The sequence below is a fragment of the Papio anubis genome, chromosome 1, assembly GCF_008728515.1.
Source record: "Papio anubis isolate 15944 chromosome 1, Panubis1.0, whole genome shotgun sequence".
NCBI lineage: Eukaryota > Metazoa > Chordata > Mammalia > Primates > Cercopithecidae > Papio > Papio anubis.
In genome coordinates, this window is record NC_044976.1 from 133,994,505 (window position 1) to 134,060,856 (window position 66,352).

At 52.0% G+C, this 66,352-nt stretch overlaps 2 protein-coding genes across 13 annotated transcripts; one reads left to right on the forward strand and one right to left on the reverse strand.

Moving 5' to 3' along the window:
• Positions 1-934: 934 nt before the first annotated feature.
• Positions 935-52,975, reverse strand: SNAP47 (synaptosome associated protein 47). 9 transcript variants are annotated; one of them, XR_002517198.2, is made up of 7 exons: positions 43,248-43,314; positions 33,641-34,182; positions 22,614-23,104; positions 15,054-15,365; positions 6,459-6,682; positions 4,204-6,347; positions 935-3,702 (listed from the first exon to the last, which is right to left on the reverse strand). XR_002517198.2 is itself a non-coding variant. In XM_031655128.1 (6 exons), exons 3-6 carry the CDS (start codon positions 34,135-34,137, stop codon positions 1,503-1,505), a joined length of 1,260 nt encoding a protein of 419 aa, XP_031510988.1. In that variant the 5' UTR covers positions 34,138-34,182; positions 43,248-43,314; positions 45,617-45,717; the 3' UTR covers positions 937-1,502. The 9 variants fall into 9 exon arrangements, 5 of the variants coding, with proteins under 5 accessions (XP_009184322.2, XP_031510983.1, XP_021782214.2 ...); XR_002517197.2 differs by having other exon boundaries at positions 935-6,347; XM_031655128.1 differs by lacking the exons at positions 4,204-6,347; positions 6,459-6,682 and adding an exon at positions 45,617-45,717 and having other exon boundaries at positions 937-1,649; positions 15,054-15,178.
• On the forward strand, positions 45,622-49,040 carry JMJD4 (jumonji domain containing 4). Of its 4 annotated transcripts, none has more exons than XM_031655098.1 (6): positions 45,622-46,104; positions 46,303-46,468; positions 47,097-47,222; positions 47,441-47,708; positions 48,090-48,326; positions 48,542-49,040. In XM_031655098.1, exons 1-6 carry the CDS (start codon positions 45,705-45,707, stop codon positions 48,824-48,826), a joined length of 1,482 nt encoding a protein of 493 aa, XP_031510958.1. In that variant the 5' UTR covers positions 45,622-45,704; the 3' UTR covers positions 48,827-49,040. The 4 variants fall into 4 exon arrangements, with proteins under 4 accessions (XP_031510958.1, XP_031510975.1, XP_031510959.1 ...); XM_031655115.1 differs by having other exon boundaries at positions 48,090-48,271; XM_031655099.1 differs by having other exon boundaries at positions 48,090-48,236.
• Positions 52,976-66,352: the final 13,377 nt, after the last annotated feature.

Sequence of the window (66,352 nt, forward strand, 5' to 3'; positions counted from 1 at the left end):
CCCATCTCTACTAAAAATACAAAATTAGCCAGGTGTGGTGGCGCATGCCTATTGTAATCCCAGCTACTCGGGAGACTGAGGCAGGAGAATCACTTGAACCTGGGAGGTGGAGGTTGTGGTGAGCCAAGATCCAGCCATTGCATTCCAGCCTGGACAACAAGAGGGAAACTCCATCTCAAAAAAACAAACAAAAAAGATCAGAGCTCCCTGGGCTGTGGCTTTCTAGAGAGGCTGCTTCCCAGTTTTCCTGCCAGGCACCTGCACTGGCTCTGGCAGCTGGCACTGCAGCCCCTAGTCCAGCTACAGCCTCAGAGCAAGACCTCCTGTGGAACTGGGGTCTTGGCAGACATCCTCAGTGAGTGACATCAAGACCAGGCCATCCTGGATTAGGGTGGGCCCTGGACCTGTGGCAGGTGACCCTCTAAGAGAAAGGGGAGGGGGACTTGAGGTGCACACATCGGGAACTGGCCATAACAGGATGGGCAGAGACTGGAGTGTGCAGCCACGCGCCCAAGGTGCCTGAGCCACCAGGAGCTGAAGGAGGCCGTGCGGGGTGCAGGGTCCTCCCCAGAACCTTTGGAGAGAGCACACCTGGGAAACCTCAATGTGGGGCTTCTGGCTGCAGAGCTGCGAGGGTGTGTGAGGCTCACTGAGCAGCCTGGGAAGGCAGCACCACTGGGCATTGGGTGCACCAGCATGGAGGCCCCACAGGCTGGGCCATGGCACCATCCTGGGCCTCACCTCCCATGTGCCCACACCCTTCCTTGCAGCCCTGCATGAGGCATCTGGAAGCAGCATGGCAAAGGGGCACCACCCGTAATGTGACGCGCAGTCCCGCCAGAGGCCATACTCACCTCCCCCAGGGCCTCTGAGGGAGTGGCCGCTGACCCAGACACAAGGCATCAGGTAGAAACATTGGCACCCACCTTCAAAAACCACTCTAAAGCCAGCATTTCCCTTTATTTCTGGATGGAAATGGGGCCATAAAAGCAGAAATCAGTATTTCTGTTTGAAAGGTGCAGTCATGCTAATTTCACTTTTGGCTAAAACCGAGACGATAAAAGAACAGTTGGGTGTTTATAGGATGCCCTCAAAGTGAGCTGGCTCAGTGAGCTGGGTTCTAACTTCACTCACAAATTCATAGTACAGCTAAGAAGGCCAGTCTGTCCATGAAAGGGAGCCAAGACAAGACGAGGGCGGCGCATTGGCCTCTTCCAGGCCTGTGCCAAGTGTCCTTGGGGTCCCGCCATGGTCCACACTTCCGCGGCATCTGCCGAACACGTGGCCGGGTCCTGTCCGGCAACAGGGAGAGCTGAGTGGGGGGCAGGCATAGCGCACACCTATGGAGGCCCCTAGTGTGGAAGTGGCCCCACAGTAGCAGCCCCATCCAGAGGAAGACCACACCGGAGGGCCACAGGCCTCTGCAGCCCTGGCACCGACTCTCAGTCCTCCATCTCAGGGGGATGTGCAGGCAGAGACAGGAATGCAGGGACACTCTGCCCCTAGGTCAGCCTCTTCATCCGCCTGTTGTGCTTGTCGATGGTTAAGGTTGCTCTGTCCACAGCTGCTGCGACGCCATCCAGGGCTTCGTCTTGTCTCTCTAGCTCACTCTCAGCCTCCAGGGCCAGCCCCTTCATCCTCCTCAGGATCTGGGGAGAAGCACAAAATCACAGCAGAGGCTGCCATCTCTGCAAACCCTAGCAGAGACAACATCTCCCTGTCTCACACATCCAAGAGCCTTTGCGTGACCACCTGGGTGATGCCATCTGAGAGCCAGCGGGAGGGAGCCAGCAGCCCAGCACCAGGGTCAGGTCATGGCTCTGCCTCTGCCAGTACAGGCCTGGTGAGATGAGATGCCCACCCCACCTCCTGCCTGGTGCAGCGGCCACACTCTGGCCTGCCATCTCCAGGCTGCGGAGTGCTCTGTTTGGCTGACCCTGTGGGAGCGTTGCATGTGGGTGTGGAATTCCTGCCCACGGCAGGGCAGCTGGGGACCTGGGTAGGCAGCTCAGATTTGAGTCCCAGCTCTCGCCTGGCCACTGTGCTCATGACCTGTCTGCACGTGGGTCCCTAACTGCAGATGGAGTGGGAAAGTAGGATTAAAAAGAAACACAAACCCTTTCTCTTGTCTCTAAGTGTGAGATGTTTCATGCACACTGCAAATGATAGAACGAAACTCTCCACACGGTGGAGGGCAGCCAGCACCGTGGGGGTGTGGAAGACAGTCCCCGGCCCAGCAGGTGCAGAAGCTGGAGGCACGCATGGCCAGGCAGGTGTCGATGGGGAAGGCTGGATGGGTGGGCCACCCCAGGAACGACAGCACAGAGATGTGTCCCCTGGGTGCAGCGGGGGCGATAAGCTGAGGGCTGAGCTGGTGCTGTGTCTGTGGCTTAACTGGCTGTGTTCTATGAGGAATCTAGGAAGGTGAACCACACTGTAAAGCACTGCTTTACGCACTCAGCCTAGCTCTAGAAGCCTCATACCACCACCTGACAACGGAGAAGAATACACCAGAAAGGAAACTTGAGTGACCCACCACTTGCAATAAATGTCCATGTCCTCTTTCAGAGAAAGTTCTGGATCACTGTTTAAGACAGGAGAAGGAACCCTCAGTGTTCTGTGTCCCCACCAGTTGGACGGCAGTGACCGCCCAGGGTCCAGGGGGTGGTGATTTTGAGGGGAGTCCCTACAGCTCCTCTGGTTGCCTCTAGGAACAGCACACCTGAGCCCTCGGGGAGCGGCCTCCCCATGCTCCGCCCAGTGACATGGCGGGAGGCTCAGCGTCCTGCAGGGTTGGGCGACCAGGGCAGGGGATTCAGTGCTCCCCAGCAGCAGGGCGGCCAGCGGTGGAACACATGCAGCTCGGGATTCAGGGTCACAAGCAATGCCCCCGCCCATGGTCCGGCCTTCATCTGACCCATGAGAAACAGTATGGAGGCGGCCAGGACAGAGGGCCAGTCAGTCAGATCCAGCTCCTTCCACGGAACAGTGTGGCTCACATGAGATCACAAATGCGAACAAGCTGTGAAAACCGGAAAGGGCCCAGCCAGGGTCGCTGCTGCACTGCAGAAGGAGCCCTTTCCCAGCCGAGTGCCCAGCCCCTCTCTGCGGACGGCACAGGGAGTTGAGGGCTGAGGTCACTCACAGGCACACAGCAGAGGTGAAATGAGCCACATGTCCCTTTCCAAACGCAGCCTTCCTGCTGAGATCTTTGTCATAAGACAGATGAATAAATGCCTGACTAGAGCCCCAGCTCTAGACAGCAGGGCTTCTGCACCCTCAGGAGCTGGCAGAAACTCCATCTGTTGAGTCATGACTTAGATCGCTGGATGGGGCTCTGGAAAGTATATGGTGGGGTCAGTGGCTCCAGGAGGACGGGCAGATGACCTCACACAGGAGGTCTTTTCCACCGCCTGGCCCATGATGTCACGTGGCCCACGCCCAAATTGTGCCATGAGAGGGAAGAAAGCTTCAGCCCACCCCTCGCTGGCTCTGCTAACCCGCTCCCTTCTCACCTGCCACTGCTCTCAGTGTGATCCTGAGGACACTGCTGGAACCAGCAGGCACAGTCCTTGGAAAGGATGGCCGGGCTACACACTCACACCGTCCCTGTGCCTACATCCCGTGAGGAGGCCTCCCGGAAGCCAGGGATATGGATCCGCTGGGCTCTGGTCTCAGTCCCTATGTCCCTCGTCAACCATGCTAAAATGTGATTTAAGCGTATTTAGAATTTAAATGTCCTTCAGGGCCACAGGGCTCCTGTAAGCTGACAGCTGGGGAGATGGCCCAAGCCCCTGCCAGGACCCACAGCTCTAAGGCCTCCCACCAGCCCCTGCGTCAGCCCTGCCCTCTCCACAACCACGGCGTGGAGTGCTATCAGGAGACACCACTATTTGTCTTTTCTGTTAATAACTGCATGTAGAAAACCAGGAAACAAGAGAGAAGTTAAGGAAGAAAACAAAATCTGTCCATAATCCAGACCACTGTTAGACTGGCACCATCAGTGACACGAGTACACTCCCATCTGGCTTTTTTCCCCATTGCTATGTCCATACACTCTTGCGAATAACTCAAATTTGAGATTAAACTACACACACAACTTTGTCTTCTGTTTTTACCATCCCATAGCTATCCTGAATGAAAGCTGAGTTATCGGATATGCAATGTAAGCTGACATTGTTCTAAAAACGTGGCACATTTTACCTCTGTTTCACAGACAGGGAGACCTGCCCCTGGTCCGGAGGATACACTCATTGCACATAGAGATGCTGTGCGGCATGACCCAGGTCACATCCCAGGTCACTGCCAGAAGTCCCATAGCCCTTACAGGTGGTGGCAGGGCCCTGGGACATCCAAGGGAGGCTGGGCCAGGACCTGCTGTGGCTCTCAGACTGGAGTGTCTTCGGCAGGATGACACTAAGGGTAGCGGAATAAGCTGTGTTAATCTGTCTAACCCTGACCCAGATGTTCGAAGGTAAAAATGATAGGGAAAACAAATAAAATCCTGTACTGAACCCAACAGACACAGAGTACCATTTGACATACATCAATGCCAATAATTATTAAACATACATCATATTCTTCTTTTAAACATAGTCCTAGCAAGCCGCCATGAAGGTTATACTACCCACGGCAAGGCCCAGAAGAGACCGGCAACAACTCAGGGATCAGGAGCCACATGGAGACCAGGACCACAGGGAGGCGTGAAGCCCATCCACCTGGGGCCACCTCCACACAGACCCTGAGAGCCCCACACTCCTGTTCACTATCTTCCCCACATGACGCCTGTCCCCCCGGGTCATCTCCAACAGACCCAGGCAGGCCAGCACTCATGTCTGCCACCTTCCCTGCAAGGCTGAGTGGTGTATGCCCAAGATGCTGGCTGTGCTAGTGACCCTGGTGTGATGTGATCACTTTATGTTCCATGTATGGAAAATATCACTACATAAGCCATGAGTATGTACAATTATTCTCAACCTAAAAATATTGTCTATGACATCTCCCCAGAATATAAAGAAGAAAATAACCTTTTTTTAAAAAAGACACCAAATTCATGCCTTTTTCTAGTGTATAAGAAAGCAGTGGAAATAGCAAAAATTTCCATAGTTTAGGTTTTTGCCTAATAAGCACAGTAATAATATGCACATTTAATTTGTGACCAAGACCAGCTGATCTGCCTACAGAAGTGGAATATTTTATTGTGTACACAGACAAAATAAAGGCTGGCTCCTACTGTACTTTTTGATTTGAAAATGTCTCACCACGTTAAAGGCCTTAAAAGAGAACTCATTCCAAATAGCCTGTTGAGACCCTTGGCCTGCCTGCCAAAATTGCACTTGAAGTTAATTAATAATGCAAACACACAAGAGCGATCTGTACAGCTGCTAGGTCTGCAGACAAAGAACATTCCTGAGCGAACCTTCAAACTGCCAGTGTCCTGGAGTGCGGGTCCAGATTCTTTTTCCTTTAAGAAGGGACTGAAGTAATTATATGGCATCGTGTGCATTCCACATAACAGGGATGGAAAGAATGGAGAATGTGAAGTCTGGCCAAACCCTAGAAACAGTTGTTCCTCTGCGGCCTGGGGTGACAAGCCATCTAGCCATTGTGTAGGATGCTGTCAGCTCCAGGGCAGCCAGTGGCCTCACGGAGGAACCCTCATGGGCTCTGAGTCAGAGGCCAGGTGCAAATCAGACTTCCTTGAGTCCCTGCTACATAAGTAAAGAAACTCAGGAACCGGCCTTCCTTCCAGCCAGTTCGACCTCCATAGAAACCACCTGATTAAAAGTGCTTTGGGTTTTGGGGGAAACAAACTTTTATAAACTTCAAAGAAATAGAGCAGGGAGTGCTTGAAGGACAGTATAATCCAGGTAGGCCCTGGGGCATGCCTGCGAGCCGGACCTGAGAGAAGTGTTCCTAAGAGAAGCTGCGGCTTAGAGCGTCAGTGGATGCCTGGCCAGACCTAGGCCCAGACTCTGTGGTCCTGAGCGGCTTGTGGGACCCGCTGAGGGCGTCAGAGCCAGGAAGGGGAGCAGCCCTAGGTGACTTAGGCAGGCAGCAGGAGGCACAACCTGAACAAAGAAACACAACTGAATGTGGCCGACACTGCCAGCTTATGGCCTAGGATAGCACCAAAGCCACTTTCCTTCAACACGTCTGTGAGGAGGATGCCCTGGGTGCTGCGGGCCTGGCCGGCTCCCTCGTGCCCTTAAGCAAAGGCTGTTCCGGAAGAAAAGCTTCTGCTCGCTGCCCTGCTAGGAAAGCCTCTGTCTCCATGAAGCTCCTGCAGACTCAGAGCAAAGCATCACCAACACTGTCTGGGTTGACAGTGACATAGGCCAGAAGCCCTGCACAACAAAGACAAGAGCGTTTAGCATTCTCACCATTTCCATTTTGTTTATAAAGACAAAAAATAAATATGGAAAAATAGCCTAATGAAGTAGGGTGGGCCCACCTACCAAGCAGCTGTGTGTCCATGCGCGCACCATTAGGGCAAGGCTGAGTGCCGGGCGCCTGAAGACATCCTGGGCTTGTGCTTTCGCTGCCACCAGCAGCCCGGGAAGACGCTGCTCCAGAGGCATGCAGGGCCTTGAGCCTCCAAACTCTGCGGGACATCGGCTCTTGTGTCCCACGCGATATGTCTGCTCTGGCTCGCCTTGCAATGCCAGAATGTGGCACATCACTGCACAAAGCCAAGCACCGAGAGCAGTCTGCTGTTAGCTGTGCTGCCCTGGCCGTGTCATTAAGCTGACTCACTGAGGAACTGTGAATTTTCTTGCAGTGAGAAATTAGCAACCATTTAAGAACAGAGCTGGGATAAATCAAGCTGTCTACAACTCAAAATACTTCTACCAGTTGGGGCCATTAATATGCTGCAGAGAATGTAAAGGGGGAAAATTGGCTCTCACCACAGCCAAGCTCTGGAGGCTGTAAAGAACACTCTCTGCTGCGATCTGTCACACTCGGCACTCGCAGACCACCCTGAGGCCCGCCCGAGTCCCCTCTGCTGCATTCCTGGAGGCCAAGGTGGTCTGTGCACTAGCAGGGGGGCAGGCGCAGGGCCCCCCTCCTCAGGATGCCCCCGTGGCGGTGGGTTGAGGCAATGAGCACGGAGGCCTTGCTGCTCAGAGGGGACTTTCAGTCAGCCGGGCCAGCTGAGCTCATTCCAGGCGCGCACAGGAAACGCTGTGCAGAGCAAGGAGCCGGGCCTGGACTAAATTGTCCTGCCCAAGAGCGCTCCCTGCTCCTAGACCACAGATGGAGATTCCCATTAAGAGAGCCAAGTGCTTGAGGGACGATGAATCCTCACTAAAGTGTTCAGTGAATGTGAACTGAGTGCCACTGAAGGTGCATCTGACACGTGGAAGAACCTCAGTGGTACCCTCAAAATAGGAAACAAACTGAAAACGCACTAAAATGTGGCTCTTCCAAGGGGTCGGCCACAGCCCCACAAAACCCACTTCCCAGCCTGAACCAAAACGGCCAGAGCTGTGGCCAATGAATCTGCTCCCAACTTGCCAGGCACCTCATGCTCTGCCCTGTGCGCTGCGGCCCTGTCCCCCTTGCCTCTCATCTGCACCTTGAGGCGGGACGCTGCTGTGCAGAGGGGACAGGAACAGGGCCCAACACTCAGGGCTGTGACACACAGCTCAGAAGCAACCACAGTGCTGACCCCTGCCATCCAGGGCCACTCTGCAGCCTCACTCTCCCAGTGGGTGATGCCTGGCCCAGTGAACTTGCCTCTGGCATTGCTCTCTCATCCTTCAACACATGGTGTCAACAGCTGCACAAACCTACTTCCCAGCCTGAACCAAGACTGCGTAATACCTGCTCACCACATTTAAGGCTAGCAAATGTATCAAAATGAACAGAACAGCTAGGCAGAGGACCCATACAGAAACAGGCAGCCTGCACAGCACTATAAACCCATGGCCCAGGAGACCTGTGCAGAGCGCTCCACCCACAACCGCAGGAGCCCATTCTCCTCTGCACCAGATGCCTCCATGGGCCACAGGCTGGGAGGTGGGCCACGGACTGGGAGGCAGCCCTCAACAAGCCTAGAGAGACGGATCCACAGCAGGTGTCTCCTCCAACCACAGCAGAGGGAAGCTAGCAACACGGCAAACTGCAGTGTTCACAAATTAAACAACCAACAGGTGATGGAAGGGAAATCAGTAAATTCTTTGAGATGAATGAAAACAAAAGCATGATATACTAAAATGGTCATGTGTTGCGTAATGATGTGGATGCATCCTGAGGAACCATGGCTCAGGGCCTCATTGTGGGACAATGTTAGAGCACACATACACACACCAAGGGGGCAGGGCCTGTGGTGCCTGGCTGCGTAGTGGGGCACATCCCCGCAGGCTGCAGGCCTGCACGGCACACCACAGCACCAAGCAGCACAAGTAGCTGGAGCACCATGGTAACCACCTGCACATCTAAATGTGAAGAAGGTACAGTAAACGTGCAGCATAAAGATACGAAATGGCACGCAGTATAGGGCGCTTCCCATGAGCAGGGCTGGCAGGACTGGACGCAGCCCTGGGTGTGTGGTGAGTGACCGTGAAGGCTTAGGTTTGACTGAACACTACTGTGGACTTTATCAACACTGTGCACTAAGGCTCCACTAAATTTATTTTAAAAAGTCTTTCTTCAGTAATAAGTGAGCCTTAGCTTCCTATAACTTTTGTGTATTACAAACTACAATTTTTTTAACTCTGACTCTTCTGTAATAAAACTTCATACACCAACACTATATAGCCGTGCCAGAATAATTTTTCTTTATATTGTTATCCTATATGCTGTTTTCTCTTTTTAATTTATTTTATTTTTTACTTTTAAAACTTTTTTTTGGCCAGCGCAGTGGCTCATGCCCATAATCTCAGCACTTTGGGAGGCTGAGGATGGAAGGTTGCTTGAGCCCAAGAGTTCAAGACCAGCCTGGGCAACAGAGGGAGACTCCATGTCTACAAAAAAATAAAAAAACAACTTAGGTGGACATGGTGGTACACACCTATAGTCCCAACTACTTGGGAGGCTGAGGTGGGAGAATCATCTGAGCCCAGGAGGCGGAGGTTGCAGTGAACAGAGATCATGCCACTGCACTCCAGCCTGGGAGATAGAGTGAGACCCTGTCTCAAAATAAAAAGTACAAAAAACCTTACTACAAACCTACAGTAATGAAAACAGCGACACGAGACCACAGAATGGAATTAAGTGAGAAACCAGAGATAAACTCATATATCTATGGCTAACGGATTTTCAACAAGGGTGTCAAGACCATTCAATGGGGAAAGAATGGCTGGCTTACCAAATGGTATCGGGAAAACTCAATCTGGACACACAGAATAAATCTGGGTCCTCACCTCACTCTGCACACAAACATTAACTCAGAATGGGTTCACAACCTAAAGAGGAAACCAAAACCACAGAACTCCTAAGGAAACATGGGGGTAAAGCTTTATGACCTGGGGGTCTTAGAGCATTTTCCTTAATAAGGGGGATCACTGTGTACCCTAAAGACTTGAGAGCAGGACCTCAAACAGACGCTCACATGTGAACACTTACAGCAGCATTCTCCATAGCAGCCTAAAGGAGGAAAGAGCTCGCACATCCACCAACAGAGGGGTTTTCAGGGCATGGGTCCTGAAAACCACATGCCAAGTGAAATAAACCAGGCACAAAAGGACAAGGGCTGCGTTACTCCCCTGCTGTAAGGAACCCAGAGTGGCAGGCTAGCAGACATGGAAGGCAGAGTGGTGGGTGGGGAGCTGGGGCAGAAACGTGGGTTTGTGTCTCAAGAGAAAGTTTCTGTGCAGGACGATGGTGGTGAATTTCATTAACCCCACTAAATCGTACACTTAAAAATGGTTAAAATGGCAAAATTTGTGTTTATATATTTCACCAATTTTTAAAAAGTGAATAATGAGAAACTCCCCACTGCTATAACACATATTACCTTCCACAGCCAGGGCCTCCACGACACCCAGCACTTGCCCCACACACCTGGCCTTCATTAACGCGACAACTGGGAGGACAGGAAAGGCTCCAGGTGGGGCGAGTCCTCCAAGACTGAAGTCCCACTCAGCACTCGGTCTCTGCTTGACCTATTCAGCTGGTACAGCCTGGGAGCGGCCTTGGGAGGGCTTGTCAGGTGCTGGCCTCCAGCCCTCAGCACGGGTCCTGCACTCTATCCTGCCAGGCCCCTTGCACCGGCAGTTTCCCAGGTGGTTTCTGGGTACCGGTTGGTGTGAGTATCTGGGACCCCAAAGGCTGTGCCTGGTAAGGCCTCCTGCCCCCATCGCTCTGAAGCCACGGGCCCTGCTCAGCCCAGGGTCCTGGGTCCTCTGCAGTCATGCCCAGTGCAATGGGAGTTTGGGGGACATAGGCACAGGAGTGGCTCACCTGCAAAAGCAGAGGGTGTGTGGGTGGGGGTGGACAGGGTGTACAGAGGTGGGTGAGCAGGCGCTCACTGTCATGAACCCATTAGCCAAAGAGCATACAGGTTAAAAGGGAAGGCGTGGTGTTTCCCTGTGATGCTGCCTGCACCCAGCTGCCATAGGTCTGAGTTACAGGGCACCCTCAAGCCACATGCATGCAGGGCCCCCACACCTGGTCCAGGGTGCCCATGGGACATGGCCTCCTGCTGTGTGGATGTCGGGCTGTAGGACACACTGTCCCCATTCCCAGCCTCTTCTTACGGATCAGCATTTAGAAAGTGCATGCAATGTGGTATCAGGAGCATGATTAATAGGAACTCACAGTGAAGGCACAGATCCCCAAACACACGGCTCAGCTCAGCTCTCCTATCTGACTGGTATCAAGGCCATAAATAAAAACAGCATCACAAAACCTCACAGCCCCCCAAAATCGACCTCCTACCTACGTTGTGGTTAACACATGACATGAACAGCCTCAAAAAGCAGGAAGGCATGGGATGCTGAGCGCCTGAGTGGAAGAGGAGCCTGGCCTCCCCACCCCTCCTCACTCACAAGCAAGGTCCACTTCTGCCTGGCTAGTCTCGGAGGGTGGGTGCTGCATCCAGTGCCCCTGCAGAGCCCAGTCACCTTGGGGGTGGCCAGTCTCATCATCCCCTCTGCCCATAACCTGCTCTCCAACTCGCCTGCTTCACACACTCCCACTGGGGCCAGGCAGGAGAGCGACACTTGTGTCAGGTGCACTCAGGACAGAGCACGGTGTCCATGCAGCTTCTCCTGCCCCCAGGGACTGCGGAGCCCCAAAGTCACATGGGGCTTTTGGCCCCCGACGTGGTCGATGAGCTCAAAGAAGCCAGGGCGGTCATGCACTGATCAATACCCTTACTCCAAGTAGTAGGGAGACACTCTGTGAAGATCATTATCTTACGTTCATTAGGTATGCAGGAAACCATTGATTTTTTCCCCCCGACTAGGAGAGGACACAGATTAATTGAGGGAAGTTTAGATTAGAGACATCAGGGACAGGGAAGTGAGGGAAGCCAGACCAGGAACGGGGGTCCTGAGGAAGATGCAATGCGTTCTCCAGTTCCTAAAAAAGAGAAACATAAAAGGAAAGAAAGAGATGTTACCTTCTGAAGATAGTTTCATAGAAGGCAAGGAGCCCCAGAATGACTTTGGAATGTTCCAGCAAATCACCAGAACTGGTCCACATGGGACATGACGCCGTGGAGTGGGCAGAGGGTTTCTGCCAGACAAAGATGCGAGGACAGAAACACCTGGGTCCCCATATGCCCAGATGCTGCCATCCCACACCCCCACGTGAGCCCTATCTGGGCCCCATGTGAGCCTGGCCACACCCTCAGACTCACCCCCATCCCAGCACTAGGCTTGGCTTCCTGGGAACCCTTTGACTTTGAACGGAATGAGTTGCATGGCTTTCCTGTTACCATGTGTGTTTGCATTTGCTGTTTATGGAGACGTCACAGGCAGTGGCACGCTGGTCGCCCCATGCCATTAGGCAGGAGGCTGAGGTGTCACCCAAGCATCCCCTGGGACCTGTGCCCATTGGGACCGGCCATGGCACATCCGTTCCTATCAGGAACCACAGCAGCAGTGCAGCAGGCTTCTTTCCCACTATCAGGCGCCAGCGAGGCTCCCACCCACTCTCCCGCCAGACCCAGTGTCTGTCTACACTGAGTGTCTACCTCATTCTTCCCTCGGGACAGAGGGACATGGACACAGCAACCCCAAAGCAGGACAAGACAGATGCATGAAATGGAGTGTCCCAGGGAACTGCCCGACACCACCTCCAGTTCTACTGTGTCCAGGCCCCATGTCCATGGCATGGGCTGCAATGGATTCCACAGCCACAAAGAGGAGTAGACAACAGAAGCAAGTCGGGGGCTCTGCCAAATCCACCTCCTACAGCCCCCGGCCCTCCACCCTCCACAGCCACAGTGACACAGTGGCCAGGGCCCCACAGACAGCAGGGCTCGCTGTGCCATCCGTGCCTGTCCTGTGTGATCACAGCCACCCTCTCCTGAGCAACCCCATTTGCAACCCACACTACTGGGACACGTTTCAGCATGATGGCTTTAATAGCATCTGCAACAAAAACCACAGCTAAATGAAGGGGGGTTTCGTGCATTTTTATTTTCCCCAGAAATGTAACTCACTCTGGCTTCTGCTTGAGCTTCGACTGTGCACTAGGAATTATCTAAATAGGAAACACATGTATTGCCTCAAAAAGACAGTCTCCTGTGAAACTAGGCTCCTCCTGCAAGGAAGGGAGCCCACATCTGACCAACGTGCTGCCCGTGCCCCCCAGGCACGCCAGGCCTTCCTAGGCCCTCCCAACCCCATACCTCAGGTGACTGCTTCCTCCCACTCTGCCACTGGCCTTGATGCCCGAGTCCTGAATGTGGAGACTGTTCCTCCCCGTGTTGAGCCACTAGGCTTGCTGGATCTCTAATGATGGCTGCACCCATGCAGCCCCAGGGGAGATGCAGCCTGGACGGCTGGTGGGGAGTGCCACTCACCCTCAGCTCTCTGCAGTCACCCGACCACCTCCCCATCGCTCCCAGGCTTTGAGGTGAAGAACACGCCACACATGGCAGGAGAGTCTGATGTGTGGACACTTGAGGGCCTCTCCAACTACATGACCGCCATTGCAATTAACAGGTAAAATTCCTACTTTTTCATCTTAAAGCTTTGTTCCTACTTCAGTCTAAACACAACCGTGGGTTACAGCGAGCGTCTCGGATGTGGACACCTTTGCGGGGTGTGGGAGTGGGGTATGCTCAGATCCTGCCAGTCTCAGCCATGTGCCCTGAGGCACTCAGGAGGATGGCTAGGGAAGAATCAGGTAAGTCTGTCTTTATAGTATTGGGCTTTCTCAAAAACCCCGAGACCCCTGGGTCTCAAAAACGAGACCCAGGCCAAGAATCTCACTTCTGGAGGCAGTGAGTATATCTGAAGGTGACTAGGAACCTGCAGAGTGAGCTGGCTACACCTACCAGGCAGTGCTGTGTGTGCCATTACCAGAAATGACTAAGTGAGGCCGAGAGGAAAAAGTGACAAGCCGCGTCCACTTGAATTACCCCAGAGCAAAGATCAACACATTTTTCCCCAAATAAGCTGGCCTCAAAAGAGTTTATGCCTACACAGACACATAAAGTAAGAATTGGTTTTTAAAAACAGGCTTAAGAGACAGAGCATCTTTATCCACCTCCTTTTTTTTGTGGGAGCCACCCACAAAACACTCCCTACAAAAACAGGGCCAGGCCTGACAGAGCCCTAGACCCACCTGCCGACTCAGAGGCTCAGGGACAGGGAGCCCACGCCCTGCGTGGACACAGAACTGCAAGATCCAAAGTGCACAGTCTCAGCCCAACAGACAGCTTCGCTTTTTCAAGGAATCAACTGCAAGGGAAGATGAGACAGAAGCTGCACCTGGAGATGAGCTGTGTGTGTGCCACACACCCTGTGGGACACACTCTTCAGTAAGGGCTCAGCAGGTTGGAGCACTGCCTGGATACTGGATGGTGCTGAGGAATGACTTCCTGTTTCCTAAGACAATAGTGGCAGTATGGTTCTTTCTGAATGGCTCTTATCCTTTAATGATACATATGGAGATATTTACAAACGAAGTGATATGATGACTGGGTACAGCTTCAAAAATTGCTTGGAAAGCCAGCATATTAGCCAGCAACCTTGGGACAAGACAGGAGTATTTACACTGAACATTAAAATTCCAGCCTCCCAGGCACAAAGTGCTGAGCCTTCTTAAGAACCAGTGCTCAGCACAGGAGGGTTGAGTGAGCCATGCACCTGACTGTGCATGCACTCATACAGTGCACACACATAACACGTAACACACAGCAGGCATGTACCTGCATGCACGCACAGTATACAGAGTACACATGCATGCACATGCACAGCACACACAGACACAGAGTACACATCATGTACAGGTATAGTGCCTGCACGCTCCACACACAAGACATACACATACACACATGCCCATGCACAGTACACACAAGGTACACATACAGCACATATACATGCACAGTACACGCAACACATACACCACATGCACAGCACACACACGTGCATACACATACAACAAACAAGGCACACAGGTACTCACAGTGCAAGTATACACACATGCACATGGACATATACGCAGTATAAGTACATGCATAACATATGTACACATAGCACACATAGTACATATAAATGCACAATATGTGTACAGTACATGCAGACTACACACAGCATGCACATGTACATGCACAGTAAACATACACACCTGTGCACACACACACAGACACGTACAATGGGTGCAGGTGGTAGCCAAGGCAGCTATGTGTGCATACAAATACAAATGTGTCTGAATGTGGTGCATGTTGTGTTCCAGGAAGTGTGTGGACCTGGGACGGACACTGCCCTTCCTCCCTCCCTGCAGCTGCCGAGTGGAGGCCAGCAGCTCCTCCTGGGTGCAAGGCCAATATGGATGACCCAGAGCTTGTTTGTGGTCAGAAGGGTGAGGGGAGCAGCCTGTGGGAAGACTGGGACACAGCGCTGGCTGGCATGGCATTGGGGACATCTTACCTGGGTTAGTTCCTGGGTATCTGCCTCGGAAAGGGCTGGCAGGCTTGTCTGCAGGTGCAGTGCTGTGCCCTCCTGGTCTACTATGGGTGGCTCATGGTGCAGGGTACGGCCCATCAGCCCAGATGCTGCAAGGAGAGCAGATGGTCAGCGGTGAAATCTCTTGGAGGTGCAACAACCCTTGTGTGCTCTGGATGGCGGAGCGTGGTCTTTGAGGCGGTGTTCCTCCTGCCACCACACGCAGGACTGCTTCCTCTCTCGACCTCTGCAAGCCTTGCCTTGCCACCCGGCCCCGAAGGATCAGGATCTGCAACACTGCAAACACATGGTGGCCACTCTGTACCTCTCAGAGTAAAAGCCCTACATCCCAAGTGGGTTTGTTTTGTTTTGGTTTTGTTTTGATAAAGGCTTAAGATTTGTAGTATAAAACACAAGAATCATTGAACTCTGGTGAAATGCACGTCACACACGACTGGGAAACTGCAGTGACATCTGAGCTACTCTGCAGAAGGCTGCGGTTCCGGAGAGCACAGGAAGTGGCCCACAGCCCGGGCCAAGCACAGCCACACGTCTGCGCCACCGAGGTGGGAGGTGAGTCAGAGCTGCCCGTGGTCAGGCTCAGAGAGGACCTGGGTGTTTCCACCCTGCAGTGAGCCTCGGGGCTCCAGGCTACCTGCCAGAGGCAGTCTCGCTCCACAGAAGGTGACCCAGTGTGCCTCCTGCAGAGGCCACCTGCCCTTTATTTACAGAGCAGCTTCAACGGCAGCCTTGACACCCTGGGGCCCAGATAAGGGCGCAATGTTGTTTGCTCTTCTGCAGCACAGGCAGCTCCCCCACATCTGGTGTAGCCGTCATTTAGGAGGATGCCAGGAAACAGGCAGGGAGAGTGCAGTTGCAGTGCCAGCTCCCGATGGGGCAGGAAGGCAGGTGGGCGGCCTCAGCATCCCTCCCAGGGTCCTACCTCAGGCAGCAGAGCCTATGCCCTCCTCACTCCTGATGAATGTGGCAGCCCGGGAGCAGTGGCCGAGCACGCCCTCAGAAAAGGAGAGGAAAGGGGGGATATCTGGGAGTGCACTCTTGCTGGGGCTGAGGGCACATCCCCTCTAGCCTATCACCCCCTAAATGATCCTTATAAGCTCACCTTCCAACTCTACCCTCCACAGGAGAGATGCCACTTCCAACACGCCACCCCCGCCAGCCTATCACCCCCCAAGTGATCCTGACAAGCTCACCACCCCTGATAGCACCCGGCTGAGCAGAGAAGGAACAGCCTTGCCCAGGGCCACAAGGGACTGAGCACAGAAATGGCCCTAAAGAGGGAGCGGCTCCAGGCCCAGCAGATGGGTGCAGGTGCGAGTGGGGAAGTTGGGTGAGACTCAGGTGGGAAGTGAGGGGCTCCTTTCACAGACAGTACCAGCGGGACAGATCGCCCAGAAGGCTGTTTTCCTGTCCCACTCTTCAGAAACAGAATCTGGTTGCAACCAACCACAACAATTTTACAACGTAGGTTTGCAACACACAAGCTGTATATGGGTGCTCTCTGGGGAGCTGCGGCCCACTACTGTGCTTCTCTGAATTTGTACATTACCCGTGGGAGCCCGCAGGCCCTGACATGAAGCTGCTCACTGAGGAGCCCTCTGAAACGCTGAGCCATAGTGCACAGGCCAAGCTAGGCTGGAAGACACAGCCACAAACTCAGAGGATGCGTGCCCCTGGTGACCTGAGATCACAGGGTGGCCCCCATCCACCTCGCAGCACCAGCACAGCCTAGGCCACAGGAATGGAGGAGCATAAACTGCCCAGCCTGTGCTGCACCAGTGCCCCCTTCCTCCAAGAGTCCCACACCCCACTCTGCCCTGCCCAAGGCTCTCGTAGTCTGGTCTGCAGTGTGCTGCCTGCAGTGTGCTGTGTGATGGTCTACAAGACTGCTACGTGCTCGTGCCCCGGATCTGACTTGCTGGGTGTTGGGAGCTGAAGGACCATGTGCTTTCCTCAGCATCTTCTTGAGCTGCAATTCCCTGGCTACGACATCGACTTTAAAAAAACAAAACAAAACAAAACAAAAGCTATTTATTTTGTAGAGATAGCATGTCCCCAGGTTGGTATCAAACTCCTGGCTCAAGTGATCCTCTTGCCTCCACCTCCCGAGTAGCTGAGACCACAGGCATGCAGCACTACAACCTGCTAACTTTTGTGTTTCTGTTTGTTTTGAAATGGAGTCTTGCTCTGTCGCCCAGGCTGGAGTGCAGTGGTGCAATCTCAGCTCACCACAACCTCCGCCTCCCAGGTTCAAGTGATTCTCCTGCCTCAGCCTCCCGAGTAGCTGGGACTACAGGCGCACATCACCACACCCGGCTAATTTTTTTATTTTTAGTAGACACAGGGTTTCACCATATTGGTCAGGCCGGTCTTGAATTCCTGACCTCGTGATTCCGCCTCTGCCTCCCCAACTGCTGGGATTACAGGTATAAGCCACGGTGCCTGGCCTAATTTTTGTATTTTTTTATAGAGACAGGGGCTTGCTATGTTACCCAGGTGATCCTGTCTTCTGCACCCAAGTGATCCTCCCACATTGGCTTCCCAAAATGCTGGGCTGCAGGCATGAACCACCGTGTCCAGCCCACACAGGCTCTTAAGGGCAGAGCCCCTAGGCCTCCCTACCTAGGACATGGCTTTCATTTCAGCACCTGAGGCTGCGTGACAGGGACACTCAGGCCGTTCTGGAATTTTAACAAAAAGGACTTTGCTTAAACACTCAGAAGGCTGGACAAAGCGCTTAAGCGTCAAGCCACAATGTTTCTGTTGGGTGTGGCGGCTGGGGTCCTGGTGAGGCTGCATCCCGCCATCTCCAGAGCCACAGTGCTCATGGAGCTGCTGAGTCACGCTTTTAACATTTCTTCCAGGAAAGCTTAATGTGGTTCTGTAAGGATGGTGTCTGTCTTGGGGTCATGAGTGACTGCAATTAAACAAAAGCATCACAGGTGGGTTCACAGCAAGAGGGGCGGGGTGACTCGACCGTCTGGGAGTTACCTTGCTGGCCTGGGGGTGTAGGAAGCCAGCCCAGGAAGAGCCCAGGGCACACTGTGGGCTGCAGAATGTCTGAGTCAGCTGGAAAGAGGGTGCCCTGAGGCCAGAGGCCCCTGTGCAAAACACAGCTCCGTCTTCACTGCCAGTGCTGATGAGGGGCTGCCTGCACCTGCCTGGGAGCGGGGATCTCGGCTGCCAGCCTGTCTTTCCCCAGCAAGCCCCTTCCCTCAGTCCTGGCCTCCAACACTCACCTGTCACCCAGGAAAGGCCTCTGCTAGGCCTGGTGGGCCTGTGAAGCTAGCACACAGGTAAGGACAGCATAGGGAGCTGAATGAAGGAGACAGCAGCTTGTGTGCTCCATCTCCCACTCGACTGATACATGCACGCAGGTGGGGGCCGAGCAGCTTCCTCTGATAGGCTCTAGGCCAGCTGACGCAGTAACCCCAGGCTCCCCAGTCAGCCCATCCTGGGCCCGTGGTGCCACGGCAGGCTCCTGGGTGCTTCAGCTCCAGTGGGAACTTCCCTGCCTCAAAAGACGCCTGGCACTAATGACCTGCAGAGTCAACCTCAGCCACCCCGATGCTCTGGTCCTTTACTAACTGCCCACTCCACGTGCCGGCCTCCTGCCCTGTCCTGCTGCTGGTGCTGTTGCGCAGACAGACACATGGACCAGGGAAGCAGAGGTACAGGAAAGGCTGTCATCAGACAGCTGCAAGCCCAGGCAGGCCTTAGCCCCAAGACAGGCAGTGAGTGACAAAGAAAAAACTCAGTGAACAAACAGCCTTCAAATATGCTGTGCACAGCAGGGTGAGGCTCACGCCTGAAATTCTAGCACTCTGGGAGGCTGAGGTGAGAGAATCACTCGAGCCCAGGAGTTCAAGACCAGCCTAGGCAACACAGCAAGACCCCCATCTCAAAAAAAAAAAAAAAAAAAAAAAATTAGCTGGGCATGGTGGTATGTGCCTATAGTCCCAGCTACTTGAGAGGCCGAAGTTACAGTGAGCTATGACTGCACCACTGCACTCCAGCCTGGGTGACAGAGTAAGGCCCTGTCTCTAAAAGAAAAAAATAAATAAAAAGAAAAAGAAAATACTGTGCATGTCCCTTGGTAGGATGTGTGGGAAGGAAACCTCACCCTGTGGCCTTCCTCCCAAACCACAGCCCAGGCTGACTGCAAGAAAATTTGAGACGGAGGCTGCTGTGCAAGCCCTGGCCCGGCCTCCAGAAGGCCCAGAGACACGTGAGAAGGGTGATCGTGCGGCCCTGGGTGCTCCTCGAGGCAAGGACGAGTGTCTAGAATAAAATAAAATTTGCGTTCAGCACACAGCCCTGCAGAGGTCTCTGGAAAGGCTCCCTGTCCTGGGTGTCCCTCCCTGACAAGCGCCCATCCAGCGTCGTGAGGCTGCCACCCTGTGGCCACATGTGCACCAGCGCTCATCCCAGAGGCAGAGATTTCTAAGACATCCGTCATGGTTTCCACCTCCAGGGAGCCCACAGTTTCCAGCTGAGAGCAGTAAACACAAGGAAGCTGGCACAGATTCCCTGTGCCGACGCATGGACAACAGCAGCAGGCAGCAGGCAGAGGCAAGACCTCAGAGCCGCGAGTGCCCCACACACTACTGAGCTCCCAGCAAACGGGGCGCCGCCTTCTTGCTAACACAGCACCAGGCAGGGCACTGCACGCTCCAACGCCTGCACGGAGCCTCTCCAAGAACACCCTCTGGAGGCACAGCTGCCCCATGAGACCAGCACCTACCTGGACAGGCCAGGTTGCCCATAGGGGTGAAAGTGAGCACGGAGAGGGGGCACAACAGTCCCCCACAGGAGGCATAGTCCATCTCACACATGCGGCAGGTCCCTGTGGGACGATGTGCTGCGTGTGCCACGTGGCAAGATGGCTGCCCCAGGTACTCGAAACACCACGGGCCAGGTGCAGCCGTGCAAGTGAAAAGACGGTGCTCGCTGTGGCTACAACCCGCACTCAGGTGACCTAAACTAAGGGGGCCCTCCTAGCCGAGCAGGAAGGATGACGCCATCAGTCCTGAATCCTGAATGCACACTGAGGCCCCCAGAAAAGGTCATGATTCCCCTCTAACCTCAAACAGCACAGGTTGCAGGAACCCACTTACAAACACCAGCCCGCAGAACACAGGAGTGCTGGCCACCACGGTGCAGCCAGGTTGGCGACATGGCAGGGCCACTAAACACACTGAGTGCTTCTCTACTGGGACCCTGGAGAGTAGTCCTGAACTCCACAGAATGTCACAAACTTCCCGCCTGAAGCCATACCCAGGGATCCCTCTTCAGTCCCCACACCACCAGGACAGTCCCCAACTCCACAGCACGTCACACACCTCCTCCCTGAAGCCATGTGCAGCAGTGCACCTGTGCCATTCACCTTGAATGTGGGTGAAGACCTCTACTTCCTATGCTTCTGTAGCCTGTCTCCCACGAGGACACTCGGGTTCGGGCCTGCACTTCAGTGACAGCAGCTCATGGTGACCTTTGATCTCCCCACCTTGATCAATGGATTTCGTTACATGTCACACCGTGTGCTCCATTCCATAGAGGTCAATGCCTGTCTTTGCAACCCCTGACTTTAAGGCATACACAGGAAGGTGGTAGGTTCTCTGTGATTCAACCACATGCTGCATATCTAAGGTGTGCACCTTTCGTTTTTAGGGTGTGTGTTCAGCCCTGCGGCTCATGGGACTCAATCTGTAATTATGTGTATTTCTTTCTGAAACTTGAAGCCATTTGGAATAGAAAGCAAAACATTTTCGTATTAGAGAAACAGGTTATGGGAACTGAAATCTTTCTCTCAAGAGAAAAATTAGAGAAATTGAAAGGGTAGCAAATATCTCTTCCTTTTAACAGACATCTGGCAATCAAAATCCCTAAGAGCACAGCTTTACATGCTTTACATACAGACACACCTTAGAGTGTGGATGTCCATGTCACATACATGCACAATACATATGCACTGGTACACGTGTACATCATATGCATACATGCATGCGTATTAGCTATAATGCTAATATTAGAAAATGGACTCTTTTATGACATTGAGATTTCTTAATCAGAGCTTGAAGACAAACTGCAGGGGAAAATTTGTGGATTTTACCATAGCAAGATAAAAGATTCCTGTAAGGGAGGAAGAGAGTCTAGAGGAAGTGGCTGCAGCTTCTAAGCCAGCCAAGGCTGATGGTCCAGGATAGTAGGAAAGTCTTGCACATCTGTCAGGGAAGAAAGCATATGAGGAAAGAAGAAAACACAACACGCCATCCATAGAGCAAAACCTGCAGGGCCAAAACAAATACAATGCATCAGAGGCCCCACCTCCTAACCAAAGAAAGGGTAAAGGCAAGAATAACACCAAGGGGCCACCAGCGTCCCATCAGACAGGCAGGACCATGGTGGCTCCTAGCACATGAGCCTCGGTCCTGTGCCAGGGAGGAGGTGGGCCAAACATGGGGGACATGCCAAGACGCAGGGTGTCTGCCCCTCAGTCCGGCCCCGAGGACAGGACAGCTGAGTGTTCACAATCTACAACGGAGTCTGCAGGAAGGCACCGTGGCCACTCCACACATCTGAGAATGCCACAAACACACAGAACCACACTGCACAGTTCTCAAACACACATATCCCTAATAGCATGTCTGGGCGCCAAGCTGGGAAAACCTAGATTAAACGTCCAGGGAAGCAGGAGTAGGCAAAGTAGGGGTGATGGGAATGGCCCCACCAGGGGAAGTGAGATGGTGCCAGTCACAATCCTGAGGTGCTGGTTCCCACATCAAAACGAGGGGAGATGAGAGAGACAACAGTAGGAGCTTCCTTTTGCTCTGATGCACTCATTCTGAAAGCCCTTACTGTGTCGTAGAAGGTTCCGCATCACCATAACTGAGCACCTGAGACTGGGTAATTTACAAAGAACAGAGCTTTAGTCAGCTGACAGTTCTGTGGGCTGGGAAGTCCAAGGACATGCCCTGGCTTCCACCAAGGACTCTCGTGTTGTGGCAGAGACACTCAAGAGTGGAAGCAGACATAGGCAAAGAGACAGAATCAGAGGGGCATCCTGCCTCCTAACAACTCACTCTTGGGAACTAATGCATTCCCAGAACTCATCCAGGCTTCCCAGAGGAAGCACTCACTACCACGAGAACATCACTGAGCCACCCAGAGGGCAGAGCCCTTGTGACCAAACACCTCCTAGCCCTGCCACACTAGGGACCAAATTTCCACCTGAACTTCGGTGAGGACAAACTGTATCCAAAGCATGGTACTGACCTGCTTTGGAATCCATACACCTATCAAGTGTATAGTTAACTCTCAGTGATTTCAGATTCACAGATGTCAAGTACAAGAAAAATGGTCTGGAATTGTTTTCATGTATAAACAAACGAGCTGTCTCTAGCAAGCTGGAGGCCAGCAGCTGCTCTAGGTGACGCATCTGTTAGGCATTTCCCACAGGCGTGCTGAGTCTGGCTGTAATTTTAGAAGTCTGTGCACGCGCTCACTGCCTTGTCGGTCACTAACCTGCATGCCAGACTGAGCAGCTCTTCTCTGCGGGGGAAGAGGTTCTTGTGCTTCTGAGCACCAACGCATCTTCTAACAGCTCCATCTTCTTGCTGAATTGCACTTCTAAAATGGGGATAACCTCTGGCATCTTGGCAGATATCAAACGATAGGCCATGTCTGGCTTTCCAATAAACCGCTGGCGGATGCTAATTTCATAAGGTGAGTAGACCTTGATGTCATCCACGTCCTCTCTTTCAAACCTGTGCATGAGCAAAGAACTGGAGTCATGTATTTCCAACCCAGACACAAGGACAGTGAGCCTCCCTGGCTTAACGTGAGACTCTGTTCTGTGGGAAATAATGGCAGGAATTTTTATCAGTATCCTTTCTTTCCCAAAGGGTTCACAACTGGTCACAGGGACACCTTCCCTAGGCTTTGTTTCCGGTGGCGTCTTCCAAAGCTTGGAGCTAAAGGGCCACCAAGCAGGAGATTCCAGTTCTGTCAGCAATCTGAAAAAGCAAACAAAACATGGAAAACTGGATCAATTCATGTTTAAGGAGTAATACCTTTTTTTTTTTTTTTTTTTTGAAAACTGTTTTAACCTTTGTAAAGCATGTTGCCATTTTACTGTACTTCATTTCCACATGCACTCCATCAAGCAGGAGGCACAGGGACTTTTATCTCCAGTGTGAGAAGAGAAAGCTGGGGGCCAGGGCAGTGAGAACATTCATCCACAGATGCAAAGCCAACCAGCAAAAAAACAGCAAAAATGCACACCTTCTGCCTAGAACATCGCTCTGCCCACACCATGCTGCCTTGACGGGTCATCTTGATTCAAAATAAAACCTGTACTCACTGTCTAGGGAGCTATCTAACAGACCTTTCTGCTGTGATGGAATGTTCTACATCTGCGCTATCCATACCGTAGGAGGCACATGTGACAACTGAAGCTCTGCCTAACAGGCTCCTTCCCCCAGCCTCGGCCAGACCCAGCATTAGAGTGCTTCCCCACCACCCACACTCTCAACGCCCACTCTCATCCGCATGCTCCAGATTCCTGTTGGTGCCGACTGCACCTCCTCCTCAGAGTACACTTTGTACCCTGTCTTTCAGCCTCTGCTGGAATTGGAGTCTAGTTGAACATCTACAGGTGTGGGGACAGGAGCTGAGGAGAACCCAGCACGTCTTGCAGGATGAATCTACTTAGACTGGGAGGAAGGGCTGCCTCTACTGGCCAGGAAGTTTCTGCAGCCTTCAGGGACTCAGCATCCCCAGCTTCTGCAGGCTGCAGTCACATGTCTGCACTGGGGTTCTCAGGGTCCCGTTCCATCTCGGTCACGCCCTCAATGTCACAACAGATGCCATGCGCAGTTAGAATTCAGCCACCTGCAGCAGGAGACTCCAGATTCTGTTTTCAGAAAGCTCTGTCCTGCAACTACAGGAGCTAAGGGCTTCCCTTGGGGCAGATCCAGAAATGTCCAGGCTGTTCCTGAAGCACCCTGAGCTCATTTGTTTCTTTCCCCATGCTGCCCAGAGGGGTGATTGCGTCAGTCAGGATTCTCCAGATAACAGAATCAGTGGGTATGTCGGGGGGAGGGAAGGATGGGCTTATTTGAAGGAATGGCTCCCATGGTTGTGACACTGCACCTAAGCTAACTGCCATGGGCCAGCCTATTAGAATTATTAGCAAGATTACAGGGGGAAAATCATGGCTACTTTCACTAACTTCCGGTTGAACATGGCATTTCCTTCCATCCTGAATGTAGACAGCTTGAGTATTAGTTGAACCTTTGTCTGTCACCAACAGAAATCTCATCACATTAGTTATTGCAGATCTCAATATATCACATCAACCCCTGCTTTAAAATAACTGCAGTTACTAGACCCGCCGTTGGCTTCAGTATCTCATACATCAATAGGAAGACATCATATGACCTCAGCCTGCACTTATTATAGGCCGTTCTTAGTCAAGATTATGTATTATTATCCAAATTAAAACAAAAGGTGCACAGTGAGTTTGCTCACTGGCATTTGGGATTTTGATGAAGGTAGATGAGTGAGCACTCCGTGGCTTCCTTGCCCTGACTTACCTCTAAGTGACTGTAATATTTGTGGTGCAGTAGACGGATGTGAAATGTCAAAGTGGTAGCTGCACCCAAGATGGTCTGTTTTAGTTGCCAAGAGCAACACTCACACGTTTTCTTTTACAGGGATGACTCCTAGCACTATAGTGAAGGTCTAGGGATGAACGCGGAGATTTCTGGTTCCAAAATCATACTATAGACACCAGCTGGCTCCACTCCTCCCACTGAAAACCAGAAACAAAGGCACAGCACCAGCAATATCCCAGAACTCAAATGTGAGAATGGGATGGCCTCTGGGGCCACAGAGAAAGGAACAATTCAGAACAGAGGACTAAGGGAATTGACCTTCCACATCCGAGACACTCCTCACCTGGATAAAGTTCCCCTGACTCTCAGTCTCTTATCTGGAAAAAAAGAGATCGAGGTGAACAACCTGCTTCCCTGCCTTCTTGGGCTCCCTGGCAGGAGGCATGCTCCTACCTCAACCCATAGGAAGCACTGCCAAGGAAGAAACGGCCCTAAGCACAGCCAGAAACAGTGGGGCACGGCAGGACCAGGACGCTCAGCCCTGGGTGCTGTGCACAGTAACTGGGCCTAAGGAGACACCTAGAGCAGCTGTTGGGCAGTACTACACCACGGGAGGTGTAATCCCCAGACCCCATGCAAAGGCCCTCGCCAGCCTCTCCACACAATTGGGACATCCCCTCCTAGACCTACCCCATTTCAGACAGGCAGCGCCCTAACTGTTTGCTGGAAACACACGTGGGCAGAGGCACCACTATCAGGGCACTGCTGAGGATGGTCGGAGGCTTCTGAGCAGACAGAAGGACAGGCAGGAGCCTGATCTAAATGGCTGGGGCCGGGTCCAGAAATATTCTGTGTATCAAAGTGGCACCTGGTCACGCACAGGGGATTTTCTTTTCTTTTTTTTTTTTTTTTTTTGAGACGGAGTCTTGCTCTGTCACCCAGGCTCCAGTGCTGTGGCACGCTCTCAGCTCACTGCAAGCTCCGCCTCCCGAGTTCACGTCATTCTCCTGCCTCAGCCTCCCGAGTAGCTGGGACTACGGGCACCCACCACCATGCCTGGCTAATTTTTTTGTATTTTTAGTAGAGACGGGGTTTCACCATGTTAGCCAGGATGGTCTCGATCTCCTGACTTCGTGATCTGCCTCCCTCGGCCTCCCAAAGTGCTGGGATTACAGGCGTGAGTCACCGCGCCCGGCTGGGATATTCTTAAAGGTGACTAATTTGCAAATTAGATCTTAAAGGAAACTGATATTGAAAAAGAAGAAGAAAAATCATACTCATACCTAGGAATCTCAAAACTGAAAGGGGATTGAAGGTCCTCTGGGCCAGTGTCCAATGTGAGTCACGTTACACAATCCAACAGAGATGAGAGACGCACTACTCATGTGATAACTTACTAGGCTTTCAACAACTGTATATAGTCAGAAATGTTGCTTTTATTAAGCCAAATTTTCTTTCCTATTATTTTACCACTGTTGATAAAAAACAAAACAAAACAAAAACAAAAAACCCACACTCCGTAATATATTTTAAGAGATTTATTCTGAGCCAAATGTGAGGACCATGACCAGTGACACAGCCTCAGGAGTCCTGTGAACATGTGCCCAAGGTAGTTGGGTTACAGCTTGGGTTTATATGTTTTAGTGGGACATAAGACATCAATCAATGCATTGGTTCAGTCTGGAAAGACGGGACAACTCAAAGCAGAGGCTTACAAGTCACAGGTAGATTCAAAGATTTTCTGATTGGCAATTGGTTAAAAGATGGTTTTCCCCTGGCGTTGGGCCACTCAGTGGCCCAGGTTCTCCTCCAATTGTCCTAGACAAACTCCATGTCGTTCTGCCAGTTGGTGGCCTGCAGGCGAGCTGGTGCCTGTCGGTGCATTCCTGTCACCTTTAGTTAAGAGTTATTATCTAAAAACCTGGAATCCCAGCATGGGCACAAAGTGAGACTCCATCTCTACAAAAAAATTTAAAAACTAGGCTGGGTACGGTGGCTCACACCTGTAATCCCAGCACTTCAGGAGGCTGAGGTGGATTACTTGAGGCCCAGGAGTTTGAGACCAGCCCGGCCAACACGGCAAAACCCTGTCTCTATCAAAAATTCAAAAATTAGCTGGGCATGGTGGTGTGTGTCTGTTATCCCAGCTACTTAGGAGGCTGAGGTGGAAGAATTGCTTGAACCTGGAAGGCAGATGTTGCAGAGAACCGAGATCACGCCACTGCACTCCTGACTGGGTGACAGAGCAAGACTCCGTCTCAAAAAAAAGAAAAAAGAAAAGAAAGAAAAGAAAACTGGCTAGACGTGGTAATGCATGTCTGTGGTCCAGCTATGTGGGAGGCTGAGGTGGGAGGCTCACTTAAGCCCAGGAGTTGGAGGCTGGAGTGAGCTGTGATTGCGCCACTGCACTCCAGCCCAAGTGACAGAGTAAGACCCTGTCTCAAAAAGTAAAATAAATAAAAACCTGGAATCAACTGAAAGGAGTGTCTGGGCTGGAGATAGGGGGAGGCCAAGGTTGTTACGGAGATTAGGTCTTATAGGTGGCTGCACTGAGAGATGACTGATGGCAAGTGTTTCCTATTCCAACCTGCAGGAGGAGGAGGGCATAATGAGGCATGTCTGACCCCCTCCTTCTTTTCATGGTCTGAACTAGTTTTTCAGAATTACTTTGGAATCCCCTTGGACAAGAGGGGATCCATTCAGTCAGCTGGGGTGCTTAGGATTTTACTTTTAGTTTATACAACTAAAGGACCTAGTTTAGCTTTCTAAAGAAAAAGGTCTCAAGTGACAGCCATCAGTTATTTTAGGCAGTCTTGGTCAGCTTTCCTCTCCAGGCAAAATACTTTTGATTCCCTCTCACAGGTTCTGGTTTTAGTCCTCTCAATTTCCTGTGACCCCCTCATTTCCTCAGTGTTCCCCTCAAAGGCCTACAATGCTCCTGTGCCTCCTGAAGGAGCAGGGCAGGCCACCAGCTCTGATCACAGTGCTGTGAGGTGACCTGCCAAGCACACAATGACATGGGTGCACACACTTTAAAAATCTCTATATCCAGCCACTTCGGAAAAAAGCATGGAGGCTCCTCAAAAAATTAACAAGGAACAGTTTTGGAAGTGCTGGAAAGGGGAGGGCGTGGTCCCTTTAAATGATATGGAAGAGGGGAAGGGAAATGCTGGGTAGAGGAGGGCATGGTCCCTGACTAGGGCTCCATCCTCACGGACAGACAGGCAGGCATTTTTGTTTTCCTGCCCAAATGCATTTCCCAAGACCACCCTGGCCTGCCACACCCCCATCTTGTGCCTATAAACACCCTGAGACCCTAGCAGGCAGACACACAGGTGGCCAGACATCAAGAGGAGCACATCAGCAGAGGGACACAAGGGTGGCTGGATGTTGACAGGAATGCACCAACAGGCATCAGCACAGCTGCAGGCCACCAACGGGCAGAATGATGTAGAGTTTGGCTGGGGCAGTTGGAGGAGAGCCCAGGCCACTGAGTGGCCCAACTCCAGGGGAAAACCATCTCCCTTTGGGCTTCCTCATCTGCTGAGAGCTACTTCCACTCAATAAAACCTTGCACTTATTTTCCAAGCCGACGTGCAATCTCATTCTTCTGGTACACCAAGGCAAGAATCCCAGGATACAGAAAGCCCTTTATCCTTGCAACAGGATAGAGGATCTAATTGAGCTGGTTAACACAAGCCACCTACAGATGGCTAAACTAAAAGAGCACATGGTAGCACACACCCACTGGGGCTCCAGGAGCTGTAAACATCCACCCCTAGATGCTATCGTGGGGTTGGAGACCCACAGCCTGCCCGTCTGTATGCTCCCCTAGAGGTCTGGGCAGCAGGGCACTGAAGAAGCCAGCCACTCCCCCTGTCGAATGCCCTGTGAGGGGGACAAGGGAACCTTTCCTTTTCAGAACCACCATGATTCCGCAATCCTGCTTGTGGGTTTACACCTGTTCCACGGTGGGCAGGCCTGTGTAAAACTGCCTGTGACGTGAGGAAGCTGAGAGGCTGCAGAAAGAAGATGACAGACCCCGTTTCTTAGAAGGAAGCATCTAACAGCGACTTATGCACAGGAAGGCAGGTCTGTGTCTTGGGCAGCGGTGAGATGAGGCAGTGGATCCCACACCATGGCCCCCAGACCCAGGGCTTCTGCACCACAGGGGGCATATGTGTAGGACAGACCCCGTAGGAAAAGAATCCCATATGAACCTGCCCAAGGGCAGGGTATGTGGTAAGTACCTGCCCTTACACAAGGAACAATAAGTGAGGTAGAAATCTTAAGAGGCATCCCCAGAATTGGGGTTAATCAGATGTTAACAAAGCCGATTAGCATCCAAGATAGAGTTGCTTTAGCCTCCACAATAGCCAAAGGAAATAAAACCAGTATCTCAAAGCGACACCGGCACTCCCACGTTCACTGCATCGTGCTTCACTATAGCCAAGGCATGGAAACCACATGTCCATCCACAGACGAATGGATTGAGAAAATGGAACAGTACTGACTCCAACTTAAGAGAAAAGCTTGTTTACTTGAATTTAATTATTGCTTTGCTTGAGTCTGTAGATTATTAAAAATGCCTTGGGAAAACAGGACCTTCAACAGAAATAAAAGAAAATACACCAACCAACAACTCTGGGAACCAACAACTCACTCTGGGACTCAACAGCTCTGGGAACCAACAGCTCGGGAATGGGCTGATCAGCCTGATAAGAACAGGCTGATGGTGCCTGCAGAAGGCCACAAAGCATTGACCAAGAAAGCAAGGATTGACTGCCCATCTGAGACTTTGCAGGTTTCACAAGGGTGCTTTAATCATTTCCCCTAATTTCCCTTAAAAACCCCTGATCTGTAGTCACAACTCAGGGAGGTGGTCTTTGAAAATGAGTCTAACACCCAGAGGTTGCTGGCTTCCTTAATAAAGCTAACTTTCCTTTCACCAAAGCTCATCTCTTGGGTTTTGCTTTCAAGCAATGAGTGGCCGAGAACTGAGTTCGGGTACAAAAATATAGTGTCTATACGCCATGGAATTTTATTCAGCCATAAAAAAGAAGGAAATCCTGCCATTTCACCAAGATGGACAGACATGGAGCACATTATGCTGAGTGAAAGGCGCCAGACACAGAGACAAACCCTGCATGACGCATGTGGGACCTCAAGAAGCCAAACTCACAGAAGCAGAGAGAAGGGCAGATGTGGGGCGGGTGGAGAAGCTGGGAGAGGGTGGCCAAGGGCCACCTTTGGTTACAGGATGAACAAGCTCTGGGCAGTAATGACATGGTAGCTGCAGCTCTCCATACTAATAATACACTTGAAATCTGCCAAGAACACAGATCTTAGGTGTTCTCAACACTCTCAAGGAAAAAAAGAAAAAGGGAACAAAATGACAGGCATGTGAGGTGAGAGCTGTGCTCATGGGCATGACTGTGGTGGCGACTTCACAGTGGGTACAAACATCGCAGCACCAAGCCACATGCCTGAAACATACACAGGTTTTCTCAGCAATACCTCAATAAAGCTGCAAAAATTAATTATACTTAAAAACAAAGTCTTTATATAATTGGCCCCAATCTTTCACATTGTTTCTGACCTGCTTTTCAAAATCCTGTGTCAGATTTGTCTTGCTGTGTCTGTTCTGTTTCTTGCATGTCCTGGAGGCTGGGAGCCCTGCCTGTGGGCCTGGGGAAATGAGCCGGGCACCAAGCGATGGACCTGTCCCTTCTGGAAATGCAGTGGGTTACCCAAAGATGGGCTGAGCCAGAGAAACAAGAGTTCCACCCACAGCACCAGCATCTGACCCAGTACCTGGGCCCCTTTAGTGCTCCCTGACCACTGTGGCCTTGATTGTGAGGTGAAGAGCCTGCCCCGTGTCTCCCACTCTCATGGGACAGGCCGTCCTATGTTCACCTGTGTCGGCCTGCACCACCATGTCTCTCTCCTGCTCAGCAGCTGTCTCCCAGGAGTAGCCCGCCACCCTGCGTCAGCCCCACCACCTGTCCCACCACCCATCCTGGCCACCACAGGCCCCGTTGCCGGCCAGGCGCGCTCTCAGCTGATCCTCGGGAACCCCATTCTCATGTGCCAAGGAGCATGTCAGAGTGAGGCCCTGTGCCTGCCTGCATTCGTGTCTGGTTCATTCTTAGTGCTGGTGCTCAGAGCTCTTTCCCGCCAGGCAGGAGGACTGAGGTCGTCAGCCCGGCAGGACTGCAGGTCGCTTGCCTTGGCAGCCTCCTCCCAATCTCCCTCTACACAGTCTCTGGGCGCACACAACGCTAGCACGGATGCCAGGTGGCCACGTGGAAACTCGGCTGGGCACAGAAAAAGATGCTCCTTCTCCATGGCATTTGTTTTGTCTGTGACTGGGAGGAGGACGACACCCCAGGAAGAAGGGAAAGCCACACTGTGCACCCACAGCCTCCGCTCCAGGACCACAGCACCCTCACCTATGGCCAGGGCTCAGTCTTCTGCGAGTATCCCCGGACCTCCCCCTGCAGACACTCTCAGGGTCCAGCCCTGGGACACCCCTCAGCAACGAGTCAGGGCAGGGAGGAGCCAGAGTGGAGGCACCATGGGGAGGGCTCCAGAATCCCACGGGCTGGAGGGCAGAGGGCTGGTCCCAGCTCACCGGGGCAGGGACCTCACCAGGAGGCCGGGACGGTCACATTAGTGTCCACAGAGCAGGGCCAGGAGGCCCAGTCGTCAAGCACTACTCTGCACGTGTCTGTGATGGTGTGTGTGTGTCCATGAAATTAAATAGAAATTGGTGGACTCCCAGGAAAGCAGCTGGGCCTGTAATGCGGGCAGGCCCCGTGCAACCTGCTGAAGACCTTAAAAGAACCAGAACTGATCCGAGCAACAGAGTCATGGCCTTGGGCCTATGACTGTCCCTGGGGCTCCAGCTGCTGGCCCCCTGCAGACTCTGGCCAGGGTAGAACACACACCTGCCAGCTACACAGAGGAGCTGGGACTGTCGGGGGCTCTGTCATCTTCCGGCTCCAGTCTTGTGCCAGCAAAGCTTTGACTGAAAGGATCTCCTCTTAGTCAAGTAGAAGATGTGACCTCAGTCCAACTAACCCGCATGCTATATTGATGCACCAATATGACCCCACCTTAGGGCTGAAGGACAGTGGCCAATGCTGAGGCGGGGTTCCAGGGACACAGAGGTTCTGCCCACTGCAGCTGTGGGTGCTGGGAGGAAATTCTCACTTTCCTCCAAATAATCACAAAACGAGAAACAACACGCTTCAAAACGACTTTTCAAGAAATAATAAAAATAATTGAAAGCATTTAAAAACCTGAGCTATGTGTACTGAAACACACACACACAGATGACACACACAGACACAAACACACAGACAACACACAGACACACACATAGACACACACAGACGCGTGCGCGTGCACATACACACGTGCTCTCAAAGACGTGTCCTTAAAAAAGGGGCAGAGAGCAATAGAGGATGGCAAACTCAACACACACTTCTCCAAAGACAAAGGAAACAGACAAACACAGTGGCACCCTGACACTGAAAAGGGGGCAGACTGGCAAATCCAGGAAAGCGGACAGTATGCCAGCAGTGGGATGCTGAGAGATGACGCAATTAGGATGCCAGAGCCCCATGGGGTGACGAGGAAGGAGTACCAGCACCCTCCCAGCACGGGCAGGAAGAACCAGGAACACGCAGGCAGAAGTCCATGTGGCACTGCACTGGGAGACCCTCGGCTCCCAGATGGACCCACCCAAGTGGGCACCCCTGGGTCCCAGAAGAGGGACTGGATGGAACCTGAGGGCAGAGGGAGTGAACCTTCTACCTGAGCCAGAAAGCAGCCCTCCAAGACTCATGCTCCAGACAGGAGACCCCAGGACGAGGAACTGAGGGTCCCAGTAAAGCGGCCGGGGCTGATACCTCAGCCCCACACACACCATCTCAGGAAAAATGACCGCGACAAAAAAGACAGGCAATAAACAAGCACCTTGAAAACCCAGAAACCATAAGCAAAACAAGACTATTAATAATATCCAAACAGAGAAGATGCTCAGGCCATGATGTAAGACCCAAAGGTTTTTCCAGGAAACTGGAGGAACACGAAAGAGTTCTAAGAAATTATAAGTACAAATGAAAAATGGTAGGAAGATAAAAACCAGAAACATACACTAGAATAGCAACACTAAAAGAAAGCCAAATAAGAAATGAGTACCCAAACAGAAGACAGCAGGACTCAGAAAGCAAAAATGGGACTTGGAAAAAGAAAAGCATTCTTAAACAAACTGAAGAAATTTTCTGGACATACACTAGGATTTTCATACTAAGAAACATAACAGGAGAACATAGCTCATGAACAAATGGCAGACGCTGACAGGAGACACCTCACTCACAGAGACTGTCACCCAGACCGACCTCAATCCACCCTCTGTGACCTCAGAGGCCAGGGCCCATCCCCATTACCACATAGGAGCCACAGACACTGACAGGGGACACCTCACTAACAGAGGCCATCATCAAGATAGACCTCACTCCACCCTCTGTGACCTCAGAGGCCAGGGCCTATCCCCATCACCACATAGAAGCCAGAAACAGGAGTGTATACAGGAGGTCACAGCACAGTCTCTGCTTGCTGGGTGTGGACTCAGCATGGTGCAGTGGAGAGCAGTGGTGCCAGGCACCCAGTGAGCCAGCACTCACTCGGATCTCACTGTGTGTTTCCAGCAGAGCGCACAGTGTATTCACAGCCTCGGTCTCCGAGTGCTGGATCTTACTGTGTGTACCCGCTAAGCATGTACAGCAGGTGCACAGCCATGATCTCAGAATGCTGGATGTGGGCAAATATGGTGCAGTGGCCTGGAACGGTGCCTGGCACAATGAGCCTCCGCACACGTGCATCTTACTCTGTGTGTGCCCTGCAAAGTGTACACAGCAAGCCCACCTGTCCGCCACCTCTAGGTCTGACTCCATCTTGTCCAGGCCTCTCATGACGCTGTCCAGCTGCTGGCCCTGGTGGTGCAGGACCCTCGCCGTGTCCTCCAGGCGTTTCTGGGATCCGGCCATGAGTCCCGTCAGCTCCTTGCCCCGGGTCCTGGGGCCAGACACGTCTGCCACAGCTCCAGGCTGAGACAGCAGCAGCTCCCTCCAGAAATGCTCAATGATGCTGAAGACCACATTTCGACTTGGCCGCAGGGAGCTGAACCAGTGCTTGGCATGGCCCTTCTCCAGGATGGTGATGGAGCTGAAGATAAAATGAGAAGTCTCCTTCTTGATCTCAACTATGCTGGAGAGGGGGAAGCTGACCAGAATCTCTCCAGTGCTGTCAGTCATGAACCTGAGTGACGGCAACGTTAAGGACAGTTGTCCAGCAACCCATCGCCTCTCGGGCTCCAGGTAGTAGGTGCATGGCCAGGCGTGGATGCAGATGTCCCTGCTCATCTGTTCCTGGGTCTGTCTGCGCCAAGGTCCAGGCCTCTTCTGCCTCTGAAGGAGAAGAGACAGTAACACTGTGCCATCACCCGTGGACTGGAGACACAAGCAACCATGAAAGGATGCCACCTCCCCTGCAGCTCTGGGCTCACACAGGCTGCAGCACATGGCTGACTCTCTATCCACCTATGGCTGCAGGACAAAGCCCTTGTACCCTCTCGGCAGGTGAAGGAGGAGCAGCCAGAGCAGGAGGGCTGGTTTGGAACCAGGACCCCTGAGTCCCAGACTCATGCCCATCCCCCAGGCAGAGGGTTCATACTGTCATCTCCCTCACCACACTCTATGTCCCTGCACCCAGCAAAGCCACACTGCTTGGATCAGTGTCCACTGCTGGACGAAACTTGAGGAGGACATCACTGGAGACTTCGCCAGGGCCCTGGGCCTTAGACCTCAGTCCCAGGATGTACTCTCAGACCGTTCCAAGGAGCACTGTCTTTTGGCCGTGATGTTCCCTTTAGACGCACATTCCCCTTCAGAAACTTCCATTCATCAACTTCATTGCATAGAGAAAACAATCCTGCAGACAAGTGCTTTCCCTTCTCATAACCCCAGCTAACCTTACAGCGTTCTACAGAACTGAGTAGTAACACGTACGTGTACTAACTTATTGTATGTATGTAGTTTTACATAGCTGCAAGCAATGAAGGTGTCCTATCATGTTTTCACATCTACATTTATCAGTACAGTTTGGAAAGTCTTGGATGATAGATTTGAACGAACCCTCATGGAACATGCAGCCCAACTCTCTCATCGTACAGATAATGTAAGGTTAAGGGCCTTGTGCAAGTTAATACGAGGGCCTTGTGCGAGATCCAGGCACTAGTGCAGGACTCTGCCAGGGTCAGAGCCAGGCCGGCGATGCCTAGCCAAGGTTCTGACAGCAGAGAGGGGTCCAAGGGTAGAGTGGCATTTCTCCCACTTCTCTAACAGAATTTCACTGTAACATGACTTTACTTATACAAACAGGACAGCCAGCCAGTGTAATTCCCCCAGACATCAAAAAGTGTGGGCTTTCCACGGCACGGCTAGAGGCTGTGGGGTCCTCCACTTTCTGGCAGCACATTCATGAGTCCCACTGTGTGCCAAATGCCCTGCTGGGCACCACCTACCCTGATCTGGTCCCTGGTTCCTGCAGCTCATACAGCTTACACTCTCAAGAGCCAGGTCTTTCATGCAACTGCTGCACTAGACACCATGTCCCCAACACAAGACTAGATAAGACACACTGAAAAGCCACACCTGCATTTGAAGAGACTGCATCAAATGGGACCCTAACTATAGGATATATGAGGACGCAGCCATCTGAGAACACACAATATGCTATCACACGCAGACCACAGGGTGCACAACCACTGCAGGGAAGGAGGTGTGGCTGGACTGTGGTGGCTGCCTGGCTAGTCTCCCCAGTCCACAGCTTGCCCATGTGGCCACAGGCAGAGCCCCCACCCAGCTTCTCCCACATCCGCCCTCCCTCCAGGGCATGGCACTCAGCACATGGAGAGTGCTGCCTGCTCATCTGGTTGGAAGTTGTGAGGGAGAAGGGCCCCATTTCATTCATTACCCTCCTCAGCAACAACCCATCACTGAGTGAATGGGATGGATGTTTGGGGCTTTAAGATGTCTGTGCAGCTGGGCCCCTGGGACATGGCTGAGGGGGTGGCCTTGACTGAATACCCTGTGACCAGACAGATTCGGTCCCAATCAGGCTAATCAATGAGAAATCCTGCTGGAAGCCTAGACAGGACGAGACTGGGTGGATGTGGATGGGATGCAGCTCTCCTTACATCCCTGTGTGTCCATGGCAGCTTCGGCCCAGACTGTTTTCCAGAATGCCTGCGTGGCAAGCAGCCTGGGGCCGCGACTGGTTTCTCCCTCTTGGCCAGAGAGAGGATGCGAGTTGGGTACTAAGGATGCCGTCTCCTCTGCGGGCAGAAGTAAGCAGGCTTGCCTTGCGGACATGCCCATTACAGCATGAGGGATTTCCTGAACCCGGGGCTCTCCAGCAGGGACGCAGATCTACCACGTGTGTAGCACCCACCTGGGATCCAGGCAGACAGGAAGCCCACTGTGCCGAGACGGCCGAGACCATGAAGGCTGGGGCCCCCTACAGGAAGGTGGAAGCCATCTCAGACCCACTGCAGCCCCTGGGTGATGCGTATGACATCTGCAAGGCCACTCTGCTCCAGGGTGTGGGTCCTTCACACCAGACTGCTCTCTGATGCCAGTAAATATTTAGGCAGCAAATGCCACACACCAACTCTCAGCTCACAACACCCTAAGATGTTTCTATTCGGGGACATCAAGACTTTGTACAAATTTTATTTCATTTGGAAAGTAAGCATATGAAAAGTTCAACATTAGGAGGTCAGGAAGATGGCTGCACCTGGGGAGAGGGGAAGGCCCTGCAGGGGCCTCTATGGGGCTGCTTCTGTCCACCCGGTGCCCTGGGTGCACTTGTGATTTTGCAGGCTCTGTTTTGATTTGTTGGTATTTCTGTACATAATGGTTCAATAAAAGGCTTTCTGGATGTTTATAATAAACAACAGAAAATCACATTAAAATTAATAAACGCATGCATGACGGGGGTACCAGAACTAATTTCAGCTGGGTGCTACAATTCCAAGAGCATTTGAAACCACTGCCTCATGCAAAAGCCCAGGGAGAAGAGCACAGGCCACACAGATCCTGGCACACTTCCTCTCACCAGCAACACAGGTGCAGAGTCAGGGCAACCAGCTCCACCCGAGTCTGCGGGCTCAGGCAAGTGAGTGAGCCCCTCCCTCCTGCCCCTATCCCTGAGCAGGGCTGACAGTTGTGTGGCCCCACAGCCTCATGAGGTCAGGCAGGGCACTCTCAGGTGCTCGGCACAGCATAGCCACTCCCTGAGGCAGGACTATCCCTGTGAGCTCCCAGGAGCACCCACAAGCACTGGCTTGGCCTGGCAGGCAGGAGTGCCTAGAGCCTGCCATTGTCTTGAATCCACCCGTTTCATGACTGCCAGGGCGTTGCCACACCCAGGATCTGCCATTGGTCTCTCTGTTTTTAGTATCTGAACAGAGCTGGCCACAGACAACACCTAACCACAAAAACTCACACACAGAAGGATGAGGAGGAAGGAGAAGAGGGGGAGAGAGGGAGAAGGGGAAGAGAGGAGGAAGAAACTTCACTCACAATGTGCTCAATATATACAAAAGTAAGGTGTCACATTAAAGTGAAATGACCCAACTCCTTCATAGCACAATGAATCTAACTTCTACACTGATGTGGCTCAAGTGTTCCACAAATATCTCCCAGTACTCCTCTTATATCTCTGTAGAAAGGTCAGGACTGAATTTCCCAGACACGCATACATGCCAATCAGCTGTCGGTGTCCACTCTGTACATTAGTACAGATCGCCAGCTCTCATCGGTCGTGTGAACTAATCACTAATCACCAGTACAGCCAGCCCGCCACATCCTTGGGCTCCACATCCGTGTATTCAGCAACCCACAGGTCAAAAAATACTAAGAAAAAGAGCTGTCCCTGCACTGAACATGCATGGACTGTTTTTCCTATCTTTATTCCCTAAGCAACACAGCACCAACTACCCCCACAGTATGCCACCATGGCAGGCTTGTAAGTGACAGAGATGGCATAAGGCTGACAGCAGAATGTGCAGAGGGGACACGTGATACCACGCCACTTCACCCCAGGGACTTGGGCATCTGCAGGAAGTCCTGGGACCAAACCACAGGTACTGAGGGTTGACTATACCTGAAATTAGGAGAAGCCAAAAAGGAAGCTGCCATATTAAGTAACAGAATTCTATCATCAACACAAAATAAGATACGAGACTTAGAAATAACAAAAATGTCAGGGTTTGAGGGACCCTGTAGGCAGCTTATCATGATGAAAGCTCGAAGGACCCAGGGCACCTTGGCTGACCATGTCTCCCAACTCCAAGAAAGCAGCTCTTAAGGAGGCACAGGACACAGTCCAGGCACCAAGGGAGGTCCAGGGGAGCAGACACATAGAGACATTCAAAGGCCCGCAATGATGACACGGCCTCTGACTGCCACTGAGCAGTGAAGGGAGCAGGTGCCAGAGAACCTTCTGGAAGACGCTGCAAGGCCTGGGACTGCCGGGAAGGGGAGGCTTCTGCACTCTCGAGGAACACGCAACGCAGGGATAGCAACAGGCCAAGGCTAGCAGTGACCACAGCACCCAGTCACAGAGGACAGCCAGGGCTCAGGGAGGCTGGAGCCCATGGGAGACCGAAGCCCACGGGAGACCTTGTGAGAACCTGTCTCAGCCAGACTGCAGGGAATCCCAACATCAACACACACAAAGCACCTCGCACCCTCCCTGCCCAGGAAGGCTCTGGGAGATTTAAGACTGGCCTCTTCTTCTGGGGAGGGCCTGACAGGTGGGCTCACAGCACACACCAAGGGCCTGGCACACCAGTGTCTGGCACATACCAAGGCCAAGCAGATCCACGGGTGGGCCAGAGCTGCTCTTCCTAGGCGATACCATCTGTCACCACCAGGTGGAGACCAGAGGGAGCCCTAGGCAGCAGGTATCTCACTGCACCTTCTTCTGCAACAGGGGAACACTCACCTGAGCACCCCACATGGCCCCTCAGGAGACACAGAAGAGGGCGCCAAGACCTTCAGTACCATGGCCAACCTAGCTACACCCCAGCACCCCCCGGGTCACAGCAAGGGCCCAGTGGGCCATACACAGCACCTGCCCCCTCCAGGGCCACCTGTTCCCCACCAGGGCCATGGCGAGGGCCCGGCAGGCCACACACAGGACCCATGATGCTGTTCTGCCACAGCAGCTGCAGGGCCACCCAGCAGGTTCTGGACTATGGGTACACAAAGATGTCTGCTTCTCAGAATTAGGAGGAGGATAAACTATACCAACTCAGTCATGGTCCTCAAAGTCAGGCAAGCCAGTACCCACAGGAGGGGCCGTGGCCCTCCCTGCTTAGCCCTGGAGTTGCTGTGCCTGTGCTCCTGGCTGAAGAGGCTGCCCAGACCTCAGCCATACCTGGCCTTCAAGGGGAGGGACCACACCTCTCCACCACCACCTCCATACAGAGAGCTAGACACGGCATGGACAGTGAACGTGTGCTAACCATTGCTAAGCAGGCATGGTTGGGAGGTATTCCAGGAGTGTGGAGGGAAATTATGCACAAACTTCCTGGAGAAATCCTGTTACTGGTATTGCAGCACAGTTTACAGCTCTGGAAACATCACCTCACCTTCTGGACCTGTTTACCCACTGTTAAAATAACCAGAAGACCTAAGGTCACCAGCTCTAAAATGTCTCAAATTCAAAAAGAAAGCTGGGCATGCTGGTGTGCACCTGTGGTCCCAGCTACTCAGGAGGCTGAGGTGGGAGGATACTTGAGCCTGGGAGGTCCAGGCTGTGGTGAGTCGTGATTGTACCACTGCACTCCAGCCTGGGCAATAGAGTGAAATTCCGTCTCTTTAAAAAAAGAAAAAAAAGAAAGAAGGTAAAAAGACCAAACAACTAGGACATGAACAACCAAGGCTCTTCTCATTATCACATTTTAAACAATAAATACAAGGAAAGTATTCAAGTTTGACAACAACCCAGGAAGAAGCCAGAAGAGAAACTTGTAGCCATGCTTTTCCAATTGCAGGTTTCCAGGGCTTCGTTCCCAGAAAACCTTAGCCAATGAAGATGCAGTGCAAGGACAGAAGTGAGGACACCCCACGGAACATCAGAAGCAGCCCAATCTTGGACACGACCCCCACGCTGGCCAGCCATTCCCCTACCCGACGACACGCCTGGCCCCACACAGAGGCCATGGGAGAACATGGTCCCTGTTCACCTCCAAGGCCAGACCCTCCTCCTGGGGCCCTGATCCCACCCTCTCTCTCTCAGCCCCAAGACCTCTCCGGCCCTCCCATGCCAGGCACTGCACTCTCCGTGAAGGACCATGCATTGTCTCCATCACAACTACACAGCTCTGCTGGGGTGGAAAGAAAGTGGCCACACACAAGACACCAACACAGGGTGTGCTGCCCCACGGGACCTCACTTACAAAAACGTGGTAGCTGGACCTGGTCCCTGAGCCGAGGGGCCTTGCTGAGAGTCACTGAACCCTGGTTCCCTGGCCACTACCCTCTCCAGGTCTCCAACCCTACTTCCATGAGCGCCTGCATCCACTCTCCTTGGCCTTGGCCTCCTCATGTACCTGACTGCACAGGGCACAACCTCTCCTCCTTGCACCCTCTTTTTCCAGGTGAGACAACACAGGCCAGAAACTCAACATCACCCACAAGCCGCTACCTCCCAAACACCCACTACGGCCAGACTCCCTCACGCTTCAAACTTGGACCTCTGATCACTCACTGATCTGCCCCAACCCCAACGGGCACCCCAACTTCACAGTCCCTCCCCCATCACCCACTGGGCATTTGCCCCCACCCCTAATGGGTACCCCAACTTCACAGCCCCTCCTTCAGCTCCTCCCCTATCACCTGCTGGGCATCTCCTCCCACCCCTAATGGGCACCCCAGTGTAGCAGCACCAGAGTCGGTTCCTCTTTCAGTAAAGGCACCACCGGCCCAGGACTTCTGACTCCTCTCTTCCTCCCCCTCACAAACATGCCATGAGCATGTCCTGGCAGCTGTGTCCCCGCCTTCCACCCCAAGACCACGCCACTGACCTGGCACAGGTATTGTCTGGGCCAACCAGCACAAGCAACACACTTGGGGAAGGAGTCGTAGTCACAGGGACTCACTCATCACACACTGCAATCTGTACAATGGTTCTCTTTCAGTCTTTCCATCATATGTGTGACCCCTGAGTGATACTCAATATCCAGGAAACAATCTACTTTTAGTTACTTTCCACAGTTCTACCATCCAAGGCAGTCCTCCCTCTCTCCACACCTGGACAACCTCTCAGGCAACCTCCTGACCTCATGCTGTCCCCATCACCCACTCCCCCTCCAGCAGTCAATGAGACAGTCATTGAACAGAATTAGAATATGTCACTTCTCTGCCCAAAGCCCTTCCCTGTGTACTTGGAATGGGATCCAAGTTCCTCACCACAGCCTCCTGGGCTCTGCGGGACGTGTGGCCTCCCCGCCCTGGCCTTCCCCTGCCCTCTGCTCCCAGCAGCCTTTCCATGCCGGGAAGTCTCATTGGTGGCTCCACTCCTCAGGTCTTTGTTCAGAGGGCTTCCTCACCTTCCTAAGGCACTGTCACCAACCACGGCCCAAGCAAAACTCAAGAGAGCTGGTATTTTCATGACTGTCACACTAGAGAAGGCAACTGTCATGGGAGGGCCGCAAGGCCCGCTGTACACCATAGGCACCCAGTGAATTTGTGCTGAGTCGACCACAACCACACCACATGGAAACAGGGCTGTGCCAATGCCCTCCTGTACCACACAGTTCTGCAATTAGGCTAAGTCCTGGAGCCCTCACGGTGTCCCTGCCTGCTGCAATCTGCAACCTGCCTCCTCCAGTGCAGGTATGGGCCTGGAGACCCATGCTGACCCTGAGAACACACAGCTGAATCCTCGAGGGAGGTCATGGCCAGGGGCCCAAAGGTGTCTGCAGCCAACCCACACAAGTGACGCTCTTGAGGAGGAAGTCTGCAGCACAGGGATGGCTCAGCACACAGGACAATCTGTACAATGGGTCTCTTTCAGCATTTCCATCACTCAAGGATCCCCTGAGTGAGGCTCAGTATCCAGTAAACAACCTATTTTTAGTTAATTTCCACAGTCACAGAACAAACATCTTGCACACTTTCCACTAACTCGCGACCAAGAAGCTCAGTGAGAACAGTGGTGGCTGTGTGTGCCCACAGGGGCGGTAGGGTGCAGCCAATCTTTCCAGGCTCCCCTCCTCTCCTCCCCAGACCCTCTTTCCACTCCCTCAGAGGTTCTCAACTCTAGCCATAAGGTGCAGATACGCTCATTGGAGCTGTTTGCATTCAACACAGTGACAGAGGAGCACACATTCGGCACAAAGCGTACTGCATTTTCTCCAAAGTGCTGACTTAAAACCCCTCCTGGCCAGGCACAGTGGCTCACACCTGTAATCTCAGCACTCTGGGAGGCTGAGGTAGGAGGATCACTTCGGCCCAGAAGGCAGAAGTTGCAGTGAGCCAAGATTGTACTACTGCACTCCAGCCTGAGTGACAATGGAAGACCCTGTCTTAAAACAAAAACAATAAAAACAACCTAATGGAGTACTGTGTGGGGCCCAAGAATGTGGATTTCTTGCCATTCCCAAGCGATCCCAGGGCTGACCTAGGGGGCTCTGGGTGACACAAGCCTGTGTTCCAGTTCCATGAGAGCTGATAACACTCCAGGCCTCCTGTGTATACAGCAGTGACACTGACCCCAGGGGGCACCCTGCGGACCAGGGACCAAGGTCGATTAAGGTCAATTTAATTGTCAATATTGAGGTCAGTATGTGGCAAGATGCTACAGCATATTGTCAAGTAAAAAACAAAAGGCTAAAAGCAGCAAAAGTTTACATATATATATTATACACGCTGGAGAAAGAGACTCTGTGTATGTGTGTGTGTGTGCACACGCGCGTGAACGTATAGGCAAGGACTGGGGGGACAGAAGAGCAGAGATCGAGAATGAAGGAATGAATGAATGTAAGGAACGTGGAAAAGCCGGCTCTGCACCAGGAAATAAAAACCGGTCATCTCAGTCAGGCGTGGTGGCTCACGCCTGTAATCCCAGCACTTTGGGAGGCCAAGTCGGGCAGATCATGAGGTCAGGAGTTCGAGACCAGCCTGACCAACATGGTGAAACCTGTCTCTACTAAAAATACAAAAATTAGCCGGGCATGGTGGTACGCGCCTGTAATCCCTGCTACTCAGGAGGCTGAGGCAGGAGAATCACTTGAACCTGGGAGGCGCTACTCAGGAGGCTGAGGCAGGAGAATCACTTGAACCTGGGAGGTGGAGGTTGCAGTGAGCCAAAATCGTGCCATTGCACTCCAGCCTGGGCGACAGAGTAAGATGCCGTCTCAAAAACCAAACAAACAAACAAACAAAGCAAAAAAACCCACTCGTCTCTGGATGGAACTGGAGGTGATTCTTTCTCCGCACTGTAACTTCTCCAGACATTCTGATTCTCTAGTGTAAAAAAAAAAAAAAACCAATAAACGATTGCATACCGTGACCACACAAGTCACAATGGGGCTGACCAGGAAGGGACCATAGCACACATTGAATCACACAATCCCCAAAACAACTCTCCACCTCCTGTCCCTGCCCCCATATCCCACCTTTACCTGGACTCAGACTTCCAAAACTCACTTTCCTCCTAGTCCTCCCTCCAACTCCTCAGACCTTGGTCCTCCCTCTTCTGCTCCTCCCTGTTCTCCTGGGTAAACCTCACACCCCTTGGAAAGAGTCTTCCAGCAAGGCTGAGCCCCAGCACTCCTAGAACCTCCCATATCCCCACTCATAAGGGTAAATAAAACATTTCCATTGCTTCATAAAGGGAAGGCAGGTGCCCCTCTCTCCCTTAGCATGCCTGTTTGGTCTGGAATGAGACAGCCCAGTGTCCACATTTTACAAGACACAGTCACGGTCTGATGGCCCCTAGACTGTCATCAGACCTCCAAACCTAACTCAAAGGCCTCTCACTGTGTGCAAACCAGCACAAGCTGCCTCTCCTTTCTCTGCGAGAGATGAGCGGTTCTAACTGCTCCTCCTTCTGTCTCCCTGTCAAGATGCCTGGGAAATGCTGCCCAGACTCTGTACTCTCTCACAGAGCGCCTATGTGCACACAGCCTGCCAGGCTTCATGGGCAATAAATCTGCTATCTTCCCCTCTGCATCCATGTGGGTAGGTCTGAGCTGATTTCTCCAGCACACCAAGACATACATCACATAGGGTCCCCCTTGGCCCCCACTTCTGTGTCCTGGCTGAAAATCACAGAGTACCCTGACCCCTCTGTGCCCCAACCACAGGTTTTCCCCACCAGGCTTCAACCCAATCCAGGGCCTTGAACATTTCCAGGCATGGAAGAAAGTATCTAGGTTTACTACAAAGAAAATGACCTTGGCCCTGAGCCAAATTCCTGAAACCTTCCTATAAACTGCATAACCCATCCCTCTTCCAAGAGACAAACCTAGGCAGGACATCCCTTTTCCCTTACTGCCCATCTCGAGGACTGCTGCAGCCCACTCTATATGAAAGTTCCCCTAACAAAAGTTCTAGGCAGGGCCTGGCGCAGTGGCTCACACCTGTAATCTCAGCACTCAGGGAGGCTAAGGCAGGAGGATCGCTTGAGCCCAAGAGTTCGACACTGGCTTGGGCAACACAGAGACCCTGTCTCTACAAAAAAAAAAAAAAAAAAACCCAGAAAACTAAGCTGGGCATAGTGGCTCATGCCTGTAGTCCCAGCTACTTGGGAGGCTGAAGCAGGAAAATTAGTCAAGCCCAGGAGGTGGAGGCTGCAGTAAGCTGTGATTGCGCCACTGCACACCCTGTCTCCCCCCCATGCCCCACCAAAAAAACCGCCCTGGGCTCACCATGCATTTAGCACTTCTTTCTTTGGTATCCCAACTGGTCCCACCTGAGGACAGTGTGGGAAACTCCCTTGCCGCCACTTTTGGGGTAACTCCAGTTGTAAGCTCGGCAAAACACTGCTCATGTCACTACTCCAACGTCCTCACCAGGTCAGCCCAGCTCATGTCCCCATCAGCCTCCAGATCCCTACCCATACTCCCTCCAGGTCCCTCACTTCTCACCCATCCCCTCCAGATCCCCACCATCCCCTGCAGGTCCCCACTCTTCCCATCCCCTCCAGGTCCCAACTCTTTCCATGCCACTACAGGTCCCACCGTCCGCCTCCAGATCTCCCATCTAGGTTACCCTGCCCCCTCCAGCCCCCTGCCACCGTCCTCTCTAGGTCCCCACCGTCCTCACCAGGTCCCCACTTGTCCCCATCACCTCCAGATCCCACCATCCCCTCCAGGTCCCCACTCTCCCCATCCCCTCCAGATCCCACCATCCCCTGCAGGTCCCCACTCTTCCCATCCCCTCCAGGTCCCAACTCTTTCCATCCACTACAGGTCCCACCGTCCCCTCCAGATCCCCACTGTCTCCATCCCCTCCAAGTGCCACCGTCCTCTCCAGGTCCCCACCGTCCCCTCCAGGACCCTACTATGTCCGCCAGATCCCACCATCCCAGGGCCCCCCAGCTCTCCCTCTGGGTCCCACCATCCCTGGGCGCCCCCGCACCACCGCACTCCCACCCCTAGAACCGCCTCTGTCTCCGCCCCTCTTCCAGCGCAGCCCGCATACTCCCCACCCCCCGGGGATGTGGGAAGGAGGACTCGGGGTGTCAGCCACAGCGCGCGGACTGAGCCGAGGGAGTACGCTACGGCTTGGGCCGGGCCCCAAACACACCACCGCTCTCGCTCACCTGGGAAAAGCCAGACGTGACCCACAGGCGTTCGCGGCGCCTCTACCCCTCGGCGCCTGCGCAGTGAAGACCGCGGCGAGCCGCGCGCATGCGTGTAGGGCCGAAGGCCCAGGGGCTGGTCGGGCGGAAACGCGGCGCTCTCTGTCTTCTGGTTTCGAGGCTGGTCCTTACCGTTTCCGCTCCGGCGGAAGTGAGGAGGAGGGTCCTTAGACCCGTGCGGAGCTGGATGGACCGCGAGACGCTCGCCCTTGCTGACCGCCACTTCCGAGGCCTGGGGGGTGGTGTCCCCGGCGTCGGCCAGGCTCCGGGCCGGGTAGCCTTCATCTCGGAGCCGGGCGCCTTCTCCTACGCCGACTTTGTGCGGGGCTTCCTCCTGCCCAACCTGCCCTGCGTGTTCTCCAGCGCCTTCACGCAGGGCTGGGGCAGCCGGCGGCGCTGGGTGACGCCCGCGGGGAGGCCCGACTTCGACCACCTGCTACGGACCTACGGTGGGGCGGTGGGCACAGACCCGGGGCGGGGAGGACAGGCCGGCGGGACCCAGGCCCAGGAGGCCTCTGCCTAGAGAGGGGCACCAGGGAGGGTGAGGGGGGCCAGGCGCGTGGCCCTGGAGAGTTCCTCTGCAGACGGTTTGGAGTGAGGACGGGGCCCAGGGAGATGGCATGGACCGTCCCTGACTTTCGTTTCAGGAGACGTGGTTGTACCAGTTGCAAACTGTGGGGTCCAAGAATACAACTCGAACCCCAAAGAGCACATGCCTCTCAGAGACTACATCACCTACTGGAAAGAGTACATCGAGGGGGGCTACTCCTCTCCCAGGGGCTGTCTCTACCTCAAAGACTGGCACCTGTGCAGGTAATGGGGTTTGGGACGCACCGAGGCGCTGCCTTCCCTAGCGCTGCGGGAACCCAGAGGCCTTTCTGATGAAGGTGGCCCCTGGCTGCACAAAAAGGAGCTATTTTTCCCCATGAGGCACTTTAATCTGTTTAAAAGAAACTGGATTGTCTTCCGCATGGCTGCAAGTGTTCTTCTTCGGGAGATCAGTATGTTTTTTTTCTTTTCTTTTCTTTTTTTTTTTTTGAGATAGATCCCCTCAGCCTCCCTAGTAGCCGGGATTACAGGCATGCACCTCCATGCCCGGCTAATTTTTTTTTTTTTTTTTTTTTTAAGAGACTATGTTTCGCCATATTGCCCAGGCTGTTCTTGAACTCCTGAGCTCAAGTGATGCATCCACCTCAGCATCTCAAAGCACTGGGATTATAGGCATGATCAGTACTTTTTCATAAGCAGAACCATTGTGGTCAGACTGCCCCCACCCCACTCCCCCACCAGCAGCTGGCTCAGAGTAGGTGCTGGGGCTCTTTGGGGGCTGCAGCCATCTGAAAGCTCCACTGAAGCCAAGTGATCTCAGTTGCCCCACTCGTGCTGCCCTAGTCCTCGTGCCTCACGTGCTGTCGGTGGTGCCCTTGTGCCCTCCTCACAGGGACTTCCCGGTGGAGGACGTTTTCACCCTGCCTGTGTACTTCTCATCCGACTGGCTGAATGAGTTCTGGGACGCACTGGATGTGGATGACTACCGCTTTGTCTACGCAGGGCCTGCAGGCAGCTGGTGAGGCCACAGATGTGGAACCCAAAGGGACCCGGTGACGGAGCAGACCGGGAGGCTCAGGGTGGCAGGAGGGGTCTGCTTGGCACAGGCTTCACAGTGGGTGCCATTCCTTGAGACCAAGGGGCCACCCCTCCTTCAGCTGGACCAGGCCTCTGGGGTGCCAAACAAAGCCCATACCAGCCCCTACGGGCACGAACCAGGCGCTCTTGCTGCTGCAGGTCCCCGTTCCATGCTGACATCTTCCGCTCCTTCAGCTGGTCTGTCAATGTCTGTGGGAGGAAGAAGTGGCTCCTCTTCCCCCCAGGGCAGGAAGAGGCCCTGCGGGACCGCCACGGCAACCTGCCCTATGACGTGACCTCCCCGGCACTCTGCGATACGCACCTGCACCCGCGGAGCCAGCTTGCGGGCCCACCCTTGGAGATCACGCAGGAGGCGGGCGAGATGGTGTTTGTGCCCAGTGGCTGGCACCACCAGGTGCACAACCTGGTAATGTGCTGCTCTCCTGCCCCCTATCAGGGGCTTTCCTGCAGGAAGACGGCAGCACCACCTACCCACTCTCCCAGCCAGAGTGGGGCTGGAATGGGGTGGCTCATGGGTGAGGCTGACCCTTTCACAAGGTGGTGTCACTGAGGCCTAACCTCTGTTTCACCCTCTCCCGGTCCCTGGGTCTGCTTGCTCTGGGTTCACTGGCTGAGGTGGTCCGAGCCCACCACCCACTTCCCTGCTGAGCAAGCCCTGCTGGGAGACAGGAAGGCCTTCTTGGCTGCAGAGGGCTGGACCCCACAGTGGGTTCCTGGTGCAGGAGATGTGGGCTAGTTGGGGGCACCTGCCATGGGCTCAGGCCTGCCTGTACTGTGCCCCTTCCAGGACGACACCATCTCCATCAACCACAACTGGGTCAATGGCTTCAACCTGGCTAACATGTGGCGCTTCCTGCAGCAGGAGCTATGTGCCGTGCAGGAAGAGGTCAGCGAGTGGAGGGACTCCATGCCCGACTGGCACCACCACTGCCAGGTGGAGCAGCTGCGTGTGGAGGCTATCAGTGCCAGGTCCCTGGGAGGCCTGCAGGCTCAGGGCGGGTGTGGCTGTCAGGCCGAGCTGTGGGTAGGTGCCGGCTGTGACTGTGGGACAGCCTGGGCTGAGCCCTGGGGGAGGCTTTCAGGCTGCATGGCTCAGATTCCTTTGGTCACTGCCCGGCTTCTCAGCACCTCTGTCTTATTGGTCCCCTCTTCGTCCTTGGGGACTGGGCGCATGTCAGATCCTTTGCAACTTGGACTGTGTCCATCGTGTCAGCTCACTGGCCTCTTCCCTCTGCCCAGGTCATCATGAGGTCCTGCTCGGGCATCAACTTTGAAGAGTTTTACCACTTCCTCAAGGTCATCGCTGAGAAGAGGCTCCTGGTCCTGAGGGAGGCGGCCGCTGAGGACGGTGGTGGGTTGGGCTTCGAACAGGCAGCCTTTGATGCTGGGCGCATCACAGAGGTGCTGGCCTCCTTGGTTGCACACCCCAACTTCCAGAGAGTGGACACCAGCGCGTTCTCACTGCGGCCCAAAGAGCTGCTGCAGCAGCTGAGGGAGGCTGTTGATGCCGCTGTGGCCCCATAGCACCTGTCTTGAGGACAGAAGGATGGGTGGACGAGAGGCAGCCTCCTGCTCCAGGGCCCTTCCAGAAATAAAGACTGCCCTCCCTGTGACCTGGGGCCCATCCCTGTTGAGGCTCGTGGCCTGCCTGTCCATGGCCACTGCCTGGGTGCCTGTTTTCAGGTGAGGCCCAATGAGGTCAGGGACCCAAGAAGGGATGTGGCCCTTCTGACCTGCAGCAGGCCTGCTGGGAGCTTGGAGATGGCGCCATGACCTGGCTCTTTTGGGGGCCCTGCCTCCTTAGGCCAGGATGCCTGAGCTGACAGGAGTCTGTGTCTGATGTGCCTTCTCTGGAGGCTCCTCTCAGCCCAGTCCCCTCGTCTCAGGCCATTGGGCCACCCCTGGCTCTGCCCTGTGGGCTCAGGAAGAGGTTGGAGCAGCGCTGGGCAAGCTCACCAGGGCCTCCAGGCAGGACTGGGTTGGCGTCCGTCACCTCCAGGTGATGGGCTGTGGAGCCAGTGGCCAGGGCCTTCCTCTGGGTACCCAGAGGGGAGAGCTGGGCTGGGCTGGCCTCTGCCACCTCCCTGCCTTTGGAGTAGCCTTCGCAGGGCCTGGAGAGGCCACGGGTGTGGGGGTGGAATCCCATCTGCTGCTGAATCCTCATTTGGGCCTGAGGGGCTGTGCCTGCTGTGCACTCACAGCTGGGTCTTCGCAAGGATGCTGTTCTCAGGAGTGGTGGGTCTCCGGCCCCTCTTCACACTGGGCATGATGGAGGTGTGGGCGGACTCGTCCAGGCCGATCAAGGCACAGCAGTGAGCAGTGGAGGCCTGTCGTGGGGAATGGACTCTCGTGGGATCCTTCTGCAGAGGATGCCCCAGGCCTGAACTCCCTAGTGGATCCACAGTTAGTGGAGACTGGCACTCTGCCAGCCCTGTCCTTGACCCAGAGTGCAGCACTTTTTCAGTTGGCCCCTGGTTGGCTGCCCCACCCCAGGAGGGGAGGAGTCATCTGAATCCGCAGGGATGGCATGTGCCCCGGCTGTGTGCATTGCCTGCCCATGGCATCCACTGGGGCTGCTGGCACTTGTATAGGATGGAAGCCCCTAAGAAGGGCCGGGGTTTCTGTCTGCTCTGTTCAGTGAATCATGTGAAGTGCCTGCAAAAGCAGCTTTACACTTTACACAGTAGGTGCTTCATATGTGTCTGTCCAGTGAATGAGCTCCAGCCACCAATTTTCCAGGGACCTGTATGCTGGGCCCCCCTGCTAGCTCCCAGGGACCCCTGGTCTGCACGGAAATGCCCTGAGACATCATCTGGCCTCCTACAGATGGAACTGGCACTGCCCAAACCCCAGGTGGCAAAGGTGCTTTGTGGGGGAGGAGGGGGAGGTAGCAAACATGCGTGACTGCAGACTTGCCAGAACCAGGCCCAGGCTGAGTGTGGGCGTAGCACACCCTTTTAGCCCTTCCAGTAACCTCTGAGCTTGGGCCTCTTGGCACCTACCACACAGGCTGAGGCCAAGGGTTGGGGTATGTGCCCTGGGCACTGCCAGCAGGCAGCTGAGGTGCCTCTGCCTGAGCTGGTGCTCCCCTTTGAGCAGCAGGTCCAGCACCTGCAGGGGAGGGGCACCACCAGGTGGTGGGCACCAGGTGTCCTTCAGCTTCTCTCATGATGAGGGCAGCACTGAGGACCCCAGGGCAGCCCCCAATGCGAGCTGGCAGCTCAAGGTAGCACAGGTCGCAGCCCATTACCATCCAGGCTGCGTGCGTGGTCCTGCACTCCTGAACTGTGTGTGAAGACCCTCGTGTTTCTGCAGTCAGGAGGCAGTGCACAGACACTCCCGAGAGCCCTGCTAGCCTCAGTCACTTTTTCTTAAAGCAAGCATTGAGAATCTCAGGCTGGGGCTGTTACAGGTGCAGCAAAGCAGCAAATGCTAGAAGCTCTGTGGGGGAGATAGAGCCCTCCGCAGGGCAACGGCTGAACTGCAGCTGGCATCGATGACTCCATACTCAAAAGACCATGGACTCCTTTTGCCTACCTCACTCCAGGTTGGCAAAACAAAACAAAAATGCTGACACCAGGGCCAGGTGGGTGGTGGGGCAGCCGCTGCGCAGAGTGTGGCTAGACAGCAGTTTGAAGTGTCAGGCCGGATGCCCCTTTCCCAAGTATGCTGCCCTGGGATCCTGTCCAGGGTTGGGGAGGCATGTTGTCAGCACATGTGAGGGTCTTCGCAGAGTGAATCGCACCTCTGCAAGAAGCCTGAAAGGCTGCATCACCCTGAGAACCAGCCTCCTGGAGTGCGAGGTGAGGAGCTGCAGATGTGTGGCAGTTAGGCCCTGCCCTTTGCGTGTCATCCCTATCAAGTGTGAGAAAGGACAGGCAGGCTGCAGCTAACTGGTGCTCCAGAGGAAAGGGGTCAGATAAAGAATGCAGATGCTCGACCTAAGGCTACGTGTTTGCTGCACAAAGATGGATATACTTGCAAGTGTGGGGACAATGGCTGTGCACCCCACCATGCCTGGGTGAGGGCGTGCAGTGGCCGAGATTCCTTGGGGAGTGGGACCTGTGGGCCCCCACAGGAAGGCTGGAAAAGTCAGGCCCTGCTGTGTCTGCACAGACTCTAGCCTGGGAGGACACAGAGCAAGGGAGCATGATGGGGCCTATGGGTGCCTGCCCTGCCCTGAGCTTGCAATTGTGAGTGGCTGGAATCCATGGAGGCAGAGACAGGAGCCCCAAGTCAAGTCGTTGCTGGCTGTGGCGAAGCCAGGTTCTATGCATCCAGAGGGCTGTGGCCTCCAGAGAAGGTGTCTCCCCCAGGGACCAAGACCATCCTCATGCTTGTGCCCTTCTGCCCACTGAGCCAGCAGAAGGGGCAACTCCTTGGCCAGCTACCCTGAAGCCCACATCCCAGGTCTAGGGCATCCCTGATAGCCACATCCAAGGCCACGTCCTACCCTTTGTTCATCCATGCTCCAGAGTGTCAGCCTCAGCCCTGTCCCCCATCCACCACTGTGGGTGGTTGTGGCAGGTAATGGTGCCAGCGTCCCACCCAACTGCAACTACCAGCTGTATCTTGGATCCCCAGGCAGACAGAAGGCAGGCCCTGGTTTCCAAGTCAGTGACTCCTTCCACTGGCGTAGAAGGCTTCGTTTCCAAGCCCTGGCTTCACAGGCTTCCCTCCCACCTGTCCAGGGAAGGGGAGAGGGGATGTGGGGTGGGGAAAGACATCATCCTCAGAGTTGCAGGGCTGATCCAGGAGACCCTGGCCTAGCCCAGGTGGTCAGTCATGTGGTCAATGCCAATGGCTACGACCTTGGGCCACTAGAGGAGCATGGACAGTCCTTTTCCCTAAGCCCTGGGCCTGAGCTTGGCCAAGGGTAGGGAGCAAGATGTCCAGTGTCCTGTGGTCTGTACCCCCAAACTCAGCAGCCCTGGAGGCAGGAACTCCAGGGACCTGGGCCTCTCCTGCCTGGGGGCTGACCCCAGAAGTCCCCTTCCACAGGCCCCAGTTACCCTCCCACTGCAGGCTCTGACCTACAGGAAAACAGCTGGAGCTGGGCTCCTACCCTGTTCCTCTGGGAGAGCCAGACCCTGTCCTGAAGCTAGAGGAAAATCCACGGGTAGAATCCTGCATAAGCACACCCCAAATAGACCCCACCTGGGGCCCCACGCCCCAAACAGACCCTGCCTGGACCTCTGGCCCCGCCTAGGGAGCCGGAGGCCGGTGGATCCTGGCCTTCCTCTGCAGCCTGCCAGCCGCTCCCCTGCAGGAAGGCACCAGAGTGTCCACCCCCGCGGCCCCACTCAGAGATGCGTGCCTGCTCCCATTGGAGGCCTTTGGCCCCAAGGCAGGGCCTGCCTGCTCCCTAGACCGGTCCCCTGGCCTCTGCCCCGTGTCGGGAATCGGGGTCTTGGATATTACCTTCAAATCCGGCCAGCTTCCCGCCACAGCGAAGGAGAATCGGACGCCCCGTGCCAGGGACTTGCAGCAGGGACGTGGGCCAGGTCCTCACTGCCTTTGCTTCTGGGACCCTGTGAGGGCAGGAACCGGAGTCTTGCCCTCATGACTTTGGTTGGCGGCAGTGCCAGGTGGGAAGTTTCCGGTCGGGCACTGTGTGGGGGCGGGAGGGGACAGGCGGGGAGGAGGCGGGATAGGGAGGGGAGGGGCGGGAGGGCCAGGTGGGGCGGGGATGGGAGGGAGGCGGGGAGAGGACGGGATGGGAGGGGCAGGCAGGGCGGGCCGCGGGGGCCAGGATGACCCTGGGGCTTCCCTGGCTTCAGGTGCCTTCTGAGCAGAGCTGGGCCCGCTGCCCCCTGGTGGCAAGCACGGGCCCTGCAGCCCCAGCTAAGAAACCCAGTAACAAAACCCTTCCCTACCCTTGTGTCCCTGGGGTCCAGGTGTCTGAGGAAGGGGGGTTAGGGATTCCAAGTTTGAGGTGTAAATAAAAAAAAATGACCACGGCAAGTCTCAATCATTTTAAGAGGTTTATTTTCCAAGGTTAAGGATGTGCACAGAAAAGAATACAGAACCACAGGGAAAATTGTGGTCCATGGTTTTTCCAAGGAGAATCTGGGGACCTCAACATTTAAAGGGAAAAGGGTGGGTATTGGGGATTGAGGAAGAAATTTTGAAAAGGGTGTGAGCAAATAAGAGGCAAGTGGTTGCATCCTTTTGAGTCTTTGATCAGCCATTCAATGAATACACAATTTACATGTGGGGGGCGGGTAGAGAAATAGTCACTTACACATTTGTCTAGCTTGGTGAATCTGCATTTTTACATAAGATAAAATAAACATAGGGCAGAGGAAGCAATCAGATATGCATATATTTCAGGCAGAGGGATGACTTTGAGTTCTGTCCTTTGTTGCATACCTGTGAATATAAGCTATCAATGTACATTGTCAGGGTGAAATGAAACAACTGTTTTTGGGTAAAAATCTTGGGGCCCACAATTTGTAGGCAAATTGTGAGAGAGGTGCGATGCTTTTTTTTTTTTTTTTTTTAAATCTTTGTAGCTATCTTATTTAGACACAAAATGGGAGGCAGGTTTATGTGACCCAGTTTCCAGATTGACTTTTCACTTTGGCTTATTTAGTTTAGGGTCTTGAGATTTACTTTCCTTTCATAGGGGCAAGAGGGCCCTGGGAAGATCAAGGCTAGCTTCCAGGTTCCACAGAATGGAGTCACTGAGGGTCAATTGTAGGATAAGAGAGTGTGGAAAGTAGATAAGTTCCTCTTCAGAGCTTAGTTTAAAAATAAAATAATAGACACTAGAAATAATAGCTTCTTAGTCTAAAGCCCCCTATCAAGTATTAGTTCTTACACTTTAGCCCAGTTAGTTGCTTTGCCTTAAGCAAAGCATGTCCGGCATGTCCAGACAGGCCCTTGCAAGTCTTAGTTCATAGCTTATTCCCCTTCCTTATTTGGAAATGTTATTGCTTCTTTAAACCTTTCATAAGCAATTTTCTCTCCTTTGTTCTCCCTTGCACTTACCTATTTACGAAAGTTTCAGGTTGTTAGCAAATCAGGTTCAGTTTAAGATTGTGAGGTCCAGCTTCAGCCAATGGATGCAGGACACAGCAGAAAGACGACCCAAATGTGTAAGGGATAAATATGTCTGCTTTTCCTTTGTTCAAGTGTGCTCTCGTCATTGTTCCATCTGCAAGGAGCACCCTTACTGAGAGAAAGTAAAAATGGCCTTGCTGAGAGAATTAAGTTTATGTTCGAGTGCTATTTGTTTGTGGCACTGGGGAACAAGCATTTCTAACAGGATACTGGAATCTGAACAAGGCAGGGCATGCACCAGGAAAATAGAAAACCAGAAGGAGGTCTTGGGCAAGAGTGAAACCTCTCACACTCCTACCCACCACCCCCCAAACTTTACCCCCACTTTGCTCCACCCTCCATGTCACCACTCAAGGTCAGACCAAGTCAATGACTCAAACTCCACATTTTGTTGTTTGAAGAGGAAGCGCAGTGATGGCAGGGGCTTCAAGAAAACCCTGTGCAGGATCTCCTGCCTAGTTCAGATCCACCTCACACACACACTTGTCAATGAAAAGAGTCAAATTCTGTAAAATATTTGAAGACATTTGTTCTGAGCCAAATATGAGTGTCCATGGCCCATGACACACTCCTGAGAACATGTGCCCAAAATGGTTGGAGCACAGCTTGGTTTTATACATTTGGGGAGATATGAGACATCAATCAAATGCATTTAACATATGCGTTAGTTTGGTCCAGAATGGCAGGACAACTTGAAGTGGGGCTTCCAGGCTCTAGGTAGATTTAGAAGTTTTCTGATTGGCAATTGGTTGAAAGAGTTATTATCAATAGAAAGGAATGTCTGGGTTATGATAAGAGGTTGAGGAGACCAAAGTTTGATCATGCAGATGAAGCCTCTAGGTAGCAGGCTTTGGAGAGAATAGATTGTAAATATTTCCTGTCAGGCATAAGGTCTGTGCTAATGTTAATGCTGGAAGGTATAATGAGGCATGTCTGACCCTCACTTCCCATCATTGCCAGAACCAGTCTTTCTGGTTAACTTTGGAATGCCCTGGCACAGAAGTCCATTCAGATGGTTGGGGGACGGTTGGGGGCTTAGAGTTGTTAGATATGAGTTCTAAATTTATTTTCAAAGAATATGTCAGTATGTTCAATTCTTTGCCTTCTACTTTTAAACTTAACTTTCTTGTAAAGCAACTTTTTTCAATTACCTATTCCACCCTGACTCATTCTGATCACCTGCTCCATCCTACATTCCAATCACCACTCCACCCTAACTCATTCGAATTACCTGCTACCTACTCTGCCCTGACTCCTGCCAAAGCACTCACCCCGTCATTCTCTTTAAATTAGCTAATTGGAATTAGTTTAGCCTGTGTGGTCTAACCCTAGCCAATAGGGGAAAGACACAGCAGCAGGGCCTACGTGCATTAGGGATAAGAACCCCTTCCCCTCCCTTGTCCACGTGTGCACTCACCATTGTTCCATCTGTAAGGGCACACCCTTCTATATAGAAGTAACTTGCCTTGCTGAGAATTAAAAAGAAAATTTTATATTTGAGTGCTATTTCTTTTGCTGCACTGAAACTTTATATATAACAATTTGGGGGCTTATCTAGGATTACATCTCCCTTTGGGGACAGTCTCTGTTTCTCTCTCATGAGGAAGTGCACCCTGCCCTATTGTAGAGGCCTCGGGGGTGAGAAATCAAGACCCACCCAGTGCAAGGAATAACTTGAGCTCTCAGCAGCGTGAAGAAGAAGAAGAACAAAGAAGAAGAAGAAGAACAAAGAAGAAGAAGAAGAAAGAAGAAAGAAGAAGAAGAAGAAAAAAAAAAACGGCCAGCAACCTAGCTTAAAGGATCCTCACTCTGTGCACTGACCAAGGAAAGAGAAGCTGCGGGAGCTGGTGAAGTTCTTCCTTGGTGGTCAAATTCTGGCGGGCTAAATGTGTGTGTGCGTGAATGATCACAAACAACACCGCTTGTGGTGTTGTTCGTGTGGATGGTGACAAGTCCTGCTGGACAGAGTGAGTAGGTCTTCTCTGTGGTTCCATAGCTACATGGCTTAGGTGGATCCTGCCATAGGATTTACACTGGTATGCCAACACTAAAAAGGGCCTGATTCATACCTTGGGGGAGCAGCCAGAGAGGACAGCGTGAGTGGGAAGTGTGCAAAGGACCTTCAGAGGGGGAAAAGGGAGAAACAGGTCAACCTTCCAGGACAGGCAAGACACTCCCTGGTTTGAGGGATTGAGCCTTCTAGGACAGGCAAGACACCCCCTGGTTTGAGGGGTTGAGCCTTCCAGGACAAGCAAGGCAAGATGCCCCCTGTTTGAGTGGTTGAGTCTTCCAGGACAGGCAAGACACCCCATGGTATGAGGGGTCGAGCCTTCCAGGACAGGCAAGGTGAGACACCCCCTGGTTTGAGGGGTTGAGCCTTCCGGGACAAGCAAGGTGAGACATCCCTGGTGTTGAGGGGTTGGGCCTTCAGCTAATTTCAAGGGTTGAACCTGAAACACATCCCCTCCCCCAGCCTTTCCTTTCTTCTTGGGGGAAGAAAGAGTAGCTCCATTCTCGTAGGTCCCTACCCTATGGGAAGAGAGAGAGAGAGAGAGAGAGAGACAGACAGACAGACAGAGAGAGAGACAGAGGAGAGAAAGACAGAGAGAAGAAAGAGACAGAGGAGAGAAAGACAGGAGAGAGGAGAGAAGAAGAGAGACAGAGGGGAGAGAGAGAGAAAGGAGAGAAGAGACAGAGAGGGAGTCAGAAAGAGAAAGTCATAGAGAAAAAGAGATAAAAAGAAAGAGAAAAATAGTAGTAAAGAAAAAAACAGTGTACCCTATTCCTTCGAAAGCCAGGGTAAATTTAAAACCTATAGTTGATAATTGGAGGTCTTCTTCATGACCCTGTAACACTCCAATACCACCTTATTGTCAGTGCAAACAAGGGCGTAGCCCGAAAGCACTAAGGCCACTGACAACCTGTAGCTTTCCTATAAAAAATCCTTAACCCAGTAACCTGCAGATGGCCCAAATGCATTCAATCTGTAGCAGCAACTGCTTTGCTAACAGAAAAAATTAGAAAAATAACTCTTTGAGGAAACCTCATTGTGAGCACACCTCACCACTTCAGAACTATCCTAAGTCAAAAAAAAAAAAAAAAAAAAAAAAAAAAGCAAAAAAGCTAGCTTACTAACTCAAAAATCTTAGAGTATTGGGGCTATTCTGTTAGGAAAAGATGATTTATCATTAACCACTGAAAATTCCCTTAACCCAAGAGGTTTCCTAACAGGGGATTTAAATCCTAATTACCATACAAAGGTCTGACCAGACCTAGGAGGAACTCCCTTCAAAACATGACGTAGATGGTTCCTCCCAGGTGATTGAAGGAAAAAGACACAATAGGCATTCAGTAAGTGATAGGGAAACTCTTGTAAGAGCAGAGTTAGGAAAACTGCCTAATAATTGAGCTGTTTGAACTCAGTCAAGCCTTAAAGTACTTACAAAACCAGGAGAACCATCTATACCAATTCTAAGTTAATTTGGACTAAACAGGGTCTTATTAATAGCAAAGAATAATTGAAATTCCAAACTTAGAAGGTTTTCAACAAAAGTAAAGTTTGCTAAAAGTTAACAGTTTAACATGTATCATCCTAACTTCAGTACACAGACATGAAGGAAGTTCACTTTGTTTTTTTTTTTTTTTTTTTTTTTTTTTTTTTTTTTTTTTTGAGACGGAGTCTCGCGCTGTGTCACCCAGGCTGGAGTGCAGTGGCGCGATCTCGGCTCACTGCAAGCTCCGCCTCCCAGGTTCAGGCCATTCTCCTGCCTCAGCCTCCGAGTAGCTGGGACTACAGGCACCCGCCACCACGCCCGGCTAGTTTTTTGTATTTTTAGTAGAGACGGGGTTTCACCATGTTAGCCAGGATGGTCTCGATCTCCTGACCTTGTGATCCGCCTGCCTCGGCCTCCCAAAGTGCTGGGATTACAGGCTTGAGCCACCGCGCCCGGCCGGAAGTTCACTTTGAAAAAGAATGGTTATCATCTTTAGGGGGGGAAAAAAAGGCAAGGGGGAGAATTTATGTAAAAAGAATGTTATATGGTAAATTCTTGTCCTAAAATAACTGGTTGTTAAAAAAAAAAAAAAGGATGTTTGTGACAAGTCAGAAAATTGAGGCATGTCGAATAATTATCTGTGAAAGCTGTGGGGAAAGAAAAAGGTTGTAAAAGGAAATTTATGCAAGAAATGTTGTATAATTTAAAAGTAATTAGGCCTCCTAAATGTAAAACCATTGAAGAAACAGTTTATGTGCAAGGTGTGTAAGGAAAGTAAAATATACTTTTGGTAAAAAGATTATAAGGAGGCATAAGAATGTGAATTTTTACCTACACTAAAAGGTCTAAAAATATATATATATTGTTTTAAAGGTTTAAGCAAGTTTTAAAACATTAATTGTAAGGAAATTCTGTGTGTAAACATATTAGCTAAAGTTAAACAGGTATCCAGTTTTTCTGTAAACTGGACATTAAAATAAAAGCACAACAGGTTTTTCTTAAAGCACTAAACTGCTCTTTAACAACAATTATAAAAGGTTAAAAAGAGTCTATAAAAATCTTACCTTGTGGTCAGACATTAAAAATTGGATCAATATGTCTACAAGGTTTTATTAAAATTAAGTTTAACATTAATAACAAGCTAAATTTCACCTTTATATTAGTGTACCTGGTATAAAAATCATACAGGAAGCATTGTTAAATATAAAATGGTGTTTGCCTTTTTTGGTCTATAAACTAATAAAAATAGGTGCTAAAGGAAATTTCTCAGAAGACACCAAAGACTGTAAGATCCACTGTTGATGTCCCCACATTTAAAACAAAAGGTCAATTTCTTAGAAATTATATATATGGTTTATCTTCCACTTTCCTTTCCCTCAAAAACTAAAAGTCTTTTAGCACAGGTACCACCCCTAGAATTTCCGGTAAACCACCACCAGCCTGAAGATCATGTACTCATCAAAGAGTGGAAAGAAGGAAAACTCTAGACAGCCTGGGAAGGACCTTGTGCTGCTAACCACCAAGACTGCTGTTCATTCAGAAAAAAGGAATGGACTCATCACACCCTGAGTCAAGAAAGCACCACCCCCTCCAGAATCGTGGGCCATAGTCCCAGGGGAAAACCTTACCAAACTAAAGCTAAGAAAAATTTAGCTCTTTCATCTATTCTATTACTCTTTCTTCTTTCCTCATTCTATTGCTGGCCATCTAGTTATTAACATAACCAAGTCAATTTCACCTCAAACTACGGCATTTAATGCTTGCCTTGTACCCTGTGGGGACTTGCCAAGTCAAAAACAGCTCTCTACCTCAAAAAAGTACCTCTGTCCCTCCTGACTCTCCTCAGACTGGACATTAGTAAATTGGGACCATTTAATCCAGGGAGATTTCAATAAAGACCCCAGTGTCAATCAGGAGTCTTGCCCCCTGATGCAGAGCTTTTATGCCGTAGTTGGTCCAACATTCTGTAAATCACTAAAAGAGCAAGGATAGACTGTCCCAACCAGTTTTTGTAATTTCCTAAAACCATACATTCATTTTACTAAAGGGATAGCCCCCTCCTGTCAGCTAAACCAGTGCAACCCTATACAGGTTATTATTTTGAGCCCCCAAAGTTCTCCCCCTTTTCTAAGCAGGTTCCTTCTTTTTTTTTTGAGATAGAGATTCACTCTTGTTGCCCAGGCTGGAGTGCAGTGGCTTGAACTCGACTCATTGCAACCTCCGCCTCCTGGGTTCAAGCAATTCTCCTGCCTCAGCCTCCCAAGTAGCTGGGATTACAGGCATGTGCCACCACACCCAGCTAATTTTGTATTTTTCATAGAGGCAGGGTCTCACCATGTTGGCCAGGCTGGTCTTGAACTCCTGACCTCAGATGATCTGCCCACCTCAGCCCAAAATGTTGGGATTACAGGCGTGAGCCACTGTGCCTGGCCTCAGGTTCCCTTCTTTAAGCCAGTTTTATAGTATGGGGGCTGAGGTTTCAGGGACAGACCCTAATGGATTCTTTGAAATGCATTTCTTTGATCCCCCGCCTCCTGAACCTGCCTCTAAACCTTTTTCCAAAACCTCTCACAACGGAACCATTGTTCTTTCTCCATATAACGACAAGACCAAGATAGCGATGGTAGAAGTTAAAGACTTAAAACAAACTTTGGCAATTGAGACAGGATACCAAAATGTAAATGCCACTGAATCAAATATTCTGTCCACACGTTAAACAAAAGCAATTGTTATGCTTGTGTGCACAGCAGGCCAGAGGCCCAAATTGTCACCTTTCCACTAGGATGGCCCTCCAGTAAACCAGGCATGGGCTGCATGGTAGCTCTTTTCCAAGATTCTACAGCCTAGGGTAACAAGTCGTGCCAAGCTCTCCCTCTGCTATATCTCGAAATCCGGCACCCTGTGGGTCAGCTCCTGAGGGCCATCCAGCTTTCATCTCCCAACACTAAGTTCACTTCGCGTCTCTCATGACAGACAGGAAAATTAGCATTCCTTGGAGACCTGAAAGGATGCAGTGAGCTTAATAATTTTCAAGAGCTTATCAGTCGGCCCTTGTTCATCCCTGAGCGGCTGTGTGGTGGTGTTGTGGTGGACCTTTACTGGGTACTCTGCCAAATAACTGGAGTGGCAGTTGTGCTTTAGTCCAATTGGGTATCCCTTTCACCCTGGCATTTCATCAACCAGAGGAAAGAAAAACAAGACATCTTAAAGAGAGAAAAGCCCCTTCTAAGTCTTTTGGCTCTCACATCTAGACACAATTAAAGACCCACCAGGAATAATGGATCCATTTGAAGCCCAAAATCAAATAGCTGCAGGATTTGAGTCAATATTTTGGTAGGTGACAGTTAATAAAAATGTAGATTGGATAAACTACATCTATTACAACCAACAGTGATTTATTAACTACACTAGAGCTGCTGTTAAAGGAACAGCTGAAGAATTAGGGGCTACTAGCCAGATGGCTTGGGAAAATAGGATAGCCTTAGACATATTAGCAAAAACAGGAGTTTGTGTCATAATTAAAACTCAATGTTACACCTTCATCCCAAACAACCCTGCCCCTAACAGAAGTATAACAAAGGCATTACATGGTCTGACTGCTCTGTCCAATGAGTTAGCCAGCAACTCAGGGGTAAATGACCCCTTTACAGGATGGCTAGAAAAAATTTAAAAAAAAAGAAAAAGAAGTAGTTCGGTAAATGGAAAGGAATTATAGCCCCAATTCTTACTTCCCTCGCAGCCATACTAGGTGTACTTATTCTTGTCAGGTGCTGTGTCATACCACGCATCCATAGGTAGATGCAGAGGCTCATAAAAACGGCACTTACTAAAACCTCCCTTAACTATCCTCCACCTTATCCAAAGAAGCTTTTTCTTTTAAAAAATCAAGCAAAACAACCAAGCCAAGACATGTTAAAAAAAAGTTTAAAAACAAAGCTGTAAGGAAGTACAAGGGGAGGGATTGTTAGATATGAGCTCAAAATTTCTTTTCAAAGAATGTCAGTATGTTCAACTCTTTGTCTTCTACTTTTAAACTTAACTCCCTCGTAAAGCAACCTTTTCCCAATTACCTGCTCCACCCTAACTCATTCCAATTATCTGCTACCTGCTCTGCCCTGACTCCTGCCAATGCACTCACCCCGTCCTTCTCTTTAAATTCGCCAGTTGGAATTAATTTAGCCTGTGCGGTCTAATCCTAGCCAATAGGGGAAGAACACAGCAGCAGGTGCCACGTGCGTCAGGGTTAAGAACCCCTTCCCCTCCCTTGTACAAGTGTGCGCTCACCATTGTTCCATATGTAAGGGCACACTCTTCTATATAGAAGTAACTTGCCTTGCTGAGAAAAAGTAAATTTTATATTCGAGTGCTATTTCTTTTGCGGCACTGAAACTTTATATATAATAGTTTTATTTACACACTCAAACCAAATAACTAAAGATTTGATAGCTGGATGGATGAAACTTTGGAGTTCATGGGCAAATAATTACCAGATGCTGGAGTGTAAACTGGCATAAGGATTATGGAGTGCACCCATCCTATGAACCTGCTGTTTTATTGTAGTCTATATACTAGAGCAGTGTTTCCAACTGTGTAATACGACCCGTTGAAGATTCACAAATTAGTTTACTGGGTGAGAACAAACATCTTTTAATAGGTTCGAACAGTGTTAACATTAATTTTCTGTCTGTCAACAAATTTAAAGTACAAGACAGACACAATTCTAAAGCTTTGGGATGCACCTGCAAAAAGCAGATGTGGGTTCCATAACCGCAGTACCTTTCACTAACAAAAAGAACTGTAGCTAAAGGTGGATATCACCTACTGCTGCGCCCACATGGCGCTTCTCCATCCTCCCCACAGCGTCCCAGTCTGGGTTTGATAAAGACGCGGAATCCAGCTGGAAGCAGTGGCTCACTTCTGTAACCCCAGAACTTTGGGAAGCTGAGGCAGGTGGATCACAAGGTCAGGAGTTCAAGACCTGCCTGGCCAACATAGTGAAATCCTGTCTCTACTAAAAATACAAAAATTTGCCAGGCGTGGTAGTGGGCGCCTGTAGTCCCAGCACCACAGAGGTTGAGGCCCGAGAATCGCTTGAACCCGGGAGGCGGAGGTTGCAGTGAACCGTGATTGCGCCACTGCCCTCCAGCCCAGGGGACTAAGCGAGACTCCGTCTTCAAAACAAAACAAACAAAAACAAGCGGAATCCACCCTGCTGTCCCATGGAGAGTGCAATCCTCACCCTCAGGCCACAGGACACTGCAGCAGAATTGACTCCCTGAAGTTAACACATTTCCTCCCTGGGTGGGCCGGACACCGCAGAGGCGCGTGGGAAATGTAGTCTCTCTCCAATGACGCCGCCAGCACAGGACCAAGGGAAAAGAGCTTCCGGGTTCCTTCCACGCATGCCCTGCCCCGCTCCGCCATCGCTCCTGGTAAATTTGAACCCTGCAGCTCTCTGGACTACTCCGCAGGTCTGGGGTGGGGTTGGGCGTCCCTGAAGTTGGCTGCCAAGGCGGAAGGGGAGACCACCAGCCTTGGGGGTTCCTGGGTGGGCGTACTGGGCTCCCTTGGTTGGAGCAGGCAAAGGGGCGGATTTGAGGCCGCGGGGCCTAAAGCATAGATGTGGGGCTGGAGTGCGGGGCGACTGGGGTTGTGCTGTCCCCCGTTGCGTCCGAGGCTGTGCTCCCCCGGTGGGCAGATGTGGCCTCTGGTCTCAGAAGAGGGTTCCAAGAGGGCGCGGCCAGGGTCCACTGGAGATGGAAGGGATATTGAGGGCTGGGAGCTGGCCGGTCTCCCTAGGAAGGAAGGAAATCCTCCAGTGTGAAACTGTTTACACTGAAAATCTGCTGTTCAGTGTAGTCACCTAAATGGATGATTTTAGCTAGATCTGGGTCACTTGCTAAAACTTTTCCATCAGCATTTGCTGCTTCACCTTGCATTTTTATGTTATGGAGACGGTTTTGTTCCTTGAACCTCATGAACCAACTTCTTGCTGGTATCTTCTGCAATTTCTTCATCTCTCTTGGTCTTTATAGAGCTGAAGAGTCTTGTATCCAGACCACTCACTCTTTACCTGTATCAGCAATAAAACTGTTTCACTTTCCTGTACTCGTTTGTTCACTGGAATAGCGTATTTCCTTTCTCATTGCACTCACAACTTGGCTAAGTGGTGCAAGAGGCCTAACTTTTGGCCTCTGTTTTTGACATGCATCCCTCAGTAAACTTAATTATCTCTGGTTTTTGATGTAAAGTGAGAGATGTGCGACTCTTCTTTTTACTTGAACACTTAGAGAGCATTATACGGTTATTAATTGGCCTCGTTTTAATGTTTTTGTGACTCAGGTGAGGAGACCACCCCCTCATATCATCTTATGCCCAATTTCTGCCTCCAAAGAAAGAACAAGGAAAAACTAAAAGGCAGAAATGAAATCCACAGGCAGACAGCCTGCCACCACACCCTGGGCCTGGTAGTTAAATATTGACTCCTGACCTAAGGGTTATGTTATCTATAGATTACAGACATTGTATAGAAATGCACTGTGAAAATCCCATCCTGTTTTGTTCCGATCTAATTACTGGTGCATGCAGCCCCCAGTCACATACCCCCTGCTTGCTCAATCACAGCCCCCTCACATGCACCCCCTTAGAGTTGTGAGCCCTTGAAAGGGACAGGAATTGCTCACTCCGGGAGCTCGGCTCTTGAGACAGGAGTCTTGCTGATGCCCCCGGCCAAATAAACCCCTTCCTTCTTTAACTCGGTGTGTGAGGAGTTTTGTCTGTTGCTCGTCCTGCTACATTTCTTGGTTCCCTGACCAGGAAACAAGGTGATTGGCGGATGGTCGAGGCAGCTCCTTGGGCGGCTTAAGCCTGCCCTGTGGAACATCCCTGCAGGGGACTCTGATCAGCCTGAGTGACACGGATCCTGAGCACTCCTGGGTAGGTGTCTGCCCCATTGGGACACCTTGCCAGAGCAGTGTGTGACAGGCCCTCATGGAGGATCAACGCAATGGCTGAATACCAGGGAGGAACTAGTACTTGGAGTCTGGACATCTGAAACTTGGTAAGACTAGTCTTGAGAACTTGCCCACTCCTTTTGAGTGGAAGTGTGGCCTGATCACCCATGGCATGCCTTTATTGGCACTTAGGTTTGGTTTTGGTTTTGGTTTTGGTTTTGACTTGGTTTGAATTGCTTGACAGGACTGGTCTTAGGAACTTGCCCACTCTATTTAGTGGAAACATGGCCTGATCACCCACAGTGTGCATGTACTGGCACTTTGGTTTTTGTTTTTGACTTGACTTGGATTGCTTGATACTTTGGTTTTGGTTTTGACCTGGCTTAGATTTCCTGATACTCTGATTTTGGTTTTGGTTCTGGTTTGGTGTAAACTGTAAAAGTGTGTGTGTGCCCTTTTTACCCTTTGTTTTGTGGTGTGCGTGTGGTGTGAGCATGGTGTTTTGTCTCGAGGAAACGTGGGTCAGGCACAAAGTAAGCCCACCCCACTAGGAACTATGTTGAAAAACTTCAAAAAAGGATTTAAGGGAGACTATGGAGTCACCATGACACCAGGAAAACTTAGAACTTTGTGTGAGATAGACTGGCCAGCATTAGAGGTGGCTTGGCCATCAGAAGGATGCCTGGACAGATCCCTTGTCTTGAAGGTATGGCATAGGGTAGCCTGTAAGCCAGGGTACCCAGATCAGTTCCCACATATAGATTCTTGGTTACAGCTAGTTTTAGACCCCCCCACAGTGGTTAAGAGGACAGGCAGCAGCAGTACCAGTAGCAAAGGGACAGTTAGTTAAGGAAGGTTCTTGCTCCACCCGCTGAGGGAAGTTGGCCCCAAAAGTCCTGTCCAACCCAACACCAGAAGAATTGTGGCAGGAATTGGTACCAGCAATACCCCCTCCTTGTTGGGAGGAAGGGCTCTCCCATCCCTGAGCCCACAGCACTTACACCTCCACCAGATAACCACACCCCTAGACCACCTAGAGTAGACAAGAGAGGAAGTGAAGCTGTGGGAGAAACTCATCCCTTGGCAGGTTGCTTATGGCCCAAGACAGCAAATCAAATACCCCTGAAAGGGCAGTGATATACTGGGGTAGATGAGGACGGTCACATGGTGGAAAGGCGTGCCTTTGTGTATCAACCTTTCATCTCTGCTGACCTTCTCAATTGGAAAAACAATACTCCACCTTACACTGAAAAGCTTCAAGCTTTAATTGACTTGCTCCAAACTATTACGCAGACTCATAATCCTGCTTGGGCTGATTGCCACCAGCTGCTCACGTACCTCTTTAATGCAGATGAAAGGCGAAGGGTGCTCCAGGTGGCAACTAAGTGGCTAGAGGAGCACATCCCAGTCGATTACCAAAACCCCCAAGAATATATAAGAATTCAACTGCCAGGAATAGACCCCCAATGGGACCCGAACGAGGGACCAGACATGGAGAGGCTAAGGTGGTACCCTGAGGCATTAATAGAAGGTCTAAA

What these genes read in the sequence shown, in the direction of transcription:
- SNAP47 (XM_009186058.3), bottom strand. Translation starts at nt 34,137, where the DNA reads ATGAGCAGGGACATCTGCATCCACGCCTGGCCATGCACCTACTACCTG. An exon ending in CTGCTCAGTCTGGCATGCAG is followed by an intron (nt 15,179 to 22,613) that starts GTTAGTGACCGA and finishes CTCTCCTTGCAG; the next exon opens with CATCTGGGCTGATGGGCCGT. An exon ending in ATACCCAGGAACTAACCCAG is followed by an intron (nt 1,650 to 15,053) that starts GTAAGATGTCCC and finishes GCTTCTCCCCAG; the next exon opens with ATCCTGAGGAGGATGAAGGG.
- JMJD4 (XM_031655098.1), top strand. Translation starts at nt 45,705, where the DNA reads ATGCGTGTAGGGCCGAAGGCCCAGGGGCTGGTCGGGCGGAAACGCGGC. An exon ending in CCACCTGCTACGGACCTACG is followed by an intron (nt 46,105 to 46,302) that starts GTGGGGCGGTGG and finishes CTTTCGTTTCAG; the next exon opens with GAGACGTGGTTGTACCAGTT. An exon ending in AAAGACTGGCACCTGTGCAG is followed by an intron (nt 46,469 to 47,096) that starts GTAATGGGGTTT and finishes CCCTCCTCACAG; the next exon opens with GGACTTCCCGGTGGAGGACG.